Below are 72,089 nucleotides of genomic sequence, written 5' to 3'. Positions count from 1 at the left end.
TGTGGTTAAAGTTCCCATAAAATTGGTAAAGTCATACTACCCTCGAGAAGATTTGAATGCAAACGGGGAAAAACAGGGACGAACTAACCGCTATTACTTACGAGAACGGAATATAGCTCAAAAGTACAATGAAGAAAGCTCGGGAAGTGACTCTGAGTAACTTATAATTGAAGAAACGAATAACCGTCGCATTAAATCAACGACTTTTCATTATGCGACTGATTCTCTAAATAAACTTCAAAAAAACCTTAATTCCAACGATTTCTATAGTTAAAAATTTGCAAAAATTTTTTCCATTATTAAAACCATATTTTAGTCAAAATTTACGTGGCATAAAACGTTAAATTCTCTGACATCTACGATTACGATTCTTCGTTATAATATATGATACTTCTAACCAAACTGAAGTTGCATATTGTATAACTTTACCAAATCGAAGCTAACGGGCATATGAAAACGAAGGCACAAGTTTTTTCTTTTCATTTGCAAACATTTTTACGTCTTTTGACATCTTTCAATGGCAAACACGGTTATTTAAAACTCAAATGTTTTCTTAAGTAATATAAAACAGTTTCGAGTTTTAGCCGATTTCGGTTAAACCGTAAAAACGACAAAACGAAATTTGTTTAACTACTAGATTTAGTTACGTTACTTAAAACAAATTTCATTTCGCAGCAAATGCATTACAATAACAACTACTGAATTACAAACTAAAAACTCGAACGTTGTTTTTGAAATGCTTCTGTGTGAAAATGTTATCGAAATTCAAACGAAACATTGCGTTGTAAATTATTGCCACTTATAAACTTGAATCGAAACTTTCCGTTTTTACTTCGAAAAATTCAGTGTTTGTAAATTTCTTTTGCAACCACAACTATAAAATATTTTAAAGGGAGTAAAAAGTTGAAACATTCCAAACTTTTAAACCAGAATAATTGATAAAAAAATATAACTTTTCAACGCCATTAAAAAACGTAAAATACAGCTGCAGTTATTTTGAAACGCTGAAGTCTAGTAATGGATGCTTAAATTCGTGGGAAGTCGTAAAGTTCGTTTCATTATTTCAATTGTTTTTTGTTTGTTGCGAAAACATCGAAACAACCAAAAATAACTTTAACGATTGAAATGAAGTTACAGACTAGTAAAATAAAACATTAGAATCACATTAGTGAAAGCTTCGAAACTAATCATCATTAGTTAATTACCGAACACGTTGCTAACGATAACGAATTTAGCAAATAGTAAAAATAATAGTTGTCGATGTTCATAAACAAACCAGTGCTTAAAAGTTCTAGTAATGAATAACAACTAAACATTAATTGAATGGCGTACAACGTTAAAAGTGCATTTAACTGTAACTATGTAAGGTGGATCGCATAATTATGCAAAGAAATTTAAGTACAAATGAAATTAACTACAAACTATTGAACCTTAGCATAAACTAATAACTCAACGAGAAGCATCAATTTCACTGACCTTCTTCATGTTTACAAAACAGGTCAAAAGTTTAGTGACTACCAAACTTACTCGTTTTCTTTTTCGATAATTAAATTAGTGGTTTAGGTTTCTTCAAAAGTTTTTACTAAGTTCAACTTTTGGCCCTTTAATTTCTTTCGAGTAAATTTTTTTTGATTCATCTTTATTGCTCAAAGCGCCAAGTTGTTGATACTGCTTGAAAACAAGACGCAATGGGAGTTCATTTAGTCGTTATTCTCTTGTGCACTCACTTGTAAATTTTTTTTTCTTTCGCAAGCGATGAATGCATTTCACTTTTTAAAATCCATTCAGTAATAGCAGTGATAGCGGTAGCACGTTGATTTTGGTATAAGTCAACATTTTTAAGTTTGTTCAAAATATCCTTAACTTTTCGTTAACTTTCTTTAGAATTCATTCTCAAATTTGAGACATTGTAGACTCTTGTTTGTTTTTTTTAAAAAAAATTCTGGTATAAGTCTACATTTTTAAGTTTGTTCAAAATATCCTTAACTTTTCGTTAACTTTCTTTAGAATTCATTCTCAAAGTTGAGACATCGTAGACTCTTGTTTGTTTTTTTTAAAAAATTCTGGTATAAGTCTACATTTTTAAGTTTGTTCAAAATATCCTTAACTTTTCGTTAACTTTCTTTAGAATTCATTCTCAAAGTTGAGACATTGTAGACTCTTGTTTGTTTTTTTAAAAAAAATGGTGGAAGCAACTAACTCACCTCAATCCAGATTGAGCGGTGACTCCGGTTCGCCTAATGGCGAAGGAGAACCCGTCAACTGGGCAGTGATGCTGTCCGACGCCATTGCATGGCTGTCAGACGCCATCAGAGGGTGGCAAGCAGCCTTTCAGGCCTTGCATCTAACCCCTCTAACTGCTGAGGAAAGAACAAAACTTTCGGTTCTCAGAGTAATGAACAATTCTCTGGGAAACCAAATTAATTTTGTTCTGGACATGGACGACGTGAGCCGCGAAAAAGTCGAACGTGTCCAAGTAAAACATAAATGTTCAACCCAGACACTGGGTAACGACGGTGCAGCAAGCCTTACGTCAGGGAATTCCCCTGACGTGATAGAAGACAATGCCATTTAACAGCGTTGGTATGTGTTCCGATTCTGTACATAGCCTTGCTCACCAAAAAGTTAATTAACAACTTGGTTTCAATGTTAATTGAACCATGTTTAGACCAATTGACCATGTCTTGGTTTAAATGTTGATTAATTTTATTGTAGTATTGTATAAATCATGAAAATTTCTTTCGAATAGCTAGTTTTTCTTGATCTTTTAAAGTCAACACCGAACAGCTAATAATTTCTTTCATTTTCTTCTCATGCAACATTGACATCTGCTATTAAGTCAATTTACAACTTAATTTAATTTTATTGAACCATAATTGTATCATTGACCATGTTCTGGTTTACGGTAATTGACTTTACATTACACATAGTCTGTACATAACTACGATGATTTCCTATATTTAACAAATTGATGATTTCGTTCATACCTCTAAAATTAACCCACTTGTTGAATGGTTTAAATTGTCGATATCTGTCAACATAGTTATCTAATCTTAAGCTGAAGTATACTCCCAATAATACTATGGGAACATTTCCAAGTCTGTCATCATCAGATATGACTTGTTTTTTTTGGATCTCAGACTTTTAGCACTCCCAAAACGCTATGAGAACATTTCTAAGATCTGTCATCAAATCCTACGTCTTGGGTTGTAAAAATCTTATTTACTTCAACTCTCTCGATCCTCTACTCATATATATACTACTTCACTTCAAGAAACATTTATTCTTATAAGAAACCAGAGAGACCACACCTAAACAAATATGAAAATATCGTTGATTCTATTGTTGTTGTGTTCTTACGGCACTTGTATGCTGCAACGTAAGTTTGTGTTGCCATTTTGTACCAACGAAGTGGCAAACATTTTCAAACTTGTTCTGCCTGGCAAATGTCAGACGCAGAATAACGCAACCAAGACAATTTCCGGGATAACAGTTTTCAAACCGTTTGACCGAACTGTCAAGGTAGTTGGAACAGCATGCAGGTGGGTAACAGAAACATACAAATGCACTTTTTTCTTCTTTGGTGCAAAGAGTTGTGTCAAAGTAAATCAAGCTTACAAACCCTCCGACAGGAGAAGCTGCAAATTGGCATATCGTAATCGGTATACAGACGTCGGAAGTTTACTTCCCTCTGGTCCAAACACACTATCCACCAACAACGCTTTAAAGCCTGTTTTCGTTTGGCCCATAACAAAGGTGATAGAAGTTGTCAACTTTGTCATGGCCACCGTATCAATCTCCAAGGATGTGGTAGACAACGAATTCTACCACGTCGATCTTGGAAGATTGCAATGCGATACGCATCTTCGCAGTTGCCTTGCGGGTTCGTGGCGAGTAAACTATGCTGACCCTGGCGGGAATTCTTGCGCCACTAGACCCCGTATAGAAAATGCTTCTTTAATTCTTCACCCGACGACGAACGGGTTTCTCTTTGAGGTCAAAAAAGCAAATATAATAACCTCCGCACTGAATACGTGTTCTGAAAAAGCCACTTCGTGCTTAAAAATAAAGAAGGGTACAAAGCTCCTTTGTACCCAGTCGAGTCATGTACTTCTAGTACCAGAGACCAGCGACATCGTGACTACCGACCCTACGGACTTTGAAATGCCTGCTTCACTGAGAACAATCCAGCAGGCGTTGTCCACAATCGCGCACGGCAGTGCGTTAAATTCGTTGATACTGAAAAGATACATAAAGCAGATCACATGCGAGTCGGCTCGCGCCAACATTGTCGCTCTGATGGGTAGCCAACAGTTAAACCCCTCTGAGGTACTATCCCTCATCCTGGACAAAGAAGTCCAGGCTATATTCCGAGCAGGAACACTGCAAAAATTGCGTTGTAGTGACGTACAAGCGGTTTTGCAACCCACTCTGGAATACAAGGGGCATGTTGCTAACAGACCCCTTTTTCGGGTCTATACAGGAACGTCTTCGTTCCTTACCTCATTAAGACAGGGACGCTTCCTGTCTAAGCGAATAAGCTCGACCATTAATTCTAGTATTAAAAAAACATTCGCTTTTAACAACAGTGTGTTAATCTATGTCAACGATACCTTAGTTGACAGTAAGCCAGCTCTCCAACGTGTCTCTATAAAAAACATTGAATTAAAAGAGAAGATGTTTGATATCGACGAGGAGAACCTTAATGAGGATCTGGAACAGACAGCTGGTTCCGAGGAAGATATCACTCAACAGCAGCTAAAAAACCTTCTGCTACTCACTAAAACTGAGTATGCCAGTAAAGGTGTTAACATCAACAGAATTTTGACAGAAACACACAACATGGATAAAGAGGCGGTAGTTGGTCTGTTAATGAAAGCAAAATCTGCTTTCTGGCCGGACGTTACTAAAATAGTCAACAAGATAGGCCAGATCTATACTGTCCTCATATCTTTCTTGTTGATTGTGGTAGTGATTCAGAGTCTGAGAGAAATCATAATCAACAGAAACCAATCAACAGACGAGTAATGTTGTTAAGGTTTAAAAAATGTACATAGTTAACTGTCCGGTGCTCAGTCATCCCCAAGTGACAGTCACATTTTCACAAAATGAGTTCTGTTTTCCAACACCATAAACATTTGTTTTTACGTTTTATACTCACACATCACGCTTTCTTTTTTTCAAACTACTAGTATAGGTATCGATTACCTTTAGCAAACCCCCTTGCTTTATTCATAGAGTATTTTTATTATGGCCGAGCGTTATAAACTCTCACTCAGCCTTTAAATTAGCATTATACAGTGGGCATAACCTACTAGTATAAAACTACCCTTTTTACAGATTTTACTTGTAAATAAATAACGAGTTTGTACCATGGATGAAAATCAACCCGAAAATCACGAGTACGCCGAGGACAGACTGTCTTTATTTGGCAGCGACGATGAATCCTTAATGAGAGGTTCAATTCATGACGTCGAACCAAAATCCAAAAAAACTTTAGAGTTTCCCGGTGATACTAATCGTAACGAAGGGAAACACTCAACGGGCCCTAATCCATCACATAGCGTAGAAAAAAAACAACGCGATAGTGTACGAGCCGACACAAGACAAAAAAGAAACCCTGGCAACGACCACAAAAATTTCAAAGGGGGGAGTTGTATAGTTATTGACTCCGACTCAGAAGAGGATTCCAAAAGCAATGCAACCCGAGTTATGAAGAACGCTACGGGTAGCAAAGAGATCAGACAGACCCCCCTCCAGAACGACGAAAACAAAACAAATCTTAGAATAACAACAAAGGCGGATGGACGACAAATCTCCACCGCTAAAACACCGCTTTCAGCACACACTCAAGTCCCAGACAAAATTTCGCCTAACATAAGATCGGGATGCGTCGAAGCATCGCCTTCAGCGTACGCTCCAATTCCGGACGACGAATTGCCGTCCACGAGATTGAAAGAAACCCGTGACGATAGCAATCAGAAAACCTGTGTCTGTTACCCTTCGCGTAGTTACCAAGAGTTCATTAAACTGCAAACAGAATTAGAAGTGACTAAAAGACTGTTGCAAAGGGAGACCAACGAAATACATAGCCTCCGCGCCCAGCTTAAGCTGGCAAACAAGGAGGCGATGTATTTCAAGACCAAATCTAACCTTGACCACAAGGAAACCGAGTTGAAAGAAGAATTGCGTAAGCAACAACAACAAATTGTCGCTCTTCAGAGCGACGTCCGAACCCTACACATCGGGCGTATGGAGATCTTTGCTGAAATTACCTCGTTAAAGGAGAATGACAACACAGTCGCCAACGCAGGTGCCTACACAGTTGCTAATCAACAATCCACCAGTCGCAGTAAGAGGAAAGACTGGTGGAAGAACAAACTGAAGAGGTCAAACCGAGGCACCCAGCGAAACAGCGGAGCAGCGGACCAGTGGACCAGTGGAGCGGCGGTAACCAGCGGAGCAGCGGAGCAGGTGACCAGTGGAGCAGCGGCAGCGGAGCAGCGGACCAGCGGCATCCAGTTGGGCGGCGGTAACCAGCGGAGCAACGGCAGCGGAGCAGCGGACCAGCGAGAAGTCATACAGAAAAGAAGAAAAAGACATTAACAATTGACAATTAAACGCACGCGAATAAAGCGCAATTTTTTTGTTTTTTTGATTAACTCTTTATTCCTTATAGCACTACGTTTTATAAAATTTTTTAGAGAAATTTTTCTGAAGCTATACACATTTTTTAAAAAAAAGTAAATATTGTTAGTGTTAATCATTTCACTTTAATGTATTAGTGCTTAAACTTTTAGATAAATTTTTCTGGATATAGACAATTAAAAAAAAATAAATTTTGTTAGTATTAATCATTTCACTTTAATGTATTAGCGCTTAAACTTTTAGATAAATTTTTCTGAGAATAGACAATTAAAAAAAATAAATTTTGTTAGTATTAATCATTTCACTTTAATGTATTAGTGCTTAAACCTTTTAGATAAATTTTTCTGAAGCTATAAACAATTCAAAAAAGTAAATGTTGTTAGTATTAATCACTTCATTTTAATGTATTAGTGATTTAACTTTTTAGATAAATTTTCTAATGTCTTATAAACAATTAAGAATAAATAAATGTTGTTAGCACTAATCACTTCACTCTAAAGTATAGTGCCTTTAACAAATTTGATTTTTTTTCAAAAACAAAAAATGTGCGTTTTCCTTGTTAATTGTCGTAATGTCCATGTTTTAAGAGATTTACAATTTCTAAAATTTAACATCTAACAGAATTTTTCAAAGTAATTCTACTTGTGTATATTCTATATCAGTATTTATATTCTTTACAGATTAAGATTTTCGAATTAATCGATGATATTGTACTATTGTAAATTGTACCACTCATGTGTGTTTTAGAATTTTGTTATTAGATATTTAAAACTTGATTTAAGGGTTTCTTAAAAAGTTTGGAACGTTTTTCAGATAATGTTGTCTAGCTGTTATGTTTTGTTAGATTCTGCAAACTTTACCTTAGTTTAAATTTAAAGATTCTTTATACCAACCATTGATGTAAGTTGACGCTACCTTTACATTAAACTCTACCCATTTTTAAATCGTTACCATTACAATGGTTTGTAAACTATTTTCTGTATTTGTGAATTTGTTTGTGAACTTGTAAATTACTGGGTTATAATACCCTTGCATGCTTAGTTTTCTCTTTTCACTTTTTTGCGTTAGTATTATCATAGCTCAGGGGTAAATGACCACACAAATCCATGGCATTTCAGAAAGGAGGGCCCTGTCCTGTTTTCTTTTAAAAATAAAAAAAATTAAAATTTAGGGGATAGCAGGTGGCGGTGTAAGCATTGCGCCTGTTTCGCACTGCTTTTGTGAAGAGAAGAGAAATCTTTTTTCTTCGAAAAGCAGACTGCATAAAAATAGACGTCGCAAGAAGGGCGTAGGCATTCGGCATAGGGTTTTTGATTATACACTTAGTGAAGAGACATTCTTATTTCGCAGTCAGCGAGGGCTTTTAGTTTTGACTCACTTAACGAATACATTCGGCATAAGGCCGTATTAGGCGTTTGTTATCACTTAGAGAGGGCTTTGTTTGATTACACTTTAAGCGAAGAGGCTTGTTTTTCACATAGCCAGTCCGCTAAAACGTTAGATCGAGAAATTGAGTTTCAACCCGAAACGATTACCGGCGTTAGAAACCAGCTCGAGACGTCTTGTAGTAGTCAGCCCAGTGATTTGTTGTGGTAATTTAGTTCCTGAGCTTTTGTCCTGCACGAGTGTGAGTGTCTTTTTTTGTATCGTAATATTAGTTTTCTGGTGTAAAATAAACTTTGTGTTAACAATTCTCTTTCTAACAGTTAATTTAACTAACTAAGTTTACAATTATCTAAGTTAGAATATAGTAAGTTAACGGTAGATTACGAAAGTAGCATTTGTTAAGTATTTTTTTAATTTCTAATTGACTACGGTAAGTGGTCATTATTACACTAAGTCGAGCCTCGACTAGCTATACCTCGTTTCCAGTTCGCATTACTGAGCTCATTCTCGGTTAAGTGCGGTGAAAAATCAACAGATCGCATTACTGAGTTCCAACTTGGTTAATTGCATAAGAATTCGCACCAATTCGCATTACTGAGCGTTGACTTGGTTAATTGCGTTGTAGTGACTTGCGTTGTAGTGACGTACAAGCGGTTTTGCAACCCACTCTGGAATACAAGGGGCATGTTGCTAACAGACCCCTTTTTCGGGTCTATACAGGAACGTCTTCGTTCCTTACCTCATTAAGACAGGGACGCTTCCTGTCTAGGCGAATAAGCTCGACCATTAATTCTAGTATTAGAAAAACATTCGCTTTTAACAACAGTGTATTAATTTATGTCAACGATACCTTAGTTGACAGTAAGCCAGCTCTCCAACGTGTCTCTATAAAAAACATTGAATTAAAAGAGAAGATGTTTGATATCGACGAGGAGAACCTTAATGAGGATCTTGAACAGACAGCTGGTTCCGAGGAAGATATCACTCAACAACAGTTGAAAAACCTCCTGCTACTCACTAAAACTGAGTATGCCAGTAAAGGTGTTAACATTAACAGAATCTTGACGGAAACACACAACATGGATAAAGAGGCGGTAGTTGGTCTGTTAATGAAAGCAAAATCTGCTTTCTGGCCAGACGTTACTAAAATAGTCAACAAAATAGGCCAGATCTATACTGTCCTCATATCTTTCTTGTTGATTGTGGTAGTGATTCAGAGTCTGAGAGAAATCATAATCAACAGAAACCAACCAACAGACGAGTAATGTTGTTAAGGTTTAAAAAATGTACATAGTTAACTGTCCGGTGCTCAGTCATCCCCAAGTGACAGTCACATTTTCACAAAATGAATTTCGTTTTTCAACACCATAAACATTTGTTTTTACGTTTTATACTCACATCACGTTTTCTTTTTTTCAAACTACTAGTATAGGTATCGATTACCTTTAGCAAACTCCCTTGCTTTATTCGTAGAGTACTTTATTATGGCCGAGCGTTATAAACTCTCACTCAGCCTCTAAATTAGCATTATACAGTGGGCATAACCTACTAGTATAAAACTACCCTTTTTACAGATTTTACTTGTAAATAAATAACGAGTTTGTACCATGGATAAAAATCAACCCGAAAGTCACGAGTACGAAGAAGACGATGACAGACTGTCATTATTTGGATATGAAGATGAATCCTTAATGAGAGATTCGATCCATGACGTCGAACAACAACTCAAAAAACCTTTAGAGATTCCCGGTGATACTAATCGTAACGAAGGGAAACACCCAATGGGCCCTAAATTGTCAAATAACGTAGAAAACAAACAACGCGATAGCGTACGAGCCGACACAAGACAAAAAAGAAACCCTAGCAACAACCGTAAAAATTTCAAAACAAAGAGTTGTATTGTTATTGATTCCGACTCAGAGGAAGATTCCAAGAGCAACACAACCCGAGTTATGAAGAACGCTACGGGTAGCAAAGAGATCAGACAGACCCCCCTCCAAAACGAGGGGAACAAAACAAATCTAAGAATTACAACAAAGGCGGACGGACGAAAAATCTCCACTGCTAAAGCACCGCTTTCAGCACACACGCAAGTCCCAGACAAAAATTCGCCTAACATAAGATCGAGACGCGCCGAAGCATCGCCTTCAGCGTACGCTCCAATTCCGGACGACGAATTGCCGTCCACGAGATTGAAAGAAACCCGTGACGATAGCAATCAGAAAACCTGTGTCTGTTACCCTTCGCGTAGTTACCAAGAGTTCATTAAACTGCAAACAGAATTAGAAGTGACTAAAAGACTGTTGCAAAGGGAGACCAACGAAATACATAGCCTCCGCGCCCAGCTTAAGCTGGCAAACAAGGAGGCGATGTATTTCAAGACCAAATCTAACCTTGACCACAAGGAAACCGAGTTGAAAGAAGAATTGCGTAAGCAACAACAACAAATTGTCGCTCTTCAGAGCGACGTCCGAACCCTACACATCGGGCGTATGGAGATCTTTGCTGAAATTACCTCGTTAAAGGAGAATGACAACACAGTCGCCAACGCAGGTGCCTACACAGTTGCTAATCAACAATCCACCAGTCGCAGTAAGAGGAAAGACTGGTGGAAGAACAAACTGAAGAGGTCAAACCGAGGCACCCAGCGAAACAGCGGAGCAGCGGACCAGTGGACCAGTGGAGCGGCGGTAACCAGCGGAGCAGCGGAGCAGGTGACCAGTGGAGCAGCGGCAGCGGAGCAGCGGACCAGCGGCATCCAGGTGACCAGTGGAGCAGCGGCAGCGGAGCAGCGGACCAGCGGCATCCAGTTGGGCGGCGGTAACCAGCGGAGCAACGGCAGCGGAGCAGCGGACCAGCGAGAAGTCATACAGAAGAGAAGAAAAAGACATTAACAAATGACAATTAAACGCACGCGAATAAAGCGCAATTTTTTTGTTTTTTTTTGATTAACTCTTAATTCCTTATAGCACTACGTTTTATAAAACTTTTAGATAAATTTTTCTAGATATAGACAATTTAAAAAAGTAAATTTTGTTAGTATTAATCATTTCACTTTAATGTATTAGTGCTTAAACTTTTTAGATAAATTTTTCTGAAGCTATGAACATTTTAAAAAAGTAAATGTTGTTAGTATTAATCATTTCACCTTAATGTATTAGTGCTTAAACTTTTTAGATAAATTTTTCTGAAGCTATAAACATTTTAAAAAAGTAAATGTTGTTAGTATTAATCATTTCACCTTAATGTATTAGTGCTTTAACTTTTTAGATAAATTTTCTAATGTCTTATAAACAATTAAAAATAAATAAATGTTGTTAGCACTAATCACTTCACTCTAAAGTATAGTGCCTTTAACAAATTTGATTTTTTTCAAAAACAAAAACGTGCGTTTCCTTGTTAATTGTCGTACTGTCCATGTTTTGAGAGATACAATTTCTAAAATTTAACATCTAGATGCTTTTTTCAAAGTAATTCTACTTGTGTACACTATATCAGTATTCAAGTTTTTTCAGGTTAAGATTTTCGAAATAATCAATGATATCTGTTATTGTAAATTGTACCACTCATGTGTGTTTTAGAATTTTGTTTAGATATTAAAAACGTGATTTAAGGGTTTCTTAAAAAGTTTAGAACGATTTTCAAATGATGTTGTCTAGCTGTTATGTTTTGTTAGATCCTGCAAACTTTACCTTAGTTTAAATTTAAAGATTCTTATACCAACCATTGATGTAAGTTGACGCTACCTTTACGTTAAACTCTACTCATTTTCAAATCGTTACCATTACAATGGTTTGTAAACCATTTTCTGTATTTGTGAATTTGTTTGTGGACCTGTAAATTAATGGGTTATAATACCCTTGCATGCTTAGTTTTCTCTTTTCACTTTTTTGCGTTAGTATTATCAAAGCTCAGGGGTAATTGACCACACAAATCCATGGCATTTCAGAAAGGAGGGCCCTGTCCTGTTTTCTTTTAAAAAAATAAAAAAATTAAAATTTAGAGGGGAGCAGGTGGCGGTGTAAGCATTGCGCCTGCTTCGCACTGCTTTTGTGAAGAGAAGAGAAATCTTTTTTTCTTCGAGAAGCAGACTGCATAAAAATAGACGTCGCAAGAAGGGCGTGGGCACTTTTATTATACATTCAGCGAAAGGGCATTCGGCATAGGGCTTTTTATTATACACTTAGTGAAGTGACATTCTTATTTCGCAGTCAGCGAGGGCTTTTAGTTTTGACTCACTTAACGAATACATTCGGCATAAGGCCGTATTAGGCGTTTGTTATCACTTAGAGAGGGCTTTGTTAGATTACTCTTTAAGCGAAGAGGCTTGTTTTTCATATAGCCAGTCCGCTAAAACGTTAGATCGAGAGATTGAGTTTCAACCCGAAACGATTACCGGCGTTAGAAACCAGCTCGAGACATCTTGTAGTAGTTTAGCCAGTGATTTGTTGTGGTAATTTAGTTCCTGAGCTTTTGTCCTGCACGAGTGTGAGTGTCTCTTTTTTGTATCGTAATATTAGTTTTCTTGTGTAAAATAAACTTTGTGTTAGCAATTCTCTATCTAACAGTTTAATTTAATTAACTAAGTTTACAATTATCTAAGTTAGAATATAGTAAGTTAACGGTAGATTACGAAAGTAGCATTTGTTAAGTATTTTTTTAATTTTTAATTGACTACGGTAAGTGGTCATTATTACACTAAGTCGAGCCTCGACTAGCTATACCTCGTTTCCAGTTCGCACTACTGAGTTCATTCTCGGTTAAGTGCGGTGAAAAATCAACAGATCGCATTACTGAGTTCCAACTTGGTTAATTGCATCAGAATTCGCATCAATTCGCATTACTGAGCGTTGACTTGGTTAATTGCGGAGAATTCTTATCTGTTTGCATTTCTGAGTTCTATCTCGGCTAATTGCAATTGATTTCTTCACGGAAACTCCGCGGTTAGCTTTTTCCTGGAAGAATGAGTTCCAAAAACAAGAACCCCAAGGCCATGTCAACAACCCACATCTCTGACATGGTCAAGAAGCACACAAAGCGTGCACACTCGGCCGATAAAGCGTCAAGCTTTAAGAGGCGAGATCAACAAAGTAACTCCGAGCTGTTAGCAGATCCTCACGCAGCTACAACCAAACCTTCAACTGTAGAAACCGTACCTACTAAAGAAGAATTAAACAAAGATGAAACCAGAGAATCAACAGCAGAGAGTTATAACTTCAAACCACCACTGAATTTAATTGATCGTTTTTGCTTTTACCATAACTATTAAATGAAACATCAAGTTAAGATTAATTAGGTAGTTGTTAAACAGTAAATAAATAATTTAAATTGAGATATACTTAACAATCAATAAACAAAAACAAGTTTTCATTATAATTTAATGGATTGGTATCTCTTTGATAGAAAAATGTAAAGGTTCACAGCAATGGTAAATGGGTTGGTGTGAACTTTCAGTCATTGAGCTAAACACTTTTTGCTTGTAAAACTGTATTGAACTATGTAACTTTTAATGATAAAAGAAACAACTACTTCAAAATTAGATTTATACCTTTTTTTTCAATAAACTAATCAATTGATGAGTTATCAAAAAAGCATTTTTTTAAATGTTTTTTCAAACACATTACATCAACACTGACCATTTAAGCCTCATTGGTCTACCATGTGCACACCACACCATCTGCTCTCTTCAATTTCATTTTGTATGATCATTTATTTATACATTTTCTTGTTGCATTTTCTACAAGACCTTTCACTAAAAATGCAACAAACAGTGTTCAATAATAAACCAGAAGAGAAAGTAAAACTGTAAAACAGGGTTTCCCAAGGGAGCAATATTGACTCCTAGGGACGATTTTAGTAATTTAGGGGGCAATAATTAGTAAAGGGGCAAAAGAGGGGGGGGAGGTTTTGAAATTTTGAAACTTACATTAGATATTCTTTAGTTGCAGCCAAAAAGCAAAAAAAAAAAAGATCTTAGGTGTTTTAAATGGTAGTCTTGTTGGAGGGGGCAAAAGCCTTTTTAATTTCTTCAAAGGGGGCATTTTGAAAAAAAAAGTTTGGGAAACCCTGCTGTAAAAGCACAATCAAGTTTTATACAAATTTGTAAATTTACAAAAAATTGATACTTTTTCAATATGCATGAAATTCTGTTATAAGGCCAAAGTATATAGACTTGTTATCAGAAAGAAAGAAAAATGTGAATGCTCACAACTAAGGTCAATAGATTGATGTGGAAAAAGACCTTTTGGTCATCAACCTGCGCACCATTTGCTTGTATCTAATACTTTGAGGTAACTTTGAAACAATTATGAAAAAAAGAATTGAAAAGTAATTATATCTACATTAATAAAAAAAAATAGTTTAAAAATTGTAAGCACTCTTTTTAAACCCAGTATGCAAATATTAACCATAGAAACCATAGTCTACCATGGGCTCCTGACTGTCTCCTCCCCTAGATTTTGATTTATAAGAATTTTATTATTTATTCACATTTTTCTTTTTGCTCTTTTTACAAGAGCAACCATTAACAACCCAACAAATATCTTAAAATTAAATAAGAGGGGAGAACTGGTAATGTCACTATTTACATAAAACATTTAATATAGTTATAATACAGTAAGAGCGCCATGTATTTTTAAATAGAGTCTATAAATTTCTAGTATATATGCTTGTAGGTAGGTAAAAGTTTAAAATTATTAAATATTTGTTTAACTGTATTATTAATTTGTAAACAATTCAGTTTTAATCAATAAAATCTAGCACTAGTAATTGAGTGAGTTTGTTTAAACTACATAAAATAAAATCACTTTTAATACCAAACAGCTAAACTTAGAAAATAAAAGTAGTAAAACTTAAAAAATAATCTGAAAAATTAAGTTTAATAAAAGTATTTTAAGTAAGTTAAATAAACTGTACATTATATAATTAGAATTATAAAACCAAAATAACTAAAAAATATGAAGTTTATACACCTAATTTCAGAATCTCTATCTTCTGAAACAGATATAACACTTAAGTTCTAGTAAAACAAATAAAAAAAAATGATACACTTACTTATATAATCACACTGTTAATGTAACAACACTATTAAATTTTAGATACAAGAAACAGCAAAAAAAAAGAATAATAATATCAAAACCAACTTATATCAATCCACCTCTACTTAAACCCAGTTTATGAAGTCAACATCAATCAGCCCAAAAAATAAAAAGTACAAACATAATAAGATAAATATAAGATTAAGTTTGATGTTTTTCTGATTGTCTTTAAAGTAAATCATCTCTCAGTCCAAATTGAAATGCTCCAAGATAGCCTTATCTTTTAATTTTCTAGAGGATAGTTTTGGTTGAAAACCGAAACAAGTTGTTTGACAAAGTTACTGCATGTATAGCAATTAAAATTCATCTACTTACTTATGATGACTTAAATTTGATCATTTTCTAGTTTCAAGATAAGTAATTATGATGTTAAAACAAAAACTTGTTTTTAGCAATAACATTTTGATTTGATCCATTTGACAAAATTACTGCATGCATAGCAACGAAAATTCATACAATTGCTAATGATAGCATCTTTTACAACTTGATCTAATTTGTAGAGTTTTAAACAGTTATTAGTTACTTTTTACAGTTTTTTAATATTCAAACTAAATTTGATATATAGCACAGGTAGATGTCATAATAATACAATAGTTTCTAATGAACGGAAAAAACTAAAACTGAGAATAAAATAAAATCACTAAAAGTATATGACTGCTAAATGTTTTAGGTGTAATTTTTTTTTTTAAATATTTAGATCAAAAAAAAAAATTACAAACTAAAAAACAATCTTTTTGTTTATAAGAAAAAAATAACTTGAGTTAAATTAAGGTTAAAAATTCCCTGAGTCTTTTCTTAATACTATAAAAAAAGAACATTTCCCAAAAACATACAAAATAAGTATTATGATTAATTAAAATCAAAACCATATATAATTTAAAACCTAAATAAAATATTTTTTTTTGAACTAGATTAAAATTACAACATGCCAGCAAAACTTTAGCTCTTTATATAAAGAGTTGTTTGTTTTGAAGTCAAATAGCATTAGCTTACAAAATGGAAAATGTAGACAAAAAAAACTCCTATACCTGTTAATAGTCATTTTTTTATTGTCAATTTCAGGGACGGGTGGATAAAAAACCTGAAATCTTGGAAAAATATGGAATTTGACAAAAAAAATCCTAGAATTTTAAACAAAAATTATTAAAAAGCTTGGAATTAAAAAAAATTCACTTGTAGAATAACAAAATTTTCTTTGAATATAAAAAATCTACCACAGAGATAAAAAATATTTAGAATCATAAGTTTTTTATTTTATTTCAAAACACTTTAAAAGTAACTTTACAGTATCTTTTCAATGTTGTTATACTATTTAAGACAGTTTTTTACCGTAAGTTTATTTTATACTAACCAAAAAACTTGTATATTAAAATCCTGGAAGAAATTCAGAAAACGTTGAAGAAAATTACAAAAATCAGTTGGCTACCCTGCAATTTTCTTAAAAATTAAAAAATTACTATAAATTGTTTTCTGCTGTCTTTTTTGGGAAAGCTTTCTAGGCTAAGTTTTAAAGATTAGGTTACTACAGGTCAAAAAAGTTACTTACTTATTATTGTGCAAACTTTAGTTATTGTTAAATTAAAATTTACTGCTTAGATTGACAAAATACTTAAATAAAAGCATTAAAACTCATGAAGAATACAATTACAATTTTAATCAAGTTTAAACAAGTTATTTAGTAGAAATCGCTTAAAAAATTAGAAATATTATTTGCTGAATAATAGTAAAATTAGCCAAAGTGTCATGTAAAACTTATAATGTTTGGAGATAAAGTCAAAACTTATTTTTTATTGATTTATACAAAAGTAGTTGTTTTACTAAATTAAAAAATGTGGTTGTATTCTTTAGTGAGTTATAATTGGTCTATTTAAATATTTCAATCTCAGCTGTATTATTTTAATTTATAAACAATTTAAGTTTGCACAATAATAAGCAAGTCAAATTATTAATCTACTGTAACCTATGTTTTAAAAACTCAGCCTTTAAACCTTAGCCCAAAGAGAAATCAATGAAATATGTTTCCTGATTTTTTAGCTAGATGTCTTGAATTTTTATGAAGTGTTCGTTGCAATATTTAGAAAAATTGTTTGGAATTTTTTAAGGACTGAAAAGTAAAAAAAATTAAGACCAAAAAATAAAACAATATATACATTTTCTTATATAAACAATTGGTAAAGAATTACAAATTTATCTAAAATATTTTACAATATATAATGAAGATTAAGCTGAAAAACTTTAAATGAAATTTTTAAGTTCTAAAAACTATCATTTACAATCACTAGATTTGTGCTTTACTTAAATTTCAGCAACTACAATATATATATATATATATATATAGAAATAAAATACACAAAATAAACTTTTACTTGGGACAGCTGTTTCTGCGTTTAAATACGCGTCTTCAGCCAAGTTTTATTCAATGAAAAGCAAACTTGTAAGTACAGCAATAATATTATACAAAATTAGGTATTACGTAATAATAGAATAGTTAGTTGATTTTAGACAAAATTATTAACAGAGTTTTTAGATAAATTTTTAAAGATAATGTATGCAGCCAGTTTGTAATTTGTTTCTTTTGTTTAGAGATTCAGATTTTTTAACTTTTAAAATTTTGATTTTTTCTGCATTGCACAATTTACAGCCGTTTTTTAAACTATATTTATTTTTTGTTCTTGTTAATATTTCCCACTGAATTTTAAAATTAACTTTGTTATTTTTTAGTTTCCAAAAGTACTGCAATAAAGTTGTCTTATTTTTATGTTTTTTGTGTTTGAAGCTGTACTTGTGCTGTGTGTAGCAATTCTTGAACGATAGTCCGGTCAAGCCAACATAAAAGTTGGTCTGGTTTTCAGTTATGACTGTCGCTTTATATGTAATATTTTCCATTAGGCAACTTCCATTTACCGGGAATTCTTGTTTTTTTGCAGTCACACGTTTGCCTCTCTTTGTCTTGCGTGTCTAACATCTTTTGATTGTGTGCCATTATAAGTAGTTTCATGTTTGGCATGCAGGAGTAGGACAATTTTAGTGTTTTCCTGTTAAAAACTTTACAATATGGATGGTTTTCAGTAAAGTTATTGTCCACAATCTCTAGGAAGCCCTTCTAACCCGTGTTGCCACACTTTTGCAATATATATATATAATATAACTATTCTTGTTATACAATGTATTATTTAAGATCTTCTAGTAGTTGTTATGTTTATAATTTTTAACAAAAATTAAAGCTAAATAAGTTAATCTATATTTCAGCTTAAAAAACTAACAAATTACTTATGTTTTTACAGACTATTTTAATAAAAGGTATAACAAATAAAAAGAAAAAAATGGTTAGTATTCAATAATATAAAAAACATTTTTATCAAAGATTTTAAAAATAGTTTGCATGATGTTAATAGTATATAGTAGTGCTAATTTTAGTTATAATCTAAAAATACTTTTTGTAAAGGTTTTTAGAATTTTCTTAATACTTTAGATTAAAATTTATACAACTTGTTTTAAGTTTGAAATAAAAACAATTTATAAGCATATTCTTTCATTAAATTCATCAAGTTGTCAGAGTAAAAATATAATATTGTTTTATTCTTTCTTTAAAGTAGTTAATGTTATATAACATGTTTGGATAAATATTAGTTTTACTTGAAACAAAATTAAACATAACAAATATCTTTTTAATTAACCACCATTGTTAAGTTTTAATTAGTTTAAATATTGTATTTTCAAAACTTAATAAATACAGTTAAAGTGTTTTTTTTTAATAAAAAAGTTTAAGTTATGTAACAACTTTAAATTAGTGAATCAAGTTTGAGGTTGTTTATTTTTATAAATAATTTAAATGTAAATAATTAAAATAGGTGTATTATTAATATTTTTTTCTTTACGCTTAAATTTTATGTATTTTTGTGTTGTTATGGTTAACAATTTATGTAACCAAGTATTTAATTAACATTGCCAATCAGCTTTTAACTTATAATAACTAACATGACATTTATTTTTTCTTTCTTTTATTTTGAAGCTTTTTTAAGGATTCCAGAAAAGGAACTCTTAAGCTGGAAAAACTGAGAGAAATTGAATCAGCCGTTCAGAGTAAATGGGACAATTCAAAAGTTTTTGAAGAAAATGCTCCTGACGCAGAAGAACATTGGGAGTTAGTTTGATTCGTTTTAAAGCTTAGAGCTGTACTAATTTAAATATATACGTTTCCACCACTGGTTACATGACAATTCGAATTCAGACAACTCAAATTCCGACAATTAAAATTCTTTAAAAAAAAGGTTCAAATGACTATATCTCAATAAGTAATATAAATTCGAAAAAAAAAATGTTATGTTGATCTTATTAATATCTACAGGCCACTTTTTTCTTTTTTGCAAAATCTTAAACATTTTTTTAGATACTTTAAAAATACTAAAAATAACTATATTTTCTACCTTATTTAAACTATGTCTCAACAAAAATTTAATGTTTTGCAAAAAGAAAAAAATATCTTTTAGATATAAATATGACCTACATATGTGTTTTTTATATTAGACAAATGTACATTACTTTTTTGTTTATGGCCCTTTCAATTTTATTTTAAGAATTTGAATTGTCGGAATTTGATTTGTTCGAATTTGAATGATCGTGCACCCGTTTCCACTATACAGACTAATTAAATTTTTCAATGTGAAATTAATTTATTGATAATAACGTACTTTTCAGGGGAGGAAAGTTCATGACAACTTTTCCGTACCCGTACATGAACGGACGCCTGCATCTGGGCCACACATTCACCCTCTCAAAAAGTGAGTTTGCGGTTGGCTTCCAGCGCATGATGGGTAAAAAGTGCCTCTACCCGTTTTCTTTCCATTGTACTGGCATGCCTATCAAGGTAGTTTATTTGTTAAAGTAACTTATAAAAAATTATAATTTTTGTAAGTTATGGTATTAAATAAATAAAAATTAAAAACATGTTAGGCTAAATATATTTTAGGCTTGTGCTGATAAGCTGAAAAGAGAAATGGAAGATTTTGGTTATCCACCAAAATTTCCAGAGGAGTCTGCACCAGTAGTTGAAAAGGAGAAAGATTTTGAAGCTGGTAAGTAGTTTGATTTTTACTAAACTTTTTTGAATAATAAATTTCTACTGTATTGACTTCATAAAACTTGTTAGTTTTTTTATAGGACAGAGAAAACCTGTCGGTAATATTCAGGGTTTAAAATGACCTTGGAATTTTAATCTTTAAAGATTAACATCCCATCATCTTATTTTAGACATTCCATTTATAAATGAACAATCAAACAGAAATGTTGAAGAAAGGGAAGAGCAAGAAAGCCAAAGCCACTTCCAAAAAAGCTGGCGCTTCTTACCAGTGGCAAATTATGAAGCTGCTAGGACTCGAAGATGAAGAAATCAAAAAATTCTCCAATGCTTCATACTGGCTAGAGTACTTTCCACCACTGGCCAAGCAGGATCTGACCAAGATGGGACTGAAGGTGGACTGGAGAAGAAGTTTTATCACCACTGACACCAATCCCTTCTATGATTCATTTGTAAGATGGCAATTCAAAACACTCAAGGTATAATTTTACAAATTGTGTTTGATGTTTTAAACTTAAAGAGTTGATTTTGATTGCTAAATTTCACATCATAGGGTTACCACAAAACTTGGAAAAACCTAGAATTTGACAATTTAGGCTACAAAATCTGAAAAAAACCTGGCATTTGAGAAATTTTGAAATAAAGACTGGAAAAAACTGCAATTTTGAACAATTTCTACATGATAAATAGTAAAATTTTGATTTGACACTAAAAATCCATCACATAGATAACATATTTTTGTAGTCATAAATTTTTTTATTAAAATACACATTTACAGTAGCTTCACAGTTCTTTTCAATGTTGTTATACTATTTAACTCAGTTTTTTTACATTAAACTTTATTTTGAACTAAAATAGACCCAAAAACGTATACTTTTAAAAACCTGGAGAAAATTTTCCAAAAACCAGTGGCAACCCTGACATTAAAATAGTGAAGTTTAAAAAACAATAAAGCAAGGTGACACTTAAAATTTTCATAAAATTTTCTTAAAATCACAGCTTAAAATTTTATTTTAAGTCATTTAACTAAATTAGACTTCGCTCCAATTAAAAATTTAATCTTTTAAATTAATGTTGTACATTCAATATGATTTAAAGTTGCTGTAAGTTTTTAAGTTAATATATTAAGTATTTAATTTTTTTTACTTGTAAAATATTGTTATAAACTAAATTTTTTAGAGTATAAACAATATTTTATTTACATAAACAACCTATTGTATAACATCCACTCTTGTATAAAACTGTGAAAAAGTATTTTTTTAGCTTAGAGCTTAGAAATTATGTTGTAAACTTTCAAATAAATTTCAATGTTGTCAAACAGGAGCGCGGCAAAGTGAAGTTTGGTGAGCGTCACACAATTTTCTCTCCCAAGGACAACCAGCCGTGTATGGACCACGACAGATCGTCAGGGGAGGGCGCTGCACCACAGGAGTACACTGCAATCAAAATGAAGCTGCTTGCTCCATTCCCAGAGAAACTCAAGTAAGTTTGATTGAATATTAGTATTGTTGGTTTTGAATTGGTTATTTTTTATTATGATTAGTTTAAAATGTTTATTTTTGTCTATTTTTTTCGTATTAAACTTTCCTTTCCCTAAAAAGCCCAAGAGTAATGCAGTTCTTATAGTTGTTTTATAATTAATACTGAAAAAGTGTTGTTTGTTTGCATTACTATGTTACTCGGGGACGGGTCAAATATGCACAAAGACACTTTTGCACAAAGAAATTTTTGGGCGAAGGGTCAGTTTTGCACAAGGGATCATTTTTGCATAAAAGGGCATTTTTACACGAGAGTAAAAGAAAATAATAAATAAAATAGTATAATAAAAAAATACTGACCAAGGGTTAGGGTTAACAGTGATAGTTTAAAATAAACTGATAATCAAAAATAAAAAAGAAGAAAAAAGTTACCGATCAAAAGTAGGGTTAGAGGTAAAAGTGATTATAAAAAAACTCTTGCAAAAGTGACTTACGTGCAAAAGTGTCTTTGTGCAAAATAGTTAGTGCATATTTGACTCTTAGTGCATATTTGAAACCTCCCCATGTTACTCATGTAGGTTTATTTTAAGTTTTAGAACAAATTAAAACTTAATTTTTCTTACAGGAGGTTCGAAGGAAACACTGATGTGTTCTTAGTCGCCGCCACTCTCCGTCCTGAAACAATGTACGGACAGACCAACTGCTGGATTCACCCCGAAATCAATTACGTCGCTTACAAGCTGAAAAGCGGGGAGGTTTGCGTGAGCACCAAGAGAGCTGCCAGGAACATGTCTTTCCAGAAACTGACCTGTGAAAACGGAAAGTTTCACGTGGAAGCCGAACTTCAAGGAACTGACATCATCGGTGTCAAGCTGTCCGCCCCTCTCACCCAGCATGAGGTGATCTACACACTGCCGATGATGACAATCAAGGAAGACAAGGGAACCGGAGTCGTCACTTCGGTGCCTTCAGACTCGCCTGATGATTACGCGGCATTTGTCGATTTGAAAAACAAGAAGGCGTTCAGAGAAAAGTACGGAATCACCGATGAAATGCTGAAAGAACCGGTATGAGTTTTATATCTTCTGATTCTATCTAAACTTTCGACTGTTATTTGTGTTCTGTATTACCTATACATGTTAATTTGTTTTGTTTAGATTAAGTAGGTTATACTGTTTATTTATTTTAATTTGTATATTCATACAATTTTTAACTGGTTTCTATATTGTTTATTACCTTAATTTTGCTCTTTTAATTATGCCGTCCATGCTACTTTACACTCAACTATATATAAACAGTTTAATTTATTTGATAAAAATATAAAAATACAAAGTAATGATCTTAGAACCAAATTGTTTTAGAGTTTTTTCTAGATTCTTTTATTTAATACAAACTTAATATGGCTATTACTACAATCTGCCTTTTTTTCTTCTTTAAATATAACAGTTGAAAATATATCGTTTTTGCTGCCTTCTACTTAAATGAATATTGTAACTTATAACAAAGTTAAAATATGTTTAACATGTACAGGTTGCCATAATTGAAACGAGTGAGTTTGGACACATGGCTGCCGTGAAGGTTTACAACGACATGAAAATAAAAAGTCAAAACGACACTGAAAAGCTGAGAGAAGCGAAGGAAAAAGTTTACAAGGCTGGATTCTATGAAGGAAAAATGCTGGTTCGTACATTAAATTAAAGAGCATTTATCAAAACTAAACTATTTTAAATTATTTATTTTTGTCAGCTGAAACTTTGTACCTTCAAACCATGCATATGTTTTTGAAAATAGTATTTACTAATGAAAAGAGTATTCTGCCTATCAGCGCACGAGTATTGTGTTAGGAAAAAGTCATGAAACCAGGGTTGCTACTCGGTCAGGAAAAGTTAGGAAATCAGGAAAAGTCAGGAAAAATTTAAAAAAATGACAAAAGTCAGGAAAAGTCAGGAAAAAATGGGGGTTTTGAAAAAAAGTCAGGAAGTTTGATAAAATTTAAAAAAATTTCAGATTTTGTCAGTTTAAATTTACAAAATTCCTCGTTTCAAATGGTAAAAATTAATTAAAAGTCCTTTTAAGTCAGAAAAAAATTCCAAAATTTTCCTAGAAATTCACAAAAATACTTAATTTTATGTCTAATACATTCATTTGGTATAAATTAGTAAAGTATCCTTTACAAAACTGCAAAAAATTTCTATTAACATATTGAAGAAGTACCCTACTTGAACAAGCAGATTTTGTAAGCTTTTAAGTATTGATGATCTATAGCAAGCACACTTCCATAGTGAAACTGTGATATATACACAAAAGTTTATCTAGCATAATTTTAGAATCAAAGTGTTTTTTGTTTAAGTAGATAATTGAGTTTTTTTATAACTAAGCAGTTAGTTTAGTATTTTTTGTAACAAGTTAATGTGTATACTTTACCTCTTTATAATTTTTTCAAAGTTGTTTAAATTTAAAAGTTACGTTATAAGAGAGGTATTTGCCAAGATTAAGTTTTATTATTATTTGTATTTTTTGTAGAATAAATTAAGTTTTTAAAGTAAATAAGAGTATATTTATTAGTTACAAACTTTATACTAAATGATAAGAGGAAATATTTTATAAATGAAAGTAAAAATAAATGAGTGCCAAAAGAAAAGAAATGAAGCCCACAAGTTGTGACTTGATTTAGAGAAAAGATTCTCTTCAACAAGTGTAGGGGCAGCAGATGATAGCGATTTAAATAAAATGAGGAAAATGATTTTAACTGCCAAGAAAATGAAGCGGAATGCAGTTCAGATGAAGAAAACTATATCTTCATTAGATGAAGAGGTTGAAGTGCTAATAAAAAGACAGAGAAAATAAATTTTAGTACATATATTTAAAAAAACAGTATTTGATTAAGTTCTTTATTGTTTTAATGTTTTAACTGTAAAAGTTCGTTACTGCTTTAAGGTTTGAGTTATGAAAGTTCCTTATTGATTTAAGGTTTTAATTGTGAAAGTTCCTTATTTGTCGTTTCGTTAATTTAGATACATTTATGCTAGAAAATTCTAAAAAATTGTATTTTTTACTGTTTTAAGGTTTCAACTGTAAAGATTTGTTATTGTTTTAAGATTTTAGTTGTGAAAGTTCGTTATTAATTAAGGTTTAAATTGTAAAAATTCCTTATATGTCGTTTGTTTATCTAGATACATTTATGCTAGGAAATGCAAAAAAATTGTGTCTTTTTTCAGACAAGCTGTGTTTATAAGGTAATAATACAAGTATTTTGCTAATAGAGCTGTTTATTACAAACATCAATCATACACAGATGGTTTAAGTGATGTACTGGAAGTTTGATGATAGAATTCAGCAAAAAACAGTTGTTTTTAACCTGTATTAAAATTAGATTGAAAGCTTTATATAGTTTCAAGTGTTAGATTATGTATTTTAGAATAAGTTTAATTTAAGAGTTTGATTCAGAAAAGTCAGGAAAATTTTGGTAAAAAGTCAGGAAAAGTCAGGAAATTTTTCTTAGCTTGATCAGTGGCAACCATGTGAAACTTTCCACAGGTACCAGCAGAATACAAGGGCCAGAAAGTGGAAGCTGTCAAGAAAGTTTTGCAGCAGAAGCTGGTGGATGACAAGATGGCGTTCAAGTATCAGGAGCCTGACAAGAAGGTGGTTTCGAGATCGGGTGATGTGTGCGTCGTCGCTCTTTGTGATCAATGGTTTGTTTGAATACAAGTGAACTAGATAGCATTAAAATATTTAAACATATTCTTAAAATCTGAATTGTTTCAAATTGTTTTTTTTAAGTATATATATAATTAGCTGTATTTTTATATTTTCGTTTTTCTAACTACTTTTGATATTGGCATTGAGATAATTTTTTTCAACTTTTTTATAAGATCTTCTAAAGTAATTTACATCAATCACTTAAATTTAAATTTTTTTTTCTTGTTTTATTTTTGTCCCTGCCATTGATGCAATTTTACTCAACGTGAATTCAGGTACCTGGACTACGGCAACGAAGAGTGGAAGGTGACGACGAAGAAAGCGCTGGAAAGCATCGAAACTTTCAGCGTTGAAACGAGGAACCAGTTCAACGCCACGCTCGACTGGCTGAAGGAGCACGCTTGCAGCAGGACGTACGGACTGGGCAGCAGGCTTCCGTGGGACGACAAGTGGCTGATTGAGAGCTTGTCGGATTCGACCATCTACATGGCTTACTACACCGTGGCTCACCTGCTTCAGCAAGGCGCCTTCGACGGTTCCAAGTCTCCGAACAATATCAAGTTTGTCAATGTTTTTATTATCTAAAATGTTTCATGTAATTGAGCAAAGCATAGAAATAACCTAATAATTGTTAATTTTATTCTGCAGGTACCATGTTAAGTTATATTGTTTCAAACCTTTAACTTATTATTTAAGTTACAGACAAATTGTTTAAATATTTAGTACTTCTATGTAATTAAAAAACAAACCGAACCACTCAATAGTGCTTTAGTCATACAATTTTTTTTAAAAACAGTGCTGCAGATATGACGTGTGAGGTTTGGGATTACATTTTCTTTGACGGTGCTAAAGCTCCTTCCAACTCGAAAATCAACACCGATCTTCTGAATAAAATGAAGAGAGAATTCAAGTTTTGGTACCCATTGGATCTCCGTGTTTCAGGTTTTAAATTAAATTCAATAATGTTTATAATTAAGTTTGGAACGTGAAAAGAAATACCTGAATTAAATATAAGTATTTTAATAAACCATGAGCTCTGTGTACCAAATCTTAAATGCTATTTCAATGGCTAGTTTTGATCAGTTTTTGAAAAACTTTTGTTAATTTGAATATGATCAAATCTTCACTTATTTATATTACTAACAGGCAAGGATCTGGTGCCAAACCACTTGACCTACTTTATTTACAACCACGTGGCAATGTGGCCCAATGAGCAGACTCAAGCCTGGCCCAAGGGTATAAGAGCTAATGGACACATGCTTCTCAACTCTGAAAAAGTTTGTTGTAATATTTTTTTTACTTAAAGTAACAATATCATTGACGATTTAACTAAAAAAGTTATAATATTTAGTTCCACTAGATTTAAAATATCATTTGTAACAGCTCTGATTTTATTACAAATTTTATTTGGCCACAGTTTTAGAGAAAAAAATGGATTTATGCTGTCATTGGTTATAAATTTAGTTTTTTTTCAGATGTCCAAGTCAACAGGAAATTTCTTGACTTTGACCGACGCCATTGAAAAGTACTCTGCCGATGGTAGTTTTTTAAATTTTAATAATTAACATTTTATGAAAAATTATATACATTTATTTAACTAAATGAATTAAGTACTATAAAAACCATCTTTATTTAGCAACATCAAACCTAACGATTTAGGTGTTAAAATAAATACTTAGCTTTTAATTATTTTTTTGCATTTTAAAACTATAAAACTATATAAATAAAGGTTAGCCACAATTTTAATTTAGACCATATAGTACTGGACTAACTAGTTCATGTATTATTTAAAAGATAATTCTTCAACTTAATATTTTTATCCAAGGTATGAGGTTTGCACTTGCCGATGCTGGTGATGGCATTGAAGACGCTAATTTCGTAGAAAAAGTTGCAGACAGCGGAGTTTTGAAACTTTACACTTGGATTGAATGGTGCCAGAAAGTGCTGGCTGAAAACGACTCTGCTGAGGTTAGTTGAATTAAACATTTTTTGTTAATTTGACTTATTAATAAAAAGTATATATAAACCTTTGTAACTGTTCTCAATTAGGATCAAGATATTCTTCTTAAATTTTATACCAATTATTAGGTCAATATTGTATGGCAATAACTAATTTAAAAACAGCTAAAATATCTATTAGAGCAGGGTTTCCCAATTAAAGCCACACGTAGCAAAGGAGGGGGGCCACGAGCAGTAAAGGGGCCACAGGGAGGCCATGAGGCCATAATTTGAAACTACACTAGATATTATGGAGTTGATGGTTAGGAGAAAAAAAAGAAGATCTTAGTTGTACTTAAGGATAATTCTGGAATTTATACTAGATCAGGATTTTCCAAAGTGAGCCATATCAATACAGAAATTTAGAAGGCCATAAGCAGTAAAGGTGCCAAAGGGGGGAATGAGTATTAAGGGGCCACAGGGGCGCCATAATTTGAAACTTATTTTAGATATTCTGGAGTTGATGGTGAATAGCAAAAAAAGGTCTTAGGTGTATTTAAGAGTATATTTGGAAGTTAAACTAGATATTATGAGAAAATTTCTTAAGTTTAGAGGGACATAAGCTTAAAAAAATTTTTAGGTGTATTTAAGGGAAGTTTTTTGAGAAGTATTGTCGGATAGGACCGATAGATTTTTTTATTTCCTTAAAGGGGGCCTTATAAGAAAGAGTTTGGGAAACCCTTTACTAATTATTATGGGAAAATTTCAAAACTTTAGGAAGCCATAAGCTGAAAAAATGTCTTAGGTGTAATTAAGGTAAACTTTTTAAGAAATCTTGTCGGATGTGCCTATGACTTTTTTCATTTCTTTAAGTGTGACTTATATAAAAGAGTTTGGGAAACCCTGTACTTAATATTATGGGAACATTTCAAAACTTTAGGGGGCCATTAGCTGAAAAAATGTCTTAGATGTATTTAAGGGAAGTTTTTTGAGAGTTTTTGTCAGGGGGCCATAGCTTTTTTTTATTTCCATAAAGGTGCCCTATAAAAACAATTTAGGTAACTCTGATTAGAGCTTCTTAAAAATTAAAATGTCCCTGTTGTAAACTTATTTATTAAACAAAGGCGGATGTGGTCGACAACGCCGAGCCGACATACCACGACCGAGTTTTCATGAGCAAGATAAGCAAGGCGGTGGCGCAAACGAAGAAGCATTACGACAACATGAACTTCAAGGAAGCGCTGAAGACCGGCTGGTTCGAAATGCAGATAGCGAGGGACAGGTACCGCGAAATGAGCCAGCAGCAAATGGACAGGAGCGTCATCAGCAACTTCATCAAAGTTCAAACTCTCCTGTTGACGCCAATCTGCCCTCATGTTTGCGAGCATGTGTGGAGGAACTTGCTTAAACAGGTGTGTGTTTTTTTTTGTATATCGGAATCTTTATGACTTGAAAGTATTTACTAACAGTCAGTTTGTTAATGAAATGTTTAGATTGCTCAAAAACAAAAATTTGAGTAAAACAGAAAATTAAAAAAATTTTAATGAAAATAATTAGGTCTTAAGTTATACCAGATATTCTTACTTACAGGACGGATTTGTGATCAACGCAAGTTTTCCATCAGTGGAGAAAGTCAACGAAGTTTTGATCAGATCTTCTGATTTCGTCTTCAACGTTGGCAGCTCCATCAGAACTAAAATTGCCAGCGAAAAAGCACTTGCAGAAAAAAAGAAGAGAGAAGTCAGTTTTATTATTATTTAAAATAAAGCATAAGATCAAATTTGTTAAATATTTAATTTTCTTGCAGTACAAAAAACCCGACAAAGCAATTGTTTATGTCGCAAAAACTTATCCTAGTTGGCAGCAAAAAACCATCGAATCCGTCAAGTGAGTATTGATTTTTGTTTGTCTGTGTTTTGTATAAACTTTAGTTTTTAATGACTATACAGTACATTTAGCCAGTCAGATTTTCCAGTCGGACTTAAAATAGATACCCGAGTAAGTTTTGTTTGTAAAAGACCTGATAAAACATAAACTCAACTATAATTTAGGGAAGCTTTTGAAAAGAACGGCAAGCAAGTGGAGAAGGTCGACAAAAAACAACTTAACCAGAAGCTGAAAGCGTGCGAAGAAACCAAAAAGGAAATGAAAAAGGTAATAAATATTAAATATGGAACATTTTAAAGTTTAAGATAAAGAACTCATAAAAAACTATTTTTATATCTTCTACTTAAATTTAAACGTTTTGAAATTATTTTATGTTATACTAAAAGTCTTTAAGTATTGTATGGACAGCTATGTATAGCATTGACTTTAAATGTTCAGGTGATGCCGTTTGTGAACGACTTGTTGAAGCAAGTAGTAGAAGTTGGTTGCGACGAAGCTTTCCAGTTGGAATCTCCTTTTGATGAGGCTGAAACAATGAAAGCTTGCTACGAATACCTCGTTTCTTCTTCAGAGGTAATTATTTCTCGTATTAGTATACGCAGGGCTGCTAAAATTCCTGGAATCACTTAATAAACCTGGAGTCTTGGACAAAAATCACTAAAAGACATGGAAGAACCTTTAGTTTTTAACAATTTATAAATGTAAAGTAGTAAAATTCTAATACGATCGGAAAAATCAACCATATACAATGTTTGTTTTGTGTCACTTACAATTTTATTTATTTTAAAGCGCATCTAAAATAGCATTACAGTATCTTTTCAATATTTTTCATTATTTTAAGATAGTTTTTTTACCTTGAATTTAATTTTATACTAAAAATGGACGAAAAAACTTGTACTTTTAAAGTTTTGTTTCTAAAATAAAAAAATAAAAAAGAAACTTAAAAAACCTGAAAAAAAAACCTTTAGCAATTCTGATCATGTTGGAAATTATTTGTTGGCTTTTAAAGTTTGAACACTAAAATTTGCACCAGAGAGAAAACTACTTGAAAATGTTATACAAATAATTCAGATACACTAATACCTTTTTCATGTACATATGTAGTTTTTTGTGAATAAAAAAATAAACGTTTTCATGTTACTTTCAACCAGCTGGAGTTTGTGGAGTTTGAAACTGCCAACCCGGAAGACCAGGCTCAAAGCAAGGCGCGACCCGGAAAACCGGTGATCAAATTGGTGCAGACTCCATCAGCAGTACTGGAAGTAAGCAAGTTGAGCTTGAACCAGTAATATGCACTTATTTGCTTGCATGTCGTTTACTTTGTTAATTTGTTAGGAAATCAATAAACTTTTCATTTACTTGATTGCACGTGCATTTTCGTTACTTGTGTTAGTTTGCTTGCTTTTTTAGTTCTTTCATATGTTTTTTTAAAGATAAAAACTGTCGATGAAAAGAACTAATATAAAATATACAGTGTTATAATATTTCAAGTTAGTTAATTAGTTCATAATTGTAGTTAAATTTTAGTATACTTGTGAAAAACACAACATTTGGAGTTAGTTCTAAGACCAAAAACGTAGGTGTCCCTGAAATTTTTTAAATATGTTAACTTATGAAAGGATGAGTATTTTGAATTATATAATATCAATATAATTAAGTTATTAATTTTTATTTTGTTTATAAACACAGCGCTGTGTTGACCTTTAAGCATTTTTTTAGTTGTAAAATACACTTATGTCACTGCGAAGTGCAGCTGATTTTTTATAAATAGATTAACGGCCTCGTAAAAGTTTTATTACCTAATAAAACAATATATTAACTTTTATTTAAATAAAGTAAAAAAAAATATTGTGACTGAATAAGGTATAAAAATTATTTTACTTGAGTCATTTAGCATATTGCCTTTCAACCAAAATTTCAATAGAAAGAGACTGGCATTACCAACTTAACTGTATTCTTTTTTTTTTGCAATGTCTCACTTGAAATATTTTAATATAAAGCAACTTTTATGGCATTGCTGAACTGTCTTTTTACTAAAAAAGTCGTAAGAATCTTTTATGCAAAGAACTACAGTTTGTTGAAGGCTGTAATTTAAAATAAGGAATAAGTAACAAATTCATCACAGAAAATAGGTAGAATTTTTAGTATTTTGCTACCGATTTAGTAAGAAAAAATGATTTTAAATAAAGAAGTTCATAGCAACTGGATTTTATAAATACATTGCGAGCATGGAAGATCGTTTATGTGAATGCAAGTTCTTAATGATACTTATAATACATCTTTATCACTACTGTTCGTAAAAGTTAAATAGATATAGCGTGTAAGATTGCTGACCTCTTTTAGATATTTGTAAAATAACAATATGATTTAAATAGCTTAACAAACACTAGATTACAAAATTTCAAATTTTATAACCGCTCCAAAACTATTGAATTAGAAATATTACAGTTATCCATGTGACCACATTTGAAAAAATTATCAAAAATATTTTGCACATTGATAGTTATCTTTAATTCTGTATGATTATATTTATATACTGATAGATCATATTTTCGTTCATTGTACATTATATGTATGACTTTTTACCTTTATCTGCTTGTTAATAACATTAAATTTGTTAATAAAACGTATAGGACACTAAGTTATAATAAAAAATACAATGTTCTTTTGAAATAAAACTGATACGTAGTAATTTGTCAATTAATTATAATAATAATATTTGTCATTTTAACTCCATGAACTGAAATTTCACACTTCGTTTTATATCATTGACAACAAAAACATCAATTTGTCATTTAAATGAGATTGTTAGCTTGAAGATTAACTTTCATAGTTTGAGCTATAATACAAGATATTTAGTTTACACGATTAGTATTTTAGAAACTAACTTGATAGTAATATTGATTTTTTACTTATTAACTTATAATAAAAGTGTTTAATTTTCTTAAATACAGTGCTAATTTAAATTAATTCAGTCACTTTTACTAATTTAAATAGCTTAATTAATTGTTGCTTTTTAACAATATGATGTAAATACAAACTTTAATTAATCGGCTAAAATGTTTAACTACATGTGACCTCTAAACCACAAAAAAAAAACTTTCTTTTAGTTGTATTTAAAACAAAAGCAAAATTAGATTATCATTTAAATACAAAAATAATAAGTATGTAGAATTACTTTAACAATACATAGACGTTAAACGTTTAAATGAAAAGTTATAGTATTATATTAAAGAATCAAAATACAATACAAGATATCTAATAGTTTGGTTAATAAAAGGTTGATCATGCCAATTCGATCATCAGACCACAAGCTTCGGTAGACTGAGACCGGTTTCGCCCTTATTAGGACTCATCAGTCAGTCACAACCGAAAAACTTGTAGTCGTCAATCTACAAACGATTTATCATGCTTTTGTCACTAATCATTGCCAGCAAACTGTCGATTCATGTGAAAGCATGATAAACCGTTTGTAGATTGACGACTACAAGTTTTTCGGTTGTAACTGACTGATGAGTCCTAATAAGGGCGAAACCGGTCTCAGTCTACCGAAGTTTGTGGTCTGATGATCGAATTGGCATGATCAACCCTTTTGTTAAATTTGAGCTTGCCTCACGGCAAACGAAAGTCCGGACTTCTGTTCTGCAGACTTTCGCCGATGTTTTTTGTAGTTTGGTTAATTTAATTATAAAACTGAACTATACATGATTGTTTAGCTTTATACTTAAGCTTTTGCTTAATAACACATTAAGCTATTTAAAAGTTTTTAACAAGAACTAGGTAGAATTACGCTTTTTAATTGCACTAAAGATATATCCTTGACGCTAAGCTGAAATAATTATATAAAAGTAAATCAGTTGTCTGAAAATAAAAGTTCAAATGTAGCCCGCACTGTTCTTTTAAGCTAAATAATGATAAATGCATAAATTGCAACTTAAGCTTTTTAAACTAAAAGTTTAAAAATGTAACCTTTTTTGTCTATAAGTAAACTGTGCAGCCTATTTTATATTTAATTTATTTCAATTTGTTTATATTTATTTTATTCGAGTTGAATTTTTCAAAATACGAATGACTTTTTTGTAAGTCTAGCCCCTTTCTCATAAAGAACCGCCCGACCCCCTTCAGTAAATTATACTATGAAAAGAATTCATTCACAATATTTTTGCTTAATTTATAAACTATTTACAAAAAAAGCATTGTACTTTGTGAATCCTAAGAAGATTTAAACCGTGTAAAACAATGTTGTCGTTTTCCTTATGTTAGTAGTATTTTTATTTATAGGAATAAAGTGGTTAAAAGTCTTATTAAATTGCAATTTGATATGTTAGAAGCATGATAAATCGTTGTTACAAACTAGTGATAAGATTTTTTGATTGTATTACTTTGAATAACGCAGTTTCAATATATTCTACTTGCTAGTCTTTTAAAATACTTTTGAACTTGATAACTTGCCAAATAAACTAGCATTAAAACGTTCGAAAGTATGAATTTAAAATCTTGACTGTGACTCAATCTTATTGTCTTGAGTAAGTAGCAAACAAAAAATCTATGAAATTAAATTATTTACTGAGTTTTATATAACTTACCATTGTTTCTATATAATTTGCTTAAATTATCTATTGCCAAAAAATGTTATATATATTTTTATGGGACACGTTCAAAATCTACCCGCGATCCAAATCCACCCGCGTTCAAAATCTATCCCCGTTCAATTTCCACCCGATCAAATTCCACCCAATTAAATTCGAGAACCGCTTACCGATCGAGGGTAAGAATTAGGGGTAACAGTGATAGTGAAAAATTAATATAAAATAAATAAATAAAATACAAAAAAAGAAAGAATTTATTAAAAAAAGGGTGGATTTTGAGCGCGGGTGGATTTTAAATGCGGGTGGATTTTGATAGTATACCATTTTTATCCACATTAAATACTGATGTGTTAACATAAATTAAGTTAAAACTATCGCTTTTCAATTCACTTAACACTTTTAGAATTAATATTTATAAAATAAAAACATATTATACAGTAATCTTCCTTTATTCTACCAACATATGTTTCTGTGTGTCAACGAATCAGCACACTTCAACTGGGTTCTGTAAAAAAATGATTACTGTAATGAGAGAATATAAGCATAGAATAAAGTGGGTGTATACATGTTTTCATTAAAATAAGATATTTTCTACAGATAATAGTTATTAGTAGGTGAAATACTTAATATTAAATCCGACTGTTATAAAACTATATAATATTTGTGATTATTGAGTCTAAAATAAATATTATATAGTTTTATAACAGTCAGATTTAATATTAAGTATTAATAACTATTATCTGTAGAAAATATCTTATTTTAATGAAAACATGTATACACCCACTTTATTCTATGCTTCTATTCTCTCATTACAGTAATTATTTTTTTACGGAACCCAGTTGAAGTGTGTTGATTCGTTGACACACAGAAACATATGTTGGTAGAATAAAGGAAGATTACTGTATAATTTGTTTTTATTTATATTCCAGTGAAATTACTTCACTAGGATCTTTTGTTAGCAAACAATTAAAACTATATTTTGAACAGTTATTTATAAAATATAGAGTTTGTTTAACTAAAATTAAAGCTCGAATTTTTTTAGCATCTCAAAGTAAGTTTTTACTACAGGGTGAGCTATAAGCTCTAGGAATGACTAAAAAATGGTTTATTAGCGAAAAATCAAAACGTAAGTGAAAAATGATTAAAATTTCTAGCCTCCTTTTTGATAGGAAGTATGCTTCTTTATTTTAACTTATTGACAAAGGTACACGCAGCGTTTTCTGGCATGTTAAGCCCATTATCTCCTAAAGGATGTCTTAAATGCCGCTTCAACACTTGAATGGAAAATAGAATACCTTTAACAAAGACCGCACCAAAAGTTTGCTACACTCTAATTAGGATTTGCAGGAGACCACATCTCCTTACTAAAAAAATTACAAAAAATATTTTTTTACGTGTTTTAAGTTTATATTATTTTTTCGGATGGTGTTTTGTTGGAAGATGAGTGGCTGATTTTCAGTTGTAATTTTATTTCTTCAAAAACTGAAACCAAAAAAATATTATGTGTTCTGTCAAGAGATCTGTGTTGATTTTTGGACAGTTGTGAGGTGTTATCTCTTTCAAATTATGTAAGCTATCAGTTCGAAGTTAATTCCAGTAAGTTCATTCCATTGACGTCACGCTCACACATTAATTTCACCATCTCCTTGCAAATTTGTTCGAATTCCTCTCTACCCTTTCCTGTAAAGTTTTAATAATCTTCTTTGATCGAGGAGTGCCTTGTCTTCTACTGCTGACACGATCTTCTATCAAGCTCCTTTAATGACCTGATAAATTTTTGATTTTACTTTTTTCAAAAGCTTAAATTCTTCGAGTTTACCCTTCATGCGGAATAAATCTGAACTGTTGCGTTTTTTGTTGCCAATTTAAACTAATTTTATATAACTGTATTTAATCTAAATGTTAACACAATTAGTTGCACTAAATGCTACTTTAATTTAAATCAAAAACTATTTTAGTGATATTTATTTCAAAGTTGAAATTTTCTTTAAGATTTTGTTTTTAGAAATTTAGTAAGATTTTAGTTACTCATGTAATTTAGTTTTATCACACTTGAAACAAGTATTACAATGCATTTCTTTTGTGTTCTTGAATTCTCATCGATAGTGTTTAGTTGCTGTTTTTAATATATGCTTGATATATAAAAACAGTTCTAAAAGAGCAAAGTTATTCTTTAATCAATAAATTAGCAATGTTGAATAACTAAAGTATAATCATCAAATGGTTAATGCATGAAAAGTGATTGCTTGTTGAATCAAATATATTAAAAGTATTTTTTAGTTTATACACAATTTAAATTGGCATCCGTTTGATTTATTTATATGGTTATAAACTAAGTTCCATTATTTTAGACACATTGATTAAGTTTATAATGTTTATAAGAAGCTTGAAAAATAGTTTATACTTGTTTTAATTTAGCATTTTTCTAAATGAATAGTACTTATAAATGATGAATTAGATTTATAACTATTTTGTACTTTTAATCATTTAGTACTAAATTATAAATGCTTACATAATAAAATACTAATATTTTTGCGAGCACATGTTAAAACACACCGTCATTATAAACAATTTTAAGATAACTTCGTTTTATATAGATTTAAGGTAAAAATTTAACCAAAGTAAAGTCATTTACAACATTAAGCTACATGTTAAGTTGTTACAGCTATTTAATCTCACTTTTTATTTTATAGTTTTAAAATGCTTATCATGTTACATTCGACAAGTTATTAAACCTTTAGTGATAGCTAATAAGTTAACATGAGTCAAAACAGTGTATACCACCAAATTATCTTTTATTACTGCATGTATTGATCATTTGCAAATTAAGTATTTTTTGTTAGTTATAAAATATCTTGATCTTTCAAGAAATTAGACGAACATTCATACTTTTTAAACGACCTAATTTAGGTAAATAGTAAAAAGTTAACTAATACTTATTAAAATGTAAAAGTTTTGGTTTGAAAACTTAAAGTGGTGTAACTAGCTGTTTTTTTTTTTAATTTTTATATACTTACACGGTTTATTTAAAAATAATTTTTTAGAGAGTTTTTTTTTAATTGAAAAAAACTTAAAAGTGATTGAAATTACTTGATATATTAAGCTTGTTAAATAATGATTAAATGAAGGATTGAGCTTAATTTTTTACAAAGTTAATTATTTATGAACAACTTTTTAATAGTGGTTTACCGGATCCAAATGCTTGATAATAGCTTGCCGAGAACCGGGTATGGCCAGATTTTGATTTTAAAAAATAAGTCCAATCTAGTTTAGTTCAAATCTTAATTTAGATTTTAAATCTAATCCAACCGAGCTCAATGAAAAATTAGTTTGACCAGTTCTGGATTTTTAATACTAATTAATACCCAACTGAAACCAGATAGGCCCTCTTTCTAGGGAGCGGGTCAGAATGACACAGCGACAAAATGACACGGTCGTCAAATAGACACGGTGCGTCACTTTGGCACAGCGACAAAGTGACACGGTGCGTCACCTTGGCACGGTCCGTCAGTTTGGCACGGAGGGTCACTTTGGCACGGCGACAAAATGACACGGTGCGTCACTTTGACACAGCGACAAAATGACACGGTGCGTCACCTTAGCACGGTGCGTCACTTTGGCACGGAGGGTCACTTTGGCACGGCGACAAAATGACACGGTGCGTCACTTTGGCACAGAGGGTCACTTTGGCACAGCGACAAAACGACACGGTGCGTCACTTTGGCACGGAGGGTCATTTTGGCACAGCGACAAAACGACACGGTGCATCACTTTGGCACAGCGACAAAATGACACGGTGCGTCACTTTGGCACGGAGGGTCACTTTGGCACAGCGACAAAACGACACGGTGCGTCACTTTGGCACGGAGGGTCACTTTGGCGCAGCGACAAAACGACACGGAGGGTCACTTTAGCACAGCGACAAAATGACACGGTGGTTAATAAGGGAGGAAACGATTTGTTGTGAAACTTCAATCTTCATTTGTATGGACAACGATCTTATTTTTCTTGGAAACTTTTCGGTTTCCTGTCTTCTAACCGGTTTTGTAGAATCAGCAACAATCACATTGATTAACTTTAAAAACAAAAACCGCAGGAATTTTTGATCGTGATTTCATAAAATAAAGTGAAACGCGTAATGTTTATACCTTCTATTCTCATCGTCGTACTTATAAACAACATGCTCATTTTTAAGCAGTAGCAAGGTGTTAGGTGTGCTTAAAAGCTGTGCTTAATAAGCAACAACTAGTTGTTTGTATCAAACAACGTTCACAAAGATGCAAAAGCAGCAACTTTTTTAAGAAAATACGACTGCCAAAATTAAAGGAAATTTATTTTTGATTTCATTCGAATGGAAAAACTTAAACGCAGTTTAGTACTAGAACTTGAAACGAGTAATAAAAATTAGAAAATGACTTGCCATTTTACGACTAAAAAGATAAAAACTCATATAAACATATTTTTTAAACTTCAGTAACATTCTGATTTAAAAAAATACAATCTTCATTTTAGATCAATCATTCAGTACATCAAAACAATAAACTAGTAGATGTAAATACAGAGGAAAATTTGTTTTATAAACTAAAACTCAGACGTTATCGAAAGCAACTTTTCTGCTGTTGTAATTCTAAATTCTAATGCGGTTCTTATTTTACGTTTTTATGCTTAAAAAAAATAATACTTGCGCTCTTTTGGCGACTTAATAGGTTGCAATTTTGAACTAAAATACTGCATTCCCTGACGAAAATATAATAATATTTTTTTTTTTTTACATTTTCATCAGAAAGAAATTAACTCGTAATTAATAAACAATATTGTTTTAAAATTTTAGAAAAAAAATAATAGAAATCCTAGAAAATGTATTTATTTTTACAAAAAAGCTCCTTTTTTTATTCGCAAGGTTAAAAATAGAAAATTAAATATTATTTTCATAACAGAGTTAAGACAAAACCGAGTTTTTTAAAACTTTGTAAAAAAACTAAAGAATATAAAGTAGAAGAAATGTTTTACAAGCAAATTAAAATCTGCTTTTACTGTATTATTATGAAATTTATTTACTGATTTTGTATTAAATATAAATGCAATGAAATCCTTATATGCAATAAAATACTATAATATCTGTCATACTCTAAGTTTAATTTTTTATGTTTTAGACTAAAAAGTTTTGTAAAATTTAAAAAGACTTAAAGTATTAATTTTAATAGAATGGCTGCAGCTTTAATTAGAAGGCTGCAGCAGCAATCTTGTATGTATAACCTCTTCTAGTGATTAATTTTTTTTAAAGTGATAAATATATAAACGTGCATGTATGGTTGCATCAGACTCTTTATTTTTTCTCAACTTTTCATAATACTATTTTTAACTTTTTCATAAATTTAGGCTTCCAGGTCCGTTTGTTTTAATTTTTTGCTTTTAGACAAAATTATTGTATATTTTCAATACAGAGTTTTAAGTAAACATCCTAACTTATTATCTTTTGTTGAATATAAATATATATACATATTTAATATAAATGGCTAGTTACTACAAAAACAGCTTAACTCTGTATTTTTAAAAACTAGAATTAAAACACGCATGACTTATTCTTACTACGAAATAACTCTGTATAAAATTAAATTTTAGTTATATTTTATAACAATTCCTGATAATAGTTAATTAAACTTTTAACAAAAAATACTAAATTTTATTCATTACATAATATAAAAAATCGTGAAACGTAAAAAATAAAACTTAGGAATATTTTTGTTTTCATACTAAAACTTAAATTTAAAAGCAATGTATCTTATATAGTTTCAAATGTATCAAGCTACTATAGTTTGGAAAAAATATAATAAATCTTTTGTTTACTAATTACTATCAAAAATTTACAATTAAAAGTTATATTACCGAAGAAGTTTAGTTTTGCTTATAGGTTTGTTAATCCATGCTATAGTGACGCTCCGTGTCATTTAGTCGCTGTGTCAAAGTGACGTATCGTGTCATTTTGTCGCTGTGCCAAAGTGACGCACTGTGCCTAGGTGACGCACCGTGTCATTTTGTCGCTGTGCCAAAGTGACTCTCCGTGCCAAAGTGACGCACCGTGTCGTTTTGTCGCTGTGCCAAAGTGACCCTCTGTGCCAAAGTGACGCACCGTGTCATTTTGTCGCTGTGCCAAAATGACGCACCGTGCCTAAGTGACGCACCATGTCATTTTGTCGCTGTGCCAAAGTGACCTTCTGTGCCAAAGTGACGCACCGTGTCACTTTGTCGCTGTGCCATTCTGACGCACCGTGTCATTTAGTCTCCGTGCCAAAGTGACCCTCCGTGCCAAAGTGACGCATCGTGCCAAGGTGACGCACCGTGTCATTTTGTCGCTGTGCCAAAGTGACGCACCGTGCCAGAGTGACGCACCGTGTCATTTTGTCGCTGTGCCAAAGTGACGCACCGTGTCATTTTGTCGCCGTGCCAAAGTGACCCTCCGTGTCGAAGTGACGCACCGTGCCAAAGTGACGCACCGTGTCATTTTGTCGCTGTGTCATTCTGACACCCACCCCTCTTTCTAATAGAAATCAGGTCAGAACAGTTTTAAAATCGAAATCTGGTCATACCCGGTAGACCTAGTAGACCACTCACTGCTTATTAACTTCTTATATTTATCAGTTCTTGTGAATCTGATTGTAAACAACTAAAAATTCATTAATATAATAACAATTCTAGCTATGTAATAAAATATAACCTTTTTTTTTATGTTGTTTGATTCTGTTTTTTTATATTAAATTTGTACACTGTATACTAATATTCAAACAACAAAAACATAGCTTCAATTTATTTAAAAGCATTTTTTGTACCAATGCAAGTTACTGTTATATGAAATAAAAGTTGGACATAAATGATCGAATATTAAATTGTTTAAAATATTCAGCTGAAGAACCGCCAAGACTGCACTCCCTTCCACTCGTTTTCATTGAGGGTTCGAAACGGGGAAAGTACCTTCGACATCAAAAAGAGGATCGTCAAAAATCAGTCATCCGTGAAAAGTTAGCGCCATTTTGGTGATAGTTTTTATAAGTTTCTTTGAAAACTCACAATTATGTAAAAGTTTATAAAAAACCGATTCATTTTTATTTTATTTTTTTGTTTAGGAAATAGTGATTTGTAAATCTTAAAACAAAATTTTTTTCAAGTAATTTACATTAAAAGGTCGCATACTATTAACAAGTGACACATTATCTAAACAACAAATGGCTTATGTTTAAAAACACATTCTAGATGTAAAAACTTTAACAATTTAAACGGAGCGACACAGTAGTATTTGTACAACAAAAGTTTACTACTAACAACTTTTATTCAAAGTCAAATTCTGACATAATTTAAAAATCCAATTGCAGGCGTGGAGCGTGTGGACTTGTACCGGTACGCTGACCCCGCCAACGACTTCCGGGTCAACCCGTCAACTCTGAAGGACAAGCTCCAGGGACTGGTTAAGATCAGCGACTCGTCGTTCCGCTTGGATGAACATTGCAACCAGGCTCGACTGGTGCAAGGCGACAAGACGGTCAACATCGAGAACACCCTGGTGTATTTTGTTAATTAATCAGTTGCTTGAAAGGGGATTTTTTATTATGTGGACTAAGAATGATTAGTTAATTTATATAGTTAATGCATTATTTTAAGTTGTTAGTGGGGATTATTAAAGCTTTTAGATTGATAAAAATGTTTTTTTGCTGTTTGTTTCATCTTTTGAAACTAATTTTTTAAAGTATGCATTTTTTTTAAAACTGAAATAAACTTGGGTTTTAGGATACTCTTATTTTGCTTGTGTTTAATTTTTTTATAAATTTTAAATTTCTTATTTATTCTGACCTACTTGGAAACAATGTACTTTTTATTACTAACACAAAAATAAATCTAAATAAACATATGTCTTGTAAACTTACATAATTTTCGATATTTAAGTTGGAAAGTTTTGAAATATATTTTTAAGAGTTTTAAGTTCAGATAAGGACAGCAATTGAAACTTTTCAAATGCGAATTTAACATAATAAGTTACTGCCGCTCTATAAATTTTAGGTTAAATTCTATTAGATTTAGAATTTTTTAAAACAACAATTATGCACGGTCGCCACAGGGTTAGTTTAAACATAATAATCAAATTAACATACTCTAGTATAAAAGTTAAAATAACTAAATTTTAATAAAAGTTTTACTGACATAATATATACTAAAGTTGTTAAAAAGTGTATAACTATTTAAAAAAACGAGTTTTTTAGAGTATTTGATAATACAAAACTTTTAAAACGCTTGTCTGACAAAAAATATAACTTAGTTCAATTAAAACAAAATTTGATTTAAGATAGTATGTTTAAAAGTTTCTGTGAAGCTATTATTTTGTGCATTGCATATACAATAACTATTATACATACTTTAACTTAAAGCTTAGCACACAGTTAGAAAGAGTTGTTTTAGCTATCTTATCTCAATTACATTTAAATGTTAAAAAATGGTTACTAAATCAATTTGAGCTTCAAGCAGCTTGAAAAAGCTCGGTTTATAGCAAGCATTTTGAAGTCTTAAATTTTTGTGCTGAATATTAGACTCTAACTTTGTGTTTAGCGTTTTCCAAATGTTTTACATAAAATTTTCGAAAAAGTTCAAAGTTTTATAGCATATTAATTGTTATCGTTTTTAAAACTTTCAGTTTAAGCATACAATAAAAAGTAAAAGAAAACAGTTAAAAGACATTTTATTTTTTTACTGTAAAACCATTTAAAATTTCTCAAACTTAGTTTTAATTAATTAAAAAGTTTACTGCCTTATTAATTAAAACTTTTCTTTTAAAAATTATTGACTGAAGGCGTCTAGTTATTTAGGGAAAAAAATAAACATAACTAGATTTTTATGTACAGAAATGAATTTAGAAAAACCAGTTTAATTTAAGTTAAAAATATGTTTCATACGATAAAATTAGTTCGGTTAAAACATTTCAGTTGCTTTAGTTTATTAATAATATCTAAAATTTAACTAACTTAAAACGACTTTGATTAAAAGAAAAACTATGAAAACTAAATTTAGACACAATACAACTTTGAAGTAATCAGTTGAAGTTTATTTATAGCTTATATTTTTATTGTAAGTATACTTATTATAATTACGATTTTTTTTTCTTCTTAAATAATTTTGGTCCAGGTTTCAGATTGGTTTCTTCTTCAGTTCAGCAACTAGCATCAGAGTAGTTTAATGAGGACAAATATTTCAGATATTTATAGAAACTAGTTGAAATTTCAAAAAAAACCTTAATTTTTGTCTAAATTTTTATACGATTGCAAACAACTTGAAAAGACAACAAAATAAGTAATACTTTAAAATAAAAACAACGCTAGCATTTAAAGTAATAAATTATAGGACTCAACAATCAAACAAAAGCTAAGCGTTTATCTTAAGCATGAGAAGAACACAAAGGTTTTTTTTAGAAAAAACATTGAAAACTTTTTTTTGTTATGAAAAGTCAAAAAAACCTCATATAAACCTCAACAGGTTATCGATTTGGAGGTTCTTATAAATCAGTTCTCAAAATTGCATACGTAGCTTTGGTATGTGTAGAATTTACACGGGGTCCATTTTTGCACAAAAAATATAATCCCCTAACCCATAAATATACCCTTTAGCCCCCCAACTAAACCAAAACACCTTAAACCTAAGAAATAATCCCAACTCCTAACTCTAACCCTAAAGTCTTACCTTAAACCCTCGACCCTAAAACCAAATGTACAAAATTTCTACCGTGCAAATCTGGCGCTTTCCGTTCTCTCAAAAGTTTCTTGAAAGCATTATCTAACAACTTTCTTTTCATATTGCAACTATGAAGTCATGTCAAAAAGAACGAGCCAACACGACGTAGTTTAGAAGTTTCTGTTTTAGCAATTGTGTGCGTCTTCGAGACTACTTGGAAATAGTTCTGACTAAATTCAAGCTCGACCTACGCAATGCACACAATATAAACAACTGTTTATATACAAAGAACTTTCCATTGAAAAACAAATCTGAGAAAAAGGCTTGCAACATATCATATAAAACTACAATGGGTACCGTAATCATTAAAATAAAACTTTGGAAAGTTAGACAAAAGCGAAGGGCTTCTTGTAGACACAAACAATACGACTTTTTTGTTCAATGAAAAACAACGAGACATAAATTTAAAATCAAACAAATATTATTTTTATAAACCATTTTTAAAGCAAATGCAAATGAGCTTTTAATTTAACAAACCAGAAGCGTTTTACTTTAAACAAACATAAGTAGCAATTTTTCTTTTAATACTAATCAGCAAGGTTTTAGAAGCAAAACAGCTTAAATTTTTTCTTCTTATTAAGTTTTTCAAGGAATACTGATGTGTTCATGCTCATTTCTGTGTATCTGTTTTGTAAGTTAAAGATCCTCAAATTGGTTACCTCTACTTTTTTGTTCATTTCATTCAACTTTTTCTTGTATTTTTCATTTTCACAGTTAACTAATTTAAAAACTGCATTTTTAGCTTTGTTTTCTTCCCTTAAAGAAATATTTTCCTTTAAGTATTCTTTTAGAACAATTTCCTGATTTTTCAGTATATCATTTAGAAGAAAAGTTTCTTTTCTATGATCCTCTTCTTTTAAATTGGATTCTTTAGCTAAAGACTCAATGTCCTTTTTTAAAGACATGTTACTTTCTTTGAGGGTTTTAATTTCTTCATTGTTAGTTAAACTTATGTGTTTCTTGTCTTTTTCAATTCTATCTATCTTGTTATCTGTTTTTTCCTTTTCATTATTACCCTGAAGCAACATCATCTTTTCTGAATTTTTCAGCTTTTTTTTCATAATATTGTTTTCTTTACGAAGCTCCGTTATCATTGTGCTCGTCTTTGAAACTTCTTTTTGATACTTTTTCTCACTTAACTGATACTTGTTTTTATAAAAGTTCTTTTCCTTTATCAACTTTTTCTTCTCCGTTCTTAAAAAGTTAACATTTTTCAACAAGTTAGACAATTCCCCTTCATTTTTAAAATAATTTTTTTTCCTGCTCTGCATCTGATTTTCTGGTTTGTTTATTTTTAACTTATTACTCTCAACCAGCTGCTTAATTTTGGTTGCTTCTTTTTTCTTCAAATACTCTTCTCTCTTAATTATTTTTCTCATAGAATTTTTTTCTTGGTGCAGTCTAACAATCAAGTTTTCTTTTCTGTCACATTCTTTTTGTTGTTTTAGAAACTTCGCCTATAAAAATATTTCTAATAAACACATTTAAGCAATTTTGTATCTAATGGTTTGTTTTAGGTAACAACTGTTTTTTTGTCAGATAAGTTTTATAATAATTTGTATCCTTAAGATCAAGGAAAGCAAACGACTCATGGTAAAAACAAAAACAAAACTTTTTCAGTTTGACATATTTTATTCAACGAGTTTCACTAAATAAAGAAAGGGCGTATCAATTAAGTTTTACCATGTATGAAACTCACAAGCTTTCATAATTATAACACATATTTAAAAAAAAAGTTAAATTAGTGTGACTAATTAAAAACAGTATTTTTTTATCTCTTATCAACCTTTAGTTTTCGTCTCTCAAAAATTTGTTTAAAGCAACTTATAAAAAGTATTTAAATGTAAAAAAAAAATTATTAATTTTATTGTTCAAATAAAAAGATTGCCTCTATAAAAGATTTTGATGACTAGAAATTTATAAAAGGAATCAGGTGTAAAGTTTTTCTACACTGTTTCAACAGTTTTTAGATGAAAACAGAAACTTTAATAATGTGTTACTAATTAAACGACTTAACAATAATTTATGTTCGTGGAAAAGTAGTTCTCTTATTTATCGCGATATAAGCTTTTAAAAGATAAAAAAAAACGATAAAATTAACCCAGTAGTTAAGAGCTTTATAAGTTTCAAAACTCTAAGTAACTTTAGAAAACATTTTAAGAGAACTTTGTGACTAATTTATGAAAACGCACTAAATACTAACTTGAAGAGTAACAATTTGCGTCTTCAGCTCATCAATTCTATTATCTTGATTCATTTTTACTTCAAATCACTTCAGTCGTCCACTAAGAATAACTTTCGGCTTTTACTACAAGTAGTAAACTAAATAGTTTAAATAAATTCTGTAAAAAAAGCGTTAAAAATTTGGTAACGTCATAGTAAATATTTAACTTATTAAACTTAAGTTGCTAAAGATACAGAATTTATATTTATTTTCTATAAAAATTAAGTGAATTATAAAAAAATACATAGGTCAATAAAATAAATTAGCTTTGACCAAACCATAATTTTAGTTAATTTTTGATATATATTAAAAAAGTTTTAGGTACTAGGTAACTTGCCGCTTAGGTACGCACTACCGGTTGGGTACGCACTTTTTAGCTGAAAAAACTGTGTACGGAATGATTTTTACTTAGAAATTAAAAAAAAAAAAACTAAAAGTTGTTAAACAAAAAAAATATACTTTAAAATAGACTATTTTGTCTTAAATTTAAATAAATTAAAACTAAAGGAAATAGTGAAAAAATTTTGAACTTTAAAATTTTATATCAAATCCAATATTTTAAACAAACATATTACAGTTCATTTATTAAACGAAAGTAAACAAGATTGCAATTGACATTTACATACCCCATGATCAAAACATAAATTTAAAAAGTATATAAAAAAAATATATTAATGAAAATTAACACGTATTACGCTGAATGTAGGTAATTTAGGGCCAAAATTACTTGGATACGCACTGCCGGTTTGGTACGCATTTTTGCGCAGTGTTCAAAGTGCGTATCTAAGAGGCAGGTTACTGTCTTTAAAAGTTTATTAGAATAAAACATCATAAGATACTTATGTATTTCAATACTGTTATACGTTTATTAGAGTAATTTTGCGATGTTTTACTATGACTTATTTAAATGTTTTTTAAAAACAGCCTCGGGCAAAAAAGCTTTTATAAAGCAGAATTTCTGCAATTGGTATACAGTATTGTATATATTTCAAAAGCATTAGTTTTATAAATGTTTTTGTTGAAACTATTTTAGCCTTTTTTAGAGACTGATATTGGTAAAAGACAGATTGTGATAAAACATAGCTAAAGTTCTTTATTATATTTTATAAAGTTGGTTTATTTCGTAGTAAAATCTTTTTTGTATTTCATATACTAGTTTAGAGCATAAGAAAAAAAAAATATTAAAAAAAATACCAAAAAGACTTAAAGTTACTATAATATTTAAATAATAAGTTTAGAGGTCAATATTCTGTATTATGCTGTTAAATTACAAATATTTGTCTAAGATAAACAAGTTTAAGTTCTACATTTTTTTGATCATTTGCATTTGTTTTGAACTATAGTAAAAGGGACAAAACTATTGATGTATATAAATATTAAGAAGCGCATTCATAGATTACTTAGTAAGGAAATTTAAGGGTTTAAGACTTCTTTACAGTTAACATTAAACTTTTAGTTTTTTAACAAGCAAAAACAAAAATCTTCTTTCAGTTATATAAGATAACATTATTATCAATTAAAATTCGTTACATGATTAAAAATCATAAAATATTAACAAATTAGCAGGGTTGAAATTGAAATTGCTCTAAGATTATTTTTAAATAATTGTTAACTATGTATTTAGAGCAAAAGTAGTGTAAAATTCACTACATTTGGTTACTATAATATGTTTATATTTTTATAACAATAAACTAAGATCTTTACTTCTTTAAAAAGAACCAAAATTGTTTATTCTTTTTATTTTTTTTTAATTAGATAAAGTTTTGCTCAATTCAAAGTGAAATGTATAAACCTCATTTTATGTTTATGTATGTATGTTTATCAAGAATTAATTTTAGGTCCCTAGTTTTTTTTAAAGTTACTAATTCACCACCCATTACTAAATTAATCGATTAATTTTAACCTTAAGACAATACATGATTTTCTTTTGTTTTTAAATTAAAAATTAGTTTTTGTTTATTTTTATTTTATGCCAGGTTTTTCCATAACTTTCAAACACATCTTTCCATAATTTAGCTTAGGTACTGATGAGCTCATTGAGCGAAACTTTGTTCACTAAACAAAACTTAAAAAGAATACATTGCATACTCGGTATACCTCACAAAAGTTTTAATTATTTTTAAGATGAAAATTTTCGATTTAATAATTTCCGTTCTCTGCATCATTTTGGCCGTGACCAGAGTTTGGGTGTCAACGTTGCATCGGAACACGCGGTTGTTGCGACACCCAGTGCTGAAAAACCTTCTCAACAACGCCACCACGTGGTCGAACCACCGTGTCGTGTTCGACGCCCAGGAAAAAATGTTCGCGAACAAAGCAGGAAATAATAACAAGTTTAAGATTAAACTTTTGCTTTTAAAAGTTTGTTGGTTGAAAAATTAATATTTTTTAGTTACACGCAAAACGAACACGAGCCAAAGAGCCGCTCAAAGGTTCACGACTTGACGTTGGCAACGCAACTTTCCGTGGACCGCCTTCGCCAGCTGCGCGCCATGACGTCATTGTGGAAAGGAGAATTGCACGCAGCCGTGCTGGTTACGTCATCGAGCGAGCTCACGCACGTCATCCACACTTTGTCGGTTTGGAAGAAATGCGGCGTGCTGTACAAAACCCGCCTTCACCTGGTGCTTCCCCGATACCGGGACCTGACGGCGGGCGACGACGCGGCGGCCATCGAGGCGTGGCACCGGGAACTGACCTCTTCGAACGACCCGTGCGGCAACTTGCCGGTTTTTAATTCGAGCGGGATAAAGTGCCGCTTCGATTACCCTTACAACGTGATGCGCAACGTGGCCAGACATCAGGTGGAAACTTCCCACCTCCTAGTGGTGGACGTCGACGTCCTCCCTTCGCCCGACATCAGGAGCGAGTTGTTGAGAGCTTTGAGCTCCGCGGAAGGCGCAGGCCGAGCCGCGTTCGTGGTTCCTGCTTTTGAAATTAAAAGGGGGCACAGGATTCCGCAGAACAAGAAAGCGTTGGAGAGTTTGATTCGGGTGGGAAAAGTTCGAGTGTTTCACGAGAAGACTTGCCCGGTTTGCCATAAATACACGAGGTAAAAGTTTGCCTTATAGTTGTTATAAAGTGTTATTTCATTAAAAGCAAAGATTCTGCCTAAAATTTTTATTTGTACAAATAGTAGTAGTGAATCTCATTAAGTAAAATTTTTGGGTATTAAGTAAAAAAGTTGTACAATATTTTTTTTTACAATGAGTTTGTTATCAACAGAAAAAAATGATAAAAATGTTAACAAGAATGTAGTTATATACAAATATAATATTCACATACATGAAAAAGTAATTCATTTTTGACTATCATTAGTATGAAAGATTAACTTTTACGCAGTGAATTATTTGTAGCTTAGTAAATTCAAAAGTTTATTGTTTAAAAAAAAACTGTTCCATATTTGTTTTGTTCGGCACACAACTAACAAACAGATAAACAAAAAACAGAAATCTTTTTTAAGTTATAACATTATTAAAGTAAATCTTTATTTTCATTTGAATCTATAAGTGTTTTTTTCTAGCAAAAAACTGTTTAAAACCACTGATCTATATAATTTTTTACAGTGAAGCTTTTATTTAGTTTTAAAACAAAATAAGGTCTAAGACTTTAAGAAGAAAATAATATATCTAAAGTTTTTAAGATATGTTTTATTATGGTTAATAAAAAAACACACAATTATGCTAACATTTATTTATACACTTTTAAAACAAATGATAAAATGGATAGAATATTTGTCTAAACTTATAGGCATTTCAAAAATAAACTTAAAAGTTAATTTCTGAAAGAAAATTTAAAAATAACAAGTTTGGTGAGTGCTTTATTTAAATGAAGATGAACAAAAGTAGGTGTGTAAAACCATTTAAAACATATTTATCAAAAAACAAAGATTTAATATAATATTGGTGGATCTCTATTAGACTATAGTTATTATTTTTTGATTACAGAGTTGACGAATGGTTAAAAATATGTTCGAGCGAAAACAGCGGCACATCAGTTGCTTTCCAGCTTGAATGGATGCCGTCTTGGGAGCCATTTTATATTTCACAGACCAACAGCACACCCTACTTTGACGAACGTTTCACTAATTACGGTTATGACCGAATAAGTCAAGTTAGTATTACGTTTTCTCTAGTTTGATAGTAGCTACAAAGCTTCCTTAAACTTTAAGATATACCTTAAATCTAATAGTTTAGCTGATTAATGCGTAAAATATTATTAAATTGTTTTAAAAAGTTTCTGAAATATTTAAAACATTTATCTTTAAGTAAACCTTTGTTATAAATTAGTTAATCATCAAAAATAAGTGTTTATGTCGTTATACGTTTTAGGGCTACTTTAACAAGTTTGTTCTATAGTATTTAAATAAAAAACATAGGATATTTGTATTTTAAAAAGTACTAAACAATTTGATTATGATTAAGAATAATTTTTTTTTAAGATTTGTGAACTACATATGGCTGGTTTTAGTTTTTATTTGATGACAAACTCTTTCCTAGTTCATGATGGATTTAAACACAATAGTTCAGAATGCCATCATCAAAAAATGCAAGAAAATAAAATAAACTATAACTTGTTTTCAAAAGTTAGTAACTAGTTTTATCAGATGTATTTTTTGTAATACTTATAAAAAAATAATTCAAAGTAAAGTTGGACAGCTTTTAAACTCTTGTTTTTTAAGATTTTTTGTTCTATACGTTGATACTAATTGTGTTAAATTTTTAGGTTTTTGTAAAGGAAATGAAAAAAAAGTACAAAAATTCCCGAAATACCTGTTTAGACAATCAAAAGATTAGAGGAAAATCAGTTGTAAACTTTAAACCTCAATATAAGAAGTACTACATTATATTACTTTTACTACATAGTACTTACTAAAAACTGTTTTTACTTTTCAGAAGTCTTGCTTCTCAAATACCATTAGTTTCAGATGAGTTGTGAAATGGAAAAACTAATATTCAAAACACACAAACAATATCAAACAAATCAAATTGAAAAATGTAAAAGTTATATTTTTCTTGAAAGACGAAAAAGTACTTAACTACCCATTAGGCATCAGTTTGAAGTTCCAAATAATCATAGATATCGAATTAAATGTATAAAAGTTTGCAATAAACCCGTTGCTTTTGTCAACAATGTAGCGGGTATATCAATTAATATTTACACTAATTTAGATTTTTTGCTTTTCATTGACTTGAAACATAATACTTTTTGCTTTGCTTGATGACACTAATTTAAAGTAAATTTTTACAAAAAATACTTGTTTACATTTATTTGTTTTTTGAACACTGTGAACAGTTTTATGTTTGATCTTAAACTATTGTGTTTTTCAAGTGCTTTCAACATATTTATTACCATCTAAAATGCAGTGGTACTTTTAATTAGTTTGCTGATTTTAAATTGTAATACTATTTTTGTCGAAATATGACATTTATGTATTTAATTAGACAAAGTTTCAAGTTAGCAATTATAAGAATTTAACATTAATTTTCTCTAATCTAAAATTATTGTGTCCTTCTTATCCTTGTCCTGGACCAGACATTAAACTGTATCTGTAGTGTATGACTCGATAACTGAAAGGTTTTTTATATACCAGGTTCTTGAACCAAACTTTTAGAGCGTTTAGTAAGAGCTTAGAAGTTTAATTTTGACCTTTTAAACGCAACCTTATTTTTTGATTTACTGATTAATTAAACTAAAAATTTAATTTAGAAATAAAAGGTTGCTAAATAACATTTGTTTTCAATTTAAAAAAGTTGTTTTGTTTTCTTTGTAACAAATAATAATCAGGTTTTTTTCTTAGTAGCACAATACTAAACAGATTAAAAAGTACTCTATTTATTATAACAAAATTACTTTGTACACGTAGTTTTATGCTATTAAAAAGTATGTTACAAAGATTACAAAATAATTAGGAACATTTAACAAGTTTGAAACTTTTATTTCAATAATAAGACTCATTAATAAACAAAGATTGTTGAAATAAGTTTTTCTATATCTTATGAACAACGCAGTCCCACCATACATTTAAAAATGGATTTTAACTAAATAAATATTTTAAAATCATTTTATGTAAAAGAAAACTAATTGTCATAATATAAAAAAATATCTTAGGTGTAACAAAATAAAAAAAGTTACTTAATAAACATTTAAGAAATTGTAAATAACGCTAGTTTAAAAATCAGAGTTTGCCGTATCAAATATTTACCTGTAGCAAATAAGTAAGTGTTAATTTCTATGTACCATTTACTTTAAAGAATAATTATAATATTTTTGTTAGGTAAAAAAAAAATATTTGAAAGTATATAGTTTTAAAACTAAACTTCAACTGCCTCATAACCATTTTCTTTTCAATAGAAATTAAGAGATCGAGAAAATGTTTTTCATTAATATTATTTACTACAAACTTATTTACTATCTAATATTTACCATAGGTAAAAGCCTTTTTTTAAATATATGTCTACAAAAACAATAAACATTTAGGCAACAGTTCACAAACTTAGTATAATAGAAATAATAAATGCATTTTAGTATATGTTAGTGATCTACCGAATGCAACCGAGTAACACCTTTTCAGATACGGATCCTATTTCAAAATAGATTCGAAACTGGTTGAAACCTAACTAAAAAAAGACTCGAGTCCTTACTTAATGAATCCGGTTTTACTAGTGCGTATTATTTTCATAGTAATCGAATGTAAACAACTAATTTTAATTCCACTAAATGGAAGGGAAAATAGTAACAGAATCATATTTAGGACCTTGTGTTTTACTTGTTTAAAAAATTGTGTTTAAATTCAATTAATATCAAATATAGGTATTCTTTCAGTGATTTGTTTTGTGGTTTGTGATTTTTTTCTAGTACATTTAATATCATCACAAAAAATTTAATTCTTTATTAACAATACAAAACTAAATACATAGTTGAGTATAAGTGGTTCAAATTTTTAATTTTGAAAAGTAATCTATTTTAATAGACTCTTTTATTCAAATCTCAAACAATCCATCAGGTGCATTTTTACAGACATATTAATTAAAAAAAAAACATTAAGATATCGTATCGGTAAATACAACGGCAATAAAACGAGACCAATAATTTTGAAGTTACTGACACAATCTAGCAGAAAACGACTGTTGAGTCTAAAAAACCTTAAAATACAGCATCTGGGAAAACAAATTAGTATCTACATTAATATTGATAGAACAAAATCTGAGATGGAACATTTTAGAAAATTGAGATTTGAACTAAAACAAAAACAAGCAGAAGCTGAAAGTAAAAATTTGAACATAAGATACGTTATAAAACAAAACAAAATAGTTGAAAGTACTCAACTGCCCTTTCGGTTTAACGCCCAGGATCTCTGGGCCTAATAAGTCTAGTTTAAACACTGACATGCATCTTAAGTCATCTAGTTTTATCTTTAATTGTTCTAATACTAAGGCCTCAGGCACTGTTTTTTCTAATAGTTTAACCTCTAGTAGAGATTTATTTTTAAATGTTTCATATACTAATATAAGATCTATTTTAAACAAGATAAGCTTCATTGAATGTTATATGTGTACACAAAATTTAGATTTTTTTTTTTTTACTGAAACATGGTTAAATTCAAATGTTATTGATTCAAATTTTTGTCCTCTAGGGTATAATATAATCCGTAATGACAGAATAGGCAGGGGAGGAGGCGTAGCTGTTATATTTAAAAACTTTTTAAAATTAATTGAAGTAAAAACTAATTTTGTTTCATCTGATGGTTTTGAATTTTTGTGTTTTGATTTGATTCTTAAAGGACTCAGATTGAGATTTTTATGTGTCTACATCCCTCCAAATTCCTCTAAATCTCTAGCTGTTGTTTCAAACATGATCGACTTAATCAGAAACCTTATTCCAAAACAGTCTCCTTTTTACATTTTAGGTGACTTTAATTTGCCAAATATAGACTGGAATATCCCAAGCACAACCTACAATGACTGTCACAAATGTTTTATTAAATTTTGTTCAGATAATCTCCTTACACAACTTATTGACTCACCTACCCATAAGAACGGTAATATCCTCGATTTACTGCTTTGTAATTATATGGCATTAGATAGAGTTAAGTTTCATTTGGTTGATTCACCTTTAACAAATATAAATGATCACAATGTTATTTTGTTTGGGATAAGTGTTCACAAAAGTAAAAAACCATCTCCTAAATCACTCTATCCAGATTTTCGTAGAGCAAATTTTGAGAATATTAATAAATTTTTATCAGATATAAATTGGAAAGTTCTTTTTAACAACTCAAAAAATCTACAAATGTTTTATGATAAATTTATCAAAACAATAAACTTTTCAATCAAACAATTTGTGCCTTTGATTAAACAAGACAGAAAAATGATAACATATCCTTCTGATATAAAAAAGTTGTTAAGAGAAAAACTAAAACTCTACAAACAATGTAAGTTAGATAAGCAGATGATAGAAAAATACAAAACTGTATCAAAAAAATATGAAAAAGCAGTGAAAGTGTTCAACATAGAACATGAAAAACGTTTTTGCCAAAATACAAACTCAAAAAAATTCTACAGCTATGTAAAATCAAAGCTCAAGTTAACACCTTCTTTACCTGTATTAATTAATGAAAATAATTTTCCAATAATATCAGAACTTGATAAAGCCTCTTTTTTTAACAGGTCCTTTCAAAAGGTATTTATTAAAGATTGTGATGACAAAAATTTTACACTTGTTAGTAAGAAGTGTTTGGAAATGAAAAACTTCTTCATAAGCAATGATGAAATAATTAAGTCTGTTAATCATTTAAAAAATAAAATAATCAGAACGCCTGAAAACATTCCTTCATATTTTATTAAACGTACTATTTATTCCCTAATTCTTCCAATCTCACTAATTTTTAATTGTTCACTAGCTACATCCTCTGTACCAAACCAGTGGAAAGTCTCATATGTCATACCAGTGCACAAAAAAGGTAGTAAGTATAACCCTTTAAACTACAGACCCATTTCTTTAACAAGCAGTTTTTGTAGAATTTTCGAACATATAATTTCTCTAAAAATACTCGATCACCTTTTTTTAAATAAGCTAATTTCACATAAACAGTTTGGTTTTCTACCTAATCGATCATCTAGTTATCAACTGTTGAATTGCTTACACTCATGGTTGGTTTCATTTCTAAGCAATAAGTCAACTAAAGTTATTTACACAGACATTCAAAAGGCTTTTGACTCTGTATCCCATTTTAAACTAATAAAGACTTTAACTCAATACAAAATTCATAAAAGTTTAGTTAGCTGGTTCAAAGAGTTTCTTGAAAACAGAACCCAAAAAGTAGTTATTGGTAACACTTTTTCAGAGTCTTTGCCTGTTTTCAGTGGAGTGCCTCAAGGAGGGGTTATTGGCCCACTTTTATTTATAATTTATATCAATGATATAGCTTTAGAAGTAGATGTCGATAGCAACATAAATCTCTTTGCAGACGATACAAAAATTTTTAGCCATTCTAACACAATTCTACAAAAATCTTTGGATAAAATTTATCATTGGCTAAAAGAAAGAAAACTAGTTTTAAATCCTAGTAAATGTCAGGTTCTAAACATTCAAAAAAATACATCTAGTATCACTTCTGAATTTAGAATAAACAACATAAGGTTACCTTCAACTAAAGTGTTTAAAGATCTGGGAATTTTTATTGCTGAAAACCTAAAATGGAACCACCATATCAATTACGTTTATCAAATTGCATCAACTATTTCTTTTCAAGTTTTAAAGAGTTTTAAATCTACAGATATAAACATTCTCAAAAAAATTTATCTCGTTTACATTCGTCCTAAGTTAGAATACAACACACCAATTTGGTCTCCATACCTGAAGAAAGATATTAACCATCTTGAATCCATTCAAAGAAAATATACAAGAATAGTCTTCAACCGTTGTAACATCTCATACACATCTTATTTTGATAGACTCTCAAAACTTGGTATAAAGTCTTTAGAGTATAGAAGGATTGAGTTTGACTTAATTACTTTTTTCAAACTGATTAATAGTGAAACTACAATTAATTTACAGTCTATTTTTGAACCTCATAAATGTACTTATTTACTGAGAGGTAACAGCAGAAAATTTACATGCAGACATAATTTCAATAATAATGTTTGGCATAATTCTTTTTTTTATCGTTCAGTTGAATTATGGAACAAGCTTCCAAACGAATTAGTCTCTTGTAAAAAAGTTGAGCATTTTCGGTTAAGGTTAAAAAAGTTTGATTTAAATAAATATTTTGTTAGCAAAATTCATAAGTGATTTTTTTTTTGTTGTTATTTCTTCATTAACCACTGGTTGTATTTGTCTAATTTGGTTTAACCTATAGCTTTATTTTATTAGCGGCGCCTTTCCTCTGTGTATAACAAAACCTGTTCCTTAATACATAGTTTATTGGGCTCTTAAAGTGCTAGAGGCCTTGGGTTCTTAAGTTTTGTTTATAGTCAGTGTTCTCAACATTTATCAGCTACTACGAAAGTCCAACAAACGCTGAGTTATCTGAGTATTAAAGATTTTAAAGTAAATATGAAGCAGGCTCTCCTAAAAAAAATGAAAAACGTTGTTCAAATAAAAGCGGTTCTAGTTAAACGAATAAAAGTGATACAAGTTGTATGGATAAAAGTTAAGCCGGTTACTCAAATGAAAGCTGAACCAGTTGTTCAAATAATGTGAAGCCAGTCGTTCGAATGAAAGTGAAACCAGTTTTGGAGTGAAACCATCTGTTTGGGTGAAGTTGAAGTAGGATATTGTTGTTCTCTTTTCGGAAGCACCGGAATTATAAATTTTGTGTTATAATTTTTGTGTTTTTTTGTTAATTTTTAAACTTTAATTAGTTAAACTCAGTTAATGTACAATTTTGGTTTATTTTTGTCTTTTTGTTGTATGTCTTTCTGTGTAAGTGGCCTAGGTTTTGATGCCTGGGTCCTTCATATGACAATAAACTTACAATAATAATATGATTTTTACTGCGTTTTCAATAGCTTTTTTTGAACTATGTTTTTTATTTTGCATTAAGTTATCAAAGTTTATATGTGATTATCATTAATTTTATTTATTTTTGGTTTCTACAAAAACTAACTAAACTCTTACACAAAAACATTATTTTTTCCTCAATCAACATTTTACTTTTGTTTATAATTTAATAAATAGTCACTTGATACTTCTTCAAACCAAAAATTATATAATAGAAATATTTCCAACGCATAGGCTGATCTTAATAAATCATAATTTCACCTAATAGTAATAATTCATATATTGATACGTTTCAAATTCAAACAACGAGCATACTTTATTTAAACACAAATTATTTAGCATTGATTCACTTTACGAGGAAATGAAAAATATTTACATTTAAAAACATTTTGTTTTAATATAAAATGCTAAATTGTTTTAAAATAGTTTAAAAGTATTTGATTAATTCAACTTTGAGAATATGTAAAATTAGAGTGAAGTTATGATTTACAGTTTTCAGAAAAAATGTGCACCAGTTGTATTTAAATAAACCTAAGATAATAAAAAAAATTTACCCAATAAAATATTCCCTAAAAACAAGTGAAGAGATAGAAAATTAAAAGAATTTCCTAACTAAGAAACACAGGTTTTCATTATTTACAGAAAAAAAAACCTATTATTCAGTTATTTTTGCACCACAAGTGGGCGTTCTGAAACATTCTCATCCACGGTGAATTCCCTTTTTCGTGTCGGAGGTTTGACGGTTGCCACGGAAACTGCCACATTTTGAAGCACCTTTCGGGGTGGGGCATCATCGCTAGGTGGCGACCGTCTGGGGAGCACAATGCTGCAATCCCTGTTAAGAATTTTTATTTTATAAAATTAATTTAGCATAATATTGAACGGGAAACTTCGAAAACCTGCAACTCATTTGCATATATCAAAATAAGATTTATTTTGACTACATTTTTTCATGTCATTTTGATTATTAAAACTTTTTTCCAATTTATTTGTTACATGTTTGGGTAAGGTGGGTTAGGGTATAGTTTAACAAATATATAAAAAAGAAGTCTTCTTTTGACATGAGCAAATTATTTGCAGGTCTTTGAAGCTATCCATATTCAACTTGACTACAGATTTATTAAAAACGCTTCTTTATTTATTGTATTAATTGTTTCTTAAATGCTTTCCAAACGCACAGATTGTAACGTATTCTTGTTAAAACTATAGCTTTTTTAAACTTTAGCCAAATTTTTTCTCAAAATTGTTTTCTATAAAATTGTAACAAACATTAGTGAAATCACTATAGCAACTGACCATTTGGGGAACCGTTGGGGTTGTGAGGGTACTGTGTCGTAACTTGCCCCTCAAAATCAACATATCTGATGGGCGATTGACCATTTTGCAGTAATTTGTTCATTATTTCGTCGTTTTTAAACTTAAACTTGCCTGAAAATATTGCTTAAATTAATTAAATTATTACGATTCATAAAATTTAAAACAAGTCGTTTTAAATCTTTTTTTTATAAACTTAATTTTTTTACATTAATATAGAAAAAAAATCAATAATTTATTATTAATATAAATTTTTTCTCCAAACCTTCACCATGAGCCACCCAAACTCCCATTCTCATTCCCTGCATTCCGTTTAACATGATCGAATTCGTCGAATCTTGAATCTCAACGGTAGAAAATCGCGATTCGAACCTCTTCGAAGTGTTGAAGGTCAGATGGCACGAAGGCTGCTCGAGCCTGCTGCAATGTTTGGATGAGAATGTTTTTATGCTTACATACCAATGCGTTTAATATTGCACGTTATTTAATTTGACATATTTTTGATTATTTGTACCTTGTGAATGGAAATTAAATTGGGTTTTTAGAGAAACTTTGTTGTAGTTTTACCTATTTCTACAATCTAAAATTTTGTAAAAAAAAAATACTTAAACAGAGACACACAAACTCATTCAACTCAAAAATAGAACTACTAAAATGCATTCACCTAATAAAAATATCAGTCAGCAAATATAAAATTTCTCACTTGTGATCACTTATTTTGTCATCTTGCACCCAACCGAGAAGTGTCATCAGTTGGCAACCGTTGCACACGCCAATTGAAAAAGTGTCATTTCTCCTTCTGAAACGGTCGAGTTCATCTCGAACTTGAGTGTTGAGAAGACAGCAGGAAGCCCAACCTTTAGAATTTAAAAAAATATTAATTTAACTAATTTAGAAATAACAAAGTTTAAGTTTACAACTACTACTTAGATTTGCTAGATATTGTACAAAAAAACTTCTGCGTTTATAATTTTTTGAATAGAAACAAGAATGAATTTTTGGCTGATATCAGCAATTTTTCTCAGTTGAGTTATACGTCGGAGCTCAAAATTCAAAAGAATAAAAGAAACAGGGAGTTAAAGAAATAAAAAAAAACTTAAGACAATAAAAAGTTAAATTACTTTAGGGACTTTAAAACGACTAAATATAACGACCGAACTAAAATTTTAAAATATTTCAACACAAAACCTTTAGCAGAGCCGAGCACGTCCGCGTAACTGAACCCTCCGACGAAAGCGACCCCCCTGAACCGCCTCAAGTCGACACGTGACGTCACCAGGTCGCTCATGGTGACGTCATAGCAGGAGAAACCGGCTTCGACGAACGCCGACGTCATCTCCCTGTCGCCGTTGCTCCCTTCCTCCCTGATGACGGCGACTTTCAGTTCTGTTCGAGTTGCAAATAAAATATTTTATCATAACTAATTAAATAACCACATCGGAGCTTTTTCACTTTTTCAAGTTGACGCTTTCTGTAACACTTCAAAAAATATTTAATTAATTTTAAATTTTAAAAACTGTAAAAAATGTTGTGCAAAATAACATGAAGAAAGCATTTCAACTAATATTTCCAAGCAAAATAAGTAGCCACTGTTTAATAATGCTAGTTTTTGGTAGTTTTTCAATATAGTTTATATAACTTTTCTATGCAAAAGATTTAAATATATTTTTATCAAGAATACTGTTAAAAACAAAAAAATAAACATCAAATATAAGAAGTAACCATTATCGGGTATGTACTGCAGCAAATCGAAGTTGCACTCGTATTTGGGATTGCTTTCAACGTTATTGAGAAAATCCATCTCGTCCTGCGCACACTTGGGGTCGCACTGCATTTTCTCAATGTGGAAACTGGCGTACTCCCATTTTGCCGCCAACTTTCTGACGTTGGTCGGCTCCATGACAACTTGCTCGTTGAACTTGATCGATATCTGAAAACACCGCTTGTTGTGCTGCCTTCTTATGTTAAATGTTTCGTTAAGTACTTTAACAAAACTACAGCTTGAACCATTTTTAGAGTAAGCTTTTTCCATAACTATTGAGATTATAATTTAAAAATCAAATGATTTTTTTAAGGTTCAACAAAGTATATAATTATCTTTTTTTTAGCTTTATTTAGATAAACTAATTGATACAGTAAGTTTTTGTTTTAAAAGCAATCAACTGACCGTTCTGTTTTCGTTGGTTTTTCCGATGACCACCGCGTCGACGCCAGCTTCTTTGTACTGCCTGACGATGAACTCGGCGTCCTCCGTTTCCATGACGACGCCGCACGCTTCGGTGAACATCACCTCCAACAATTCATTACATTGTGACGTCATAAATACGTCAACGCCGACGTTTCCTGCAAAAGACATTTCGAGAACGGCGGTGACGAGGCCGCCGTCGCTTACGTCATGACCGGAAACGACGCAATTAAGTTCTTTAATCAGCCGTTGCGTGACGTTGAAGGCGGAAGCGAACATTGTTGCGTCACTGAGGTCGGGGCACTTTCTCCCCACTTGCTGGTAGCAGTGAGCGAGAACCGAACCGCCTACGAATGTTGTATAAATTTTCTTAATTTTGATTATTATTTAAGATTTTAACCTGAATTTTTTGTCAGTATCTTCTAATAAATGTTTAAGCATTAAAATATTAACTAATATTTTTATAACTTTCGTAACTTATTAGACTTAAATGATATCTCAGATATTAGGTTTACTATAAATATTTTTAAATTTATTCTATTAGCGCAAAAAACTTACCTAAGACGGGAATTTCCCTCTGAAACGGGACCCAGACGAGCGAGGAATTTTTCCTTTTTAAATCTGGCGTCACCACCCTGGTTATGTCGGGGCAGGGCGCGTAGCACGAGACGACCAGCGAGGGCACCGACTTCACCCACTGCGCCCCATCCTCCCCCGTCACCTTGGCAACCATGGTGAGGGAGTCCTTGCCCCCGTCGACGGCCACCCCCAGCTCGCGCATGACGTCACACATGGCTGCGCAGGCCTCGTGCAAGTTCGAGCCCTCCCCCGCCATTTTCGCCGGCCACATCCAGTTGGCGCTGCATTTGATGTCCCGGATGTCTCTAGCGGGGAGAAAAATAAATTTAAGGTTTTTGCTGTTATTATTTTACTCTAACAAATACATTTAATCGTTGTGTAATGATTATAATTATAAGTTATCCAAAGTTTACTATATGTTTACAAGATTTAAGCTGACAAAAAAAAAATCTTAGATAACTTGTATGATTAAAAAAAAATCTATAAAGAGGTGTTTAGTAAAGACTAAACTATAAGAAGAATTGAGAAAATATAAATAATAACTGAAGTAGAAAAATACTTTTAATGGAAGAGGTTTAATTTTTACTAGTTTTATGCAGGAATCATAGTGCTAAACAGATTTGCTTCCTTTTTTCTTAAAAACTATTTTAAACTTTGTTTTGTTTTAAAATGCATTTGGCAGCTAGCAAAGAAATTTTCAAAATAAGAGTAAGTTTGAATAATGAAATAAGATACATAGCTGTACTAAGTGCTTAATTTCATGAATTTCACTTATCAATATATATATATATATATAAATTTAAGATTAAGTACAATCTAGAAAGTAACTAATGTATATCTTTTTATGGCTTAAGAATTAAGAAAAACTTTAAATCGGTATTTAGTAAAAACATGATAACCTTTAAAAAAAAATTTAAGTTTTAAACAATTAAAACAATATTATTATTTAAAAACAACGTTATTGGGGCGAGCACGATGTTGGTGAGAGCTTCCGCCACGCACATCCGCGCTCCCTTTGTGACGTCACAGAGCATCTTCATCGGCTGCTCACCGATCGACGTCGCCGTGCCGACCGCGTCGAAGTGGCTCAGTGATGTCACCGCAACGTCACTGAGCGGGGTGTGCAGCGGACCGACGCACTGTTGCTGGGCAACCAGACCCGTCACGCTCCTGTCCACCTTGCGGATAAAAAATATTTTTTGTCTTTGTTATTAAATGCTAACTAATTAGTTATTGGTGCAAGAAAATAGTTAATGGAAAAATAGTTGGCAACTTGTTAATTGTAAACAACTAGAAAAAGTAAAATGACAAGTGATAAAAATATAAAAACAGGTTTTTTGCTTATGATATTAATAAATGTTATGTAAGTTTTTAAATAATTTTACTGAAAATAATATTTAAAAAATACTCAGATAAACGTAACTAATCGTTTTAAACTAGTTTTTTTCTTTAAGACAAGGTTGTTTATTTTATACAAACCTTGTTTGTGAGAAATCTTTTGCTTCCGACTGAAGGATGCATTAGTACTTTAGAAAGCGCTTCCAAAAAATCGACCTAAAAATAATATAACATTAGATTAAATATATGTTAGGATAAAAATTCCAACGTGGTCCAGTTGTAGTTGAAACATAACAGAGTAAGGTATTAATAAACAAAAAAAAATGTGTAATAATCATCTAAAACATTTTAAAATTATTCAAAATGCACTGTGGTATTTGTCAAGATAAAATCATAAAAGGTTTTGTCATAGGCTTTATGCAAAAAAAAAAACTAACATTTTCTAAATCCAAGGGCTTTGTAGCTCGGGGAACAGTTTTTAATTCGAAAAATTTTCTCTGTTTGTCATCAAACAAAGTCTTCAAGTTAAAGTCAACTGGAATTTTGTCTCTATTTTCCAAATCCAAGTCCTCGTTTAATGGAAGCTCGCCGTTTGTCAATTCTTAAATTTAAAAGTGTTTAAAATTAGTACTTGTATTTAGTTTAGACACAACAACTTTTACTTCAACAAACTTTGTAATTAAAATTACTGTTACAATTAAAAACACTTAAAACTTTAACAAGTGTCAACAAAATTAAACAAAAATATTTTATTCTAAAACTATACAGATATTCTTATTTATACTATTATACTCATACTTAATAGAAATTTTAGTAATCTCGTGATTTTAAACAAAAACAAAACATTAAATTTTTTTAAACTCAAGTCGAGGCAATAGACTTTATTACATAATAACAAAATAAAAATTATTATAGAAAAATGTACAACTAATAACATTAATTAACAATCAAAAAAACCTTGTTCAGTGAGAACGACCCTCCCGTCTCCAGTCAGCCTCCCAACAACATCCAGCCCGCATCTCTCCCTCTCGCAAATCTCCCTGACGATGCGCAAGTTGTCCTTAGCAACCAGGATGCAGTCCGATTCCTGGTACTCCGCCGTCCACAGCTCCAGTGACGTCATAGATGAATCGCCCTTGGTGAAGGCTTCGGTGAAAATGACGGCGCCGCTCGGGTCGACTATTTCCTTGATCACGTTTCCTAATTTGATTAAATACTTTATCAAATGTATTGATTTTTTTTAGTTTTTTAGCTTACAAACTTTACCATGGTTTACATAGATTTCTATAACAATCAACTTGAGCTGATTAATAAAACAGACTATAACAGCTATTTATTTAAAGTTTTTTTTTCATTGTAAACATGATTGTTCTCATCAAAAAAATACAAACATAAAAAAGATTTTGATAAAACAAAAAATCAGCTGTGGGGTAAAAAAAACAATAGTAATATTGTTAATTCACATACAAGCTACATTCTTATTTGTGCTCAACCAACCGTTTCCACCGGCTCCCTGGTCATGAATGGACAAAATCGGGTTCAATTCCGGCCCCATCTCGATGCAAGCCCTGACGACCCGGTTCAGCTTCTGGCCCATTTCCCCGTCGCCTCTCTGCACCGCCTTCAAGTCCCTCCCCAAGTTTTCCTCGTCCTGAACCCTGGACGACGCCGCTCCTCCGCCCACCCCGATGCTGTACGCCGGCCCGCCGATCTTGCACACGAAAATCCCCTTGTGATCATTTTCTCTTCCCAGCTGAATCTTATCGCACATCCGGGAGTTTATGGAGCCCAGCCCGGCGCTGAACATTATCGGTTTCGCCCACTCGAACCGCTCATTCCCTAAAGTCACCCCTCCTGCGCGGAAGAAGCCCGCCACCAGCGGCTCCCCAAACTGGTTCCCATAGCAACTGGCCCCGTCGCTCGCCTCCACCGCAATCACCTTCGCGTCGGCGAGCGCTTTCGATTTGGGTAGTTTCCCGTGGTCCTCCCACGTGATGTTGCCCTCCGTGCCCGGCAGGTTCAGGTTTCCGACGCAGTAGCCCGCGGTGGCCGCCGCCATGTGCGAGCCCCTGCCGATGGCGTGAGTGTCTCTCTGTCGCCCTCCCACTCCGGTGGCGGCTCCCGGAAAGGGGGCGACCCCGGTGGGAAAGTTGTGGGTCTCTGCTGTCAAGGTGAGGTGTCTGAAAGTATAAAAAATTAAATATTAATTCCGAAGATGACGTTTTGAGTATAGTTTGTATTTCAATTTTAAGTTACATATCAGTAAAGAAGTAAACAATCGATTCTCATGCAGATTTAAATGTGTATAAGTTATATTGGTTTTGTTAAAAAACATTATAAACATTTTTAAAACAGAATTATTAAGTGCAAATAATCAGTCTTTATCAATTTTATGAGGATGATCTTAGCACCAATTTGGTTTGAAGTAAACTTTGTGTATGCCTTAAGATACAGCCAAAAAAAAACTTGACTAAAATTTATTTAATACTAGAAAAAATCTATTTCAGTAGCTAACCAATAAAAGTTGCAATTTAACTTTAATAAATCAAAAGTCATAACAAATATCCTATAAAGTAGTCAATTACTTAAGTCGAAAAAGTTTAAAATATACTTTCATAATAACTTCAGAACATTTCTATAGCAACGTTGATAGGTAGTGTTTAAATGTAAAATAAAAAAATAAAATTTTTAATTTAACTTTTTTCAAACAGCAATTATTTTGGTTTGAATTAATTCAGATAGGTGATGACCTATTTAAAACTTAGCGGCTCTTTTTCAAAGCGTGCTAATGATTAAACATTCTCATACAATATTTATGACAATTGAAGTATTAAGTCTAGTAAAATAGAACAGTTATCAAAGTTAAAATTCAGTAACAGTTTTAGAAAAAAAAAGTGGTAAATTATTTACAGAACTTGGTACTACATTTTAAATCTATAATTTAATTTTAAAGTAAATTCAAACTAGATTAAAATACAATTATTACAAACTTATATACATAACTAAACTAGTACTACTAAAAAATAAATAAAGATTTGTAGATCTTAATTGATATTTTTAAAATCTCAATTAAAACTAAAAACTAAAAAACGCATGTCGAGGTAATATGACTGGCAAAATATAAACATTATATGAATTACAAGTACAGATGCAGTATATAAAAAACTAACTTTATGAATTATCTGTTTGAATTTTTATAATTGATTTAAAATATGAAAAAATTACCTAACAAATATTACAAATCAAAATTTGTCATTGCGAGTATTTTTGAACAAACCTTTTCTCACTCCTTTTCACCATCTTGCCGCTTTTGTTCGGCTGCTCTGACGTCAGGCAAGTGACGTCGAAACCCTCGATGCTGCTTCCGTTGTCATGGAAGGCGATGACGTTGTTGGGGTTGCTGTGCTCCAGCGTCCCCTGTACCATTCGGAAGAGGGACTTTTCCTTCGGTTCGCCGTCGATTACGAGCTGGGACTTGAAGAACCAGTGCCGGCTGTGTTCACTGCAAATAAAATAATTTTTGAATATCTAAATTTTTCTGAAACTTTATTTTGGTTTGACTGTACTCTACGCTTGTGGTGTATTAGAATTAGCTTCTTTTAAGACTATATTTTTTCTTATTAAAGCTTTAATTTTTTTTTCACAGTAACAATTTCAAAACTATAATATTTTACTTATACTTTTTTTCAAAAGACCCCCTTTATATAAATTAAAACAGCTATAGCCCCCTCTAACAAGATATTCCAAAAAACTACCATTAAAAACGTCTAAGACCTTTTTTTTACTCTTAATCATTAACTTCAAAATATCTAGTGTAAGTTTTAAATTAGGACCTTGTGACTTCCCCTTCTACAGCTTATGGCCCCTTAAATTTCCTAAATTTTTAGTTTTTTAGTTTAATATCTAGTAAAGTTTCAAAACTACCATTAAAAACGCTTAACACCATTTTTTTGCTCTTCGTCACCAATCCAGAATATCTAGTGTAAGTTTCAAATTATGACCTCATAGTCCCTTTGCTGCTAATGGCCCACTTCAGGAAATCCTGATATTTTTCAAAAGCTAATAACACTTTAGACTTTTATTAGATAGTCCTTTTGATTTTGAGTTTGATACTTAATAAAGTATAAAGATTCTAGAAAGACAAGGTTTCCCAAACTTACCAAGAAATTACCCATTTTTGGTTAATAAACTTTTCCCATGATCGAATGTATTTAATATTTAATGACAATATCTCGTAAAATTAAATTTATTTTCGTAAATTTTATTAAAGTTACATTTAAATGCATATTTTCAATACATATGTCAATGTAATATTATTTTAAACTTCTAGAAAGCTTTTCAATTAAAAAAAAAACAAAAAAATAGAGCTTTAAATAATCTATATAATAAAAAATAAATCTTCTTTTGTTTATAAGAAAGTGATTATCATAAATATAGTCATGGGAAGAACACACAGTAGGCATGACCACCAAGAATGAGTGACAGTCACGATTTTTAAAAAGGTTAGCTTTTAGTAGTTAAAAACTTAATTGTTAAAATAGTATAAATACAACAATCAAAAACAGCAAAGCTTAAAATCAAGCTGCTTAAGTGATAATAAAACACTTAACCAAGGCATGTTAAGTTGAAATTAGCAAACTTTTTTATGGAAAACCCATGTTCAAAAATCATTAAGTATTTTTGCCTAATTTTCTCAAAACACTCTGCAAACAAATCTATTTATAAATTAAAGATATTAAACTTTCAAGTAATTTGTCATTCACGGAACTTTACTTTTCAAATTAGATTTTTTAAAAAGTTGCAAAAAAACTGCCCAGTAAATTATTATCGCCCTTCTTTTTCTATTTAGTACTTATAGAACAATTTGGGTAACTCTATCATTTTTCTTACGAGTAAGAAAAAATTTAAAAATTACAAAGTTTCTGTTGATGAATAGACAAAACTATAACTGCATTGTAAAAGTTATGAAGTAAACTCATTTATAGTAAAACAAAATTGTACAACCCAGTATACAAGTAAAAACATAAAGTAAAACCTGTTAGACTGAGCCAAGTCGAAACACTCAACAGTTGTGGGGTTTCTTTTGAGGCTGTGTTGAAACATGTGCGAGTAAAATTTGATGTCCCAATCATCGAAACCAAACCCGTTTTCATCTGAAGCTTCCTGCAATTAAAGTTTATTACGTCAAATGCTACTTTTAGTATTTATTTAATTTATGTGAACAAAGACTTTTTAGCAAAGCAAGTAGTGTTTACTTGCTATGTACAAACTAACAAAAAAATAATTTAGATTAAAGACTATTTAGAGAAAATTGTAAATTACAATATAAGTATAAAAGTAAACTTTAAAAAAAACAAACTTCTGATACATTTAATTATTTTTTCAGCATCCTTATAAGCACAAAACTCTAAATCTTAAAACAAAAAATTTAAAAAATTAGCAGATTTTGTAACTTGTCTAAAAAAAGACTATATCTTTATTTTTTTTTATCTGAGTTTCGCTTTTAACAATACAATTATGCTAAATGATAAAGTCATTATTAAATCTAAATAAAAGTGAGCTTATTTTAGAGTATTTTGTTTAATGGTTTTATTACCATCTCATAGACAACTTTTAAAAGTTACTAAGCATTTTTATGACAAAGTTCAAAATTTTAAGCACATAATAACATACCCTCAAAGCTTCAGCACCTCTTTCTAAAACATCCACTTCAACCCAAGGAACATTCTTCACTTCTTTCGTTAGTTTGGTCAATGGCTCACCATACCTTTAAAAAATCAAGCTTACTTGCTTAAATAAATAAATTTGTTCTTGTATGCTGTTTAAATTTTGAACGAAACTTGTTTTTATTTCTAAGTAAATATTTATTGATAACAAGTTAATTTGTTTTGAAACAATCAAACAAGTAGACATTTTTCCTCAAGAGTAATTACTTTGGTAAAAAAAAATTATTAAATAAGTTTCAAAAAAAAAAAATAAAAATAATATAATTAAGAACAAAATTAAAAAATATATATATAAGTCAGTTAAAAATTAATACTTTTAGCAGAGTAATATTAGTTTGTATAGTGTTACACATCAGAAAACTGAATTTGAAATAGTATAATTTGTTTTTTTAGAATAAATACTATAGAGACATGAGCATAAGTATAGAAATTATTTATTTACACAATGTGACGCATGGGATCATGGAAAGTCTCCAGGATCAACTTGTTCCAGTAAGATCTTCCGTAGCAGGAATCACCAGACTCATCCACGTTGTGCTGGATTTTGTATCTTGTTGACACTTCAACAGCTTCCACAACCTCCAAACCGACGTTTGTGAATATCGACGTCACATTAGTGCAAAATGGAGTTCTTGTGTTTAATCTGAAAAGCATGAACAATTGGATTAAGTATTAACAACACAAAGAGATTATTCTACAAATACAAGTATAAGCAAGTTTGAAGTTGCAAATTGCAACAAAACAATATATACAGAAAATATACATTTATAATTAATACAAAACAAAAACATTAAAGTTTACAAGTTTTAATGATATAAACTTTAAAAGAAACTTAACACTATAAAAAAAAAACTCTAGTAAAGTGTAAACATAACAAAAAAACTGCTTATGTTGTTTTGTTATAATTACTTTTTAGAAAGTAAAGATATTTAATCTTAAAATCGAATTCAAAATTACAAAAAGTTAAACCAGTTTTATCTTATAATTTTAAACATAGTTTTACAACATTGTACTTAAAAATATTGTATTTGTATAAGACTATTTATATTAGTAGCATTCAAATAACCTTAGTAATAACTTTATGAATTTGTTTAAAAATGATAAATTAAAAGTGATGCTTTAAGATATGTATATTCCACCTACACTATTTTATAAATATTAAATGTAACTTATTATTAAATTAAAGATTATTAATTTACTATCAACCTTGGTCCAACTTCTACAATGAAATGGAGTGAATTTTCATTTTGTTTTTCTAGTTGTGATTCTGCAAAAACTTTTTCACAGCCTGGAGCTTGAAGTAACCACAATACCTTGCTGTAAAATTAAACCAAGTCATATTTTACATTGAATGTTTTTTGGTAAATTGCTAATATTAAAACTTGTAATTGAAACATTTTAACTTTAAAATAAATTTTGTTCTAAAATCTACACAGAAAAAATGGAGATTGGATACCATTAGTTTACTAATTTTAAACTTAAAAGCATGCTTGTTAGTTTAATAGTTTTGAAATATATAAAAATACATAATATTAAATGAAAGAGCCTTTTTAAAAGTTTAATACATTTTTACTTAGTTGTATAATTTTTTATTAATTTTCTTAATTGAGCATAGTAATAAAAAGCAAAATCACAAATGTTATTTATTACTATGGATAATTTTCTGGATGATATAAACATAAGTCTAACTTGCAAACAAATATAAGTTTTAAGTTTATACAGTTGAACATTTTAATTTTGAAAGATTCAATCTAACAATATACAGTAAAACTTATTGATATAAATTTATTAGGGTTGCCATAAGTTTTTGAGAAATTTCTTTCAGATTTTCTAAACTTCTTCCAGGTTTTCAAAAACACAAGTTTTTAGGTATATTCTAATTTAAAACTAAGTATATGGTAAAAAACTGTCTTAAATAGTATAACAATATTAAAAAGATACTGTAATGCTACTTTAAATGTGTTTTTCAAATTAATTTTTTTCTAATGATGACAAAAGTTTTTGTCTATAAGTATATGATAGATTTTTTGTCAAATTGAACTTTTGTTATTTTACATGAAAAAATTGTCTAAACTTCCAGATTTTTTAGTGACTTTAATTCAAAATTCCAGGTTCTTTTCAAAAATTGTCAAATTCTAGGTTTTCCAGGTTTATAGCATAAATTGTCAAATTCTAGGTTTTTCAAGATTCAAGGTTTTTTGGCAACCCTGATTAAGGTAATTTTCCTAAACTTTTTTTAAATTGTATATAATTAAAGTTAACTTTTTTTCATCTAATGAGAGTTCATCTTTAGTTGCTACATAAAAGCATTTTTCAACTTGAACTGTTTTATTTTTATTAAAATCAAAGTTCACACTTCTTTGGAGTTTTTCATTTACAGTAGATGGATTTAGTAATGTATAAAACCTTTCCAGTTTCATCTTGTTTTTAATACTATTTGTTTTCTGTAAAATAAGTGTATATTATTTATTGAACAAAAAATAAACTCTCAAACGTTTGGTCCAAGGACCTGGTGTACCAAAAAACTTTATGTTATTGAGTCATACACCAGAACAGTTTAATGTTATGCCCAGGACCTATATTTTATTTTACAACATCATACAAATAATTTCTAATTCACCTGGGGTATTTTATACAGGGTTGCAAAATACTTTTGGTACATTTTGCCAGGTTATCTCAATTTCTTCCAGGATTTTGAAAGTTCATGTTTATTTTGTCCTTTTATAGTATAAAATTAAACTTATGGTAAAAAAACTGTCCTAAATGGTATAAAAATATTTAAAATACTGTATGTAATGCTACTTTTTAAGTGTTTTATAACAAAAAAAATGATACCAAAAAAATTATTGTATATGATAGAACTTTTGTACCTAAAAAAATTTCATTATTTTACATGTGAAAACTGTTTAAAATTTAACTCTTTATATTTTGTTAATAGTTTTAGGTGTTTTAATTTTATTTTCAAATGACTCAAACTTTAGATTTTTTCAAGTTATTTTTGCCCAAAGTTGTAAAGCTTGAGGTTTTTCTACCATTCTAAGTTTTTTGTCTACCCTGATACATGTGTAAATAACTTCATGTCTTTTCTGCTTAAGATATTCTTAAATAGAGTTAGTTTTAGGAAAATTTCTATTCACTATTATTAAAAACTCTTTGCTTATATTGGTTTTGGTTATTTGATATTGAAAATTTTTACCATATTACCATCAGATTTTTTTCTAAACGTAGAAAAACATCAGAAATACTTAAATAATTAAAACGATTTGATTATAAAATTTTTGAATTATTTATTTACTTTTTAATCCACAAAAAATTGATAAGGTTAATTACATAAACTTTTAACATTTAACTTTTATGTTTTATAATTGTGTGAAAGAAGTATAACTTATAATATTTTGTTCATAATATTACAAATAAGCTGTAACTACATAGTTTCTTCAAACAAATTACCCGCGAAAGCAATAAACTATTTTGTACTATGCTTCTAAATCGTTAACTAAATAAGCTTGAACGTACTATTTTATTTTAAAGTAAATATATTTAAGTTCAAAAGTCTTTTTTTAAAGATATTTTTACGTAGTACATCATTTTTATGTAATTATTTATTATTATTATCATTTATTTTTAAGTATATTATTTTTAAGTATACTTTTTCGTAAAGTTTAAAGAGAGTTTTAAAATATACTTATTTACAGTATTTTTAAAAACTTCCACAAAACTAAACTAAAATAAATTTTATCAAAAAATAATTTTTCACACTTACACATTACTTTGAGTAGGCTTTTAAAAATATTGAAATATTTGACGTGCTCTGTTTATATTTACTACAATTATATTTAAACTAATTAACAGTTTAAAAGATAGTTTAAAAGTTTATCAATTACTTATTGATATGATCCATAGAAAAACTTTTTTATCAAAAAATTTACGGTGCTTAAAAAAAAAACACATCTGTTCATATATTAAAAAATAAGAAAACTAACCTAGTTGTTATAAAGCAGTAATTCACACACATAGGTAGAACACGTTTACTTAAACTTCGAGTTGTTTATAACTTTTACAGCTACTCTTTGATAAAAAACAGCTTTGATCTTTAGAAGAAGTTGATTAAAAACGAGCCAATTTATTTTTTAAGGTAACCAAAAAATT

At 30.6% G+C, this 72,089-nt stretch overlaps 3 protein-coding genes across 3 annotated transcripts; 2 read left to right on the top strand and 1 right to left on the bottom strand.

Moving 5' to 3' along the window:
• Nucleotides 1-18,420: 18,420 nt before the first annotated feature.
• On the top strand, nucleotides 18,421-41,693 carry LOC145844407 (leucine--tRNA ligase, cytoplasmic-like). Its single transcript, XM_082951804.1, has 22 exons — nucleotides 18,421-18,457; nucleotides 19,154-19,275; nucleotides 19,830-19,998; nucleotides 20,101-20,206; nucleotides 20,413-20,687; nucleotides 21,530-21,690; nucleotides 22,312-22,753; nucleotides 23,217-23,366; nucleotides 25,224-25,381; nucleotides 25,664-25,948; nucleotides 26,185-26,330; nucleotides 26,535-26,665; nucleotides 26,864-26,927; nucleotides 27,214-27,356; nucleotides 28,451-28,738; nucleotides 28,917-29,066; nucleotides 29,134-29,213; nucleotides 29,378-29,480; nucleotides 29,652-29,786; nucleotides 30,365-30,475; nucleotides 40,704-40,818; nucleotides 41,170-41,693. The coding sequence occupies exons 1-22, from the start codon at nucleotides 18,455-18,457 to the stop codon at nucleotides 41,373-41,375; spliced, it is 3,543 nt and encodes a 1,180-aa protein (XP_082807930.1). The 5' UTR covers nucleotides 18,421-18,454; the 3' UTR covers nucleotides 41,376-41,693.
• A 6,117-nt stretch (nucleotides 41,694-47,810) lies between these two features.
• On the top strand, nucleotides 47,811-51,074 carry LOC145844052 (beta-1,4-glucuronyltransferase 1-like). The gene is made up of 6 exons (XM_082951387.1): nucleotides 47,811-48,127; nucleotides 48,187-48,846; nucleotides 49,742-49,907; nucleotides 50,236-50,379; nucleotides 50,520-50,629; nucleotides 50,690-51,074. Exons 1-6 carry the CDS (start codon nucleotides 47,919-47,921, stop codon nucleotides 50,730-50,732), a joined length of 1,332 nt encoding a protein of 443 aa, XP_082807513.1. The 5' UTR covers nucleotides 47,811-47,918; the 3' UTR covers nucleotides 50,733-51,074.
• Nucleotides 51,075-57,457: 6,383 nt separating this feature from the next.
• Nucleotides 57,458-70,360, bottom strand: LOC145844923 (phosphoribosylformylglycinamidine synthase-like). The gene is made up of 19 exons (XM_082952342.1): nucleotides 70,347-70,360; nucleotides 69,147-69,257; nucleotides 68,383-68,583; nucleotides 67,888-67,981; nucleotides 67,250-67,377; nucleotides 65,492-65,716; nucleotides 63,712-64,394; nucleotides 63,172-63,414; nucleotides 62,652-62,815; nucleotides 62,356-62,430; nucleotides 61,834-62,054; nucleotides 60,856-61,181; nucleotides 60,280-60,644; nucleotides 59,835-60,042; nucleotides 59,301-59,498; nucleotides 58,816-58,969; nucleotides 58,378-58,529; nucleotides 58,095-58,226; nucleotides 57,458-57,633 (listed from the first exon to the last, which is right to left on the bottom strand). The coding sequence occupies exons 1-19, from the start codon at nucleotides 70,358-70,360 to the stop codon at nucleotides 57,458-57,460; spliced, it is 3,870 nt and encodes a 1,289-aa protein (XP_082808468.1).
• Nucleotides 70,361-72,089: the final 1,729 nt, after the last annotated feature.

The sequence above is a fragment of the Thalia democratica genome, chromosome 9 (genome assembly GCF_965202585.1).
Source record: "Thalia democratica chromosome 9, ktThaDemo2.hap1.1, whole genome shotgun sequence".
Lineage (NCBI taxonomy): Eukaryota > Metazoa > Chordata > Thaliacea > Salpida > Salpidae > Thalia > Thalia democratica.
The sequence above is the reverse complement of the archived record's forward strand: the minus strand, read 5'-3'. Positions and strand labels throughout refer to the sequence as shown.

Coding starts and splice junctions, on each gene's coding strand:
- LOC145844407 (XM_082951804.1), top strand. Junction 21,691..22,311: donor CCATTCCCAGAGAAACTCAA/GTAAGTTTGATT, acceptor TTTTTCTTACAG/GAGGTTCGAAGGAAACACTG. Junction 28,739..28,916: donor GGAGGAACTTGCTTAAACAG/GTGTGTGTTTTT, acceptor TCTTACTTACAG/GACGGATTTGTGATCAACGC.
- LOC145844052 (XM_082951387.1), top strand. CDS start 47,919: ATGAAAATTTTCGATTTAATAATTTCCGTTCTCTGCATCATTTTGGCC. Junction 48,847..49,741: donor GTTTGCCATAAATACACGAG/GTAAAAGTTTGC, acceptor TTTTGATTACAG/AGTTGACGAATGGTTAAAAA. Junction 49,908..50,235: donor GTTATGACCGAATAAGTCAA/GTTAGTATTACG, acceptor TTTTTTTTTAAG/ATTTGTGAACTACATATGGC.
- LOC145844923 (XM_082952342.1), bottom strand. Junction 58,970..59,300: donor CGTGCTCGGCTCTGCTAAAG/GTTTTGTGTTGA, acceptor TAAATTCTAAAG/GTTGGGCTTCCTGCTGTCTT. Junction 58,227..58,377: donor TTGGGTGGCTCATGGTGAAG/GTTTGGAGAAAA, acceptor CAATATTTTCAG/GCAAGTTTAAGTTTAAAAAC.